This window comes from Macaca thibetana, chromosome 1 (genome assembly GCF_024542745.1).
Source record: "Macaca thibetana thibetana isolate TM-01 chromosome 1, ASM2454274v1, whole genome shotgun sequence".
NCBI classification, from domain to species: Eukaryota; Metazoa; Chordata; class Mammalia; order Primates; family Cercopithecidae; genus Macaca; species Macaca thibetana.
In genome coordinates, this window is record NC_065578.1 from 23,073,312 (window position 1) to 23,144,614 (window position 71,303).

A 71,303-nucleotide genomic window follows, 5' to 3' on the forward strand; every position below is an offset into this window, starting at 1 on the left:
GGTGCTGTTCCATATCCTTTCATGGACCATAGTTGCAGTTGGGTGAGCCGTCAGCTCCAGCCTCACTGCAACAAGGGATACTGGCTGGGGACCCTGCCCTCAGCCCCATGGCACTCCCCTCTCTTGTGCACTCAGCTTGGTGGATTCCAAATGCAAGTACCTGCAACTCTGCCTCAGGGAACGGCCTCCACACTGGACTGATGGGAGGGAGTAGCTAGATTCCCTGGCTCCTGTCCCTGGCAGGAGGACCAAATCTGAAGTGCATCCCACATTGACTTCCAGAGCTTTCCAGGGGCATTGAGGTTCAGCTGCCCACAGCAGGGACCTGTTGATGACACACTTTGCCTGGCCGCCCTCCTCCCCCACCACCCCATCTTGCCTCCACACTCCCCTCCTGGCGTTACCTGGATCACTGCACTGCTTTCTACCTTTCTACCTTTTCTCTGGGTTTGCTTCTGGGGACCCAACTCAAGACCTTGTAGTGTTTTTTGTTTTTTTGTTTTTTATTTTTTGAGATGGAGTCTCGCTCTGTCACCCAGGCTGGAGTGCAGTGGTGTGATCTTGGCTCACTGCAAGCTCCGCCTCCCGGGTTCACGCCATTCTCCTGCCTCAGCCTCCTGAGTAGCTGGGACTACAGGCGCCGACCACCAGGCTCGGCTAATTGTTTGCATTTTTAGTAGAGATGGGGTTTCACCGTGTTAACCAGGACAGTCGTGATCTCCTGACCTTGTGATCCGCCTGCCTCGGCCTCCCAAAGTGCTGGCATTACAGGTATGAGCCACCCTGCTTGGCCGGCCCTTGTACTCTTAACAGCTAGGTTTCCCAGAGGAGAGGTGAGGAGCCTTTGAAAAGTAAGAGAATAGGCCAGGCACAGTCACTCACACCAGTAATCCCAACCAACACTTTGGGAGGCCAAGGAGGGAAGGATTGCTTGAGCCCAGGAGTTTGAGACCAGCCTGGGCAACACAGGGAGATTCCATCTCTACAAAAACAAAAAAATCAATCAGGCCTGGTGGTGCATGCATACGCGACAGAGTGAGATCCTGTCTCACAAAAGGATAAGAGCATACACTTTTCCATTCAATTGTACGTTTTTTCCTTAAAAATAGAGCTCTTTATTTAAACAGTTTAGGGTATACCAACAAGCAGTTGGGTATCATTTAAATATGACATAAACATAGCAAAAATAGAAATAAATACCAATACGTAAGAACAACATATACTGTTAGTACTCTAAAGTGATACATGTTGCTTCACCTAAGGCACGAACACTTTTCACAGGATGTGCTTCCAGTGCAGGCCCAGCCCACACCACACAGTTCCCACCCGCTGTGCATGTGAAAGGGCTTTGTAAACAGTTAAGTGCTGACCACACAAGGCAAATTATCATACTGATTATCATGCACTTTCCTAAGCTTCTCCTGGCTTTTTGTCAATGACTTAATGACGATAAAGGAGATGGAGTTTAGAGTTACTAGAAAACTCCAGCTATGTCAGAAATTAAACTCTGGAAAAATTCTTTAAAAAAAATAGTAAGGTTTGGCTGGGCGCGGTGGCTCATGCCTGTAATCCCAGCACTTTGGGAGGCCAAAGCAGGCGGTTCACCTGAGGTCAGGAGTTTGAGACCAGCCTGGCCAGCATGATGAAACCCCGTCTCTACTAAAAATACAAAAAAATTAGCCAGGTGTGGTGGTGGGCACCTGTAATCCCAGCTACTTGGGAGGCTGAGGCAGGAGAATCACTTGAACCCGGGAGGTGGAGGATGCAGTGAGCCGAGATCGCACCACTGCACTCCAGCCGAGGCAACAAGAACAAAACTCCGACTCAAAAAAACAAAACAAAAATAGTAAGGTTTAAGAATAGAAACGGAGTGGTTATTTCATACAAGCCTAAGATGATGCTGATGATAGCTTTTACTTTTTTGAAATTACCTCCACGAAGCAGCTCGGCTGGTTCCAGAGAGAACATTGGTCCAGGTCTGGGAATTTCCCTGGGAGCTGGCCCCGAGCCACAGCCCTCCCCAGCTCTGTGGTTTGTTTGTTCTTCCTCTTCTGAGCTCAATCTTGTGGACAAGCCTCACTGCAGGGAAAATCCCTGGGGAGACACAGGTGTGTGTTGTATGTGTGTGTGTATATGTGTGTGTGTGTGTGCCCCAGCAGTGGTGAAGGCCTCCTGACCCTTAGAAATCCTGGCTGTGACCTTCATCTTTTACTGACATGGACAAGGGGTCAGAGGTTGGCCCGGCTGTGCAGAGATCGAAGCTCTAACCCTTGGGGATGTGCACAATAAGTCTTCAGAGCAGCACTGCTGGGTGACCTGGGGCAAGTGCCTTTACCACCCTGGACATCAGCTCCTTTGCAACAAAAGGAGTGGTTTGCTAACTTTTTCTTGAGTAGTGGAAGCCCTCTAAACAAAACCTTACGTGGAAAGCCACAGTATGTAAATCAGGACACAGTGAGGCTGCTCTGGTGAAAATGGGAGGCTCCCATAGCCCCATGGCACTCCCTGCAATGCGATCCAAGGCCTTTGGGGGACATGGTTTGAGAAGCCCTGGATGAGATGCCCTAAGAAGCTTTTCCAGTTCTGTCATTTAATGCTGTACCCTTGTGGTGGCTTTAAAACAACACAGCTCTCTGGGTTCAATGGCTTTGAAGATCCCTTCTTCACAAATCCAGAAACGTTAGTCCTGGCAGGTTGAATGGCCACAGAGCCAAGGTTGTTCAGATCCTCCACCACAAAACACTTTGGTCCTCCGGGTGAAAACTCAGCTGTGCTCATCTATATTCTGCTGGGTGTAGGTTAGCTGAGGATACATGAGCAGCCCCAGGTAAGGATGGTCACCTGAATCTAGAAGGCACTGGTTTCTTATAACCAGAAGGGAGAATGGGACTTCTCTGGAACACAGTAGTCAACCAAGGGCCTAACGTGCTGTCCAAACAGGGATCACGGGCCCAGAAGTCCGATTCCTGTCACGTTACTGTCCTACTCCAACAAACTGGGTCCCTAGAAGATGGAACACTTGGTTCCTCCCCTGGGAAGCAGGGTTCCCATTGCTGGGTGAAGGCGGAGAGACCAGGGTCCCCTTGGGTGGGACTCTGGTTTCTGAGAGCTCACTCACCTGACTGGGAGGCAGTGAGGGTAGAAGGAAGGAGGTAGACTGGGGATGAGACAAGCTGAATGGTAAGTGCTCTCAGTCACTCTGGGTTTAGGGGCCACAGGTGGGAGATGCCCAGGGGTCTCCTGGAGCCTGGATAGATGGAGAATTCTACCAGCCACCATGTAGAGAGCACCAAGAACACAGCGGGCTCCATGCTACACACGTCTGAGATCCCCTAGAACCCTCACCACACCCAGGCGAAGCTGCAGATGAGGAAGTGAGGCAGAGAAGGAAGGTGTCTTCCCCAAGATCACGAAACCAGTGACCAGCAGAGGTGGGATTTGAACCCCGGTCTGTCTGACACTAAAACTATACAGTGCCATGACTCCAAAGACCAGGATTTGAGGACAGCCACCCTTCCCTTCCCATCCAAAACCCTCAGCCAACTGGAGTTTTATCTGGGCCTCACCTAGAGGACCCATGAATCAGGAGGCTGAGCCCTGGGATGGGGGAGCTCAGTGGCTGCTGGGAAAGGCATGAGGTATAGCAGGTGTGCCTCCAGTGGTCTCAAGTTCCAGAGGGCCCCTTGGTGGTGTCCACCCTTGATGTCCGCAGTGACCTGAGCTCACCTGTTTTATGTTGTCCAGGGATAATGTTTCCCCCTGGCCTGTCACCCCAGGGACAATGGGGGTGATGACACCCCACAAACCTACGACTTCAGCCACCCTGTGTCCACTCCTCTTGTAGCTCAGCCTAAAGCGGGTGGGTCACAGGAGGGAGGGGCATCTTATTGCTCAGCCCAACGGGCAAACAGCCGCTAGGCGGGGTTCCCGGAAGTGCAATGCCCCTTTGCCACCTAGGAAAGGTACGGAGGCTTTCGAGTTTCTTGGGAAGCCCAGTAGTCCTCGCAAAGGCAGCAGCATCAGATTCGGTGGGAAGCCATGGGACAGCTCACCTGGCCATGTAATACCCCCGTGTCTGGCCCCTCTCCTCGGTCCTCTGGGTGCTTTCAGCCCCCCAGCTGCCCGCATCGCTGTCCTCAGTTTCTGATTCCCTCGCCTCCTCTTCCTCCTCTTCCTCCTCAAGGCTGCTTTCCCAGCAGAAGGTCAGTGTCCGAAGAGAAACTGGGGGCCCCCCAGGGACCAGATTTGACTCTGGTGGTAAGGTGCCCCAGGTGGCCCAGGAGGAGAGGTCATCTTTTGGGAGCTCTTCCAGGAAACCCGAGTCCGTGGAGAATTCAGGTGGTGGGAGAGGTTCTTGGTGCCCATCCCCACCCGGCCCTTGGCCTGGCCCCTTCTCAGCCAAATAGCCAGAGGATCCAGCCCTGTCCCAGGAGGAGTCCACAGTGCTGGCCCAGCTTCTGTCTGAAGAATCCCAAGCAGAGGAGCCTTCGCCCGGGAGCAGAGGAGCCCTGGGCCTCCCTGAGTCCACCCCACCAACCTCTGAGTGCCCTGGAACCTGGTGCTCTTGCCCCAGGAAAGAAGGTGGCTCAATGTAGGGCTGGAAGCTGACGCCATCTTCTGTGTCCTCCTCCTCCTCCTCGTCCTCGTCCTCTGCAAGGTCCTTCTTCCATCCTGCCTGTTGAGTGGCTGGGGCCCTGACTCTAGGCGTCGGCCTGACCCCTCTGGTCAGTTCCTTTTGGGGACAGAGGAGTAAGTCGTTCAGGGACTCTGGTCTGCTGGGCTGAAAGGTTGCCACAGGGTATGTGTGTCCAGAAAAGTCCTGATTTGGGTAGGGGAGAGAAGAGCAGAAAATTTAGGCTTTCCTGAAGCACAATTATCTTCATCTGAATTCCCCTAGAAACAGACCTGAGACAAGGCTTCAAGTGTAAGCAGTTTCTTTGGGAGGTGATCCCAGGACACACCAGATGGGACTGGGGGAGCAGCCAGGAAGTGGGGTGTTATCAAGCAACTGACCACTAAGGCTACTGGCACTTAATCCTGCTGGGAACTCAGGGAGCCACTGGGGCACACGCACCTCGGAGCGATCCCAGGAGGGGGATGCTCCTGGGCTCTTTACCCACAGTCATGGTTGAGGAATGGAATTGCTGGTGGCTCTGACACTTGCAGGCTGCCACATGCAGGGGCAGTGTGGGCTCCAGAGGCCAGAGAAAGCCCACTGGGTGCAGGCACTGGGAGTTGCAAGTCCAGCTGGTGTGCTCTTAACAGGAAGGCTGAGGGCACGGGGCAGCGCACAGACATGTCTACCCGAGGTTGTCACTCTGACAGTTAGTGGGATTCTCCTACAGATCCTGGAGCCAGGAAATTTGGAAATGCTCCCTTTGCCACCCTGCCATGATGCAGGGACACTCAGAACCCATCCTCAAAGCCCCCATGCCCATCAGAGCCTTGCCTATGCCCAAGCTGCCCCTGCCAGCCCTCATCTGAACGGGGCCAACCCATATCACCTCCTGGGCTTCCCCTGCCCAAGCTGTCCCCTAGATTCTAAGGGAGAGACCCAGCAGACCAGGGAAGAAACTCCAAGGTCAGCCAGGGCACAGCTCATCCTGGGTTAAAGTGTGAACTAAAAATTGGGACTCTTTTAAGATATCCCCTTTGGTGGCTCCTCTCCTCCTCCCCTTCTGGGTATCTCTCCTGAGGTCCAAGGCCAGGGGCTCTGCTCCCAGCAGCTGACACATCCTTAGCAGAGGTGAAGTTATTTATCTCACAGGAACTTAAGGCACTCCTCCCTCCCCAGCCTATTTGCCATTTTATTCAGGACTAAGTGAATGCATTACTAATGGTGGAAATTCAGACACAAAGATAGATGTTTTGGTCCAGGAGTCTGGACCATCTTGATATTCTATCTGAACAACTCGTAGCTCCAGCCGCACTCCCTTACTCTCAACCCCTCCCCACCTGCCGCACACCCCCAGATTTGCTATACCAGGGCCCGTGGCATCTTGGCCCGCTGAAACCAGGGGTTCCCCATGAGGCTCTTCCAGATCACACCCCCTGCAGCAATTACTAACAGCAGTATCAGAAGTGATGGCAGCACCAGGAAAGCCCAGCTGGCTTCTAAGGAAGGAAAAATAACAATGAGAGAAACAACAATGGCTCTTGTCTACAACTGCACCTGTGCTGAGTGCTTCACATACATTACCCTATTTAATCCTCACAAGAATAAACCTATCCTGCAGACTGTGCAAACCAAGGTTTGGGGCATTATGTAAGCTGCCCAAAGACACACAATGAGTGTGGTTTTAATCCCGGCGAGTCTGTCTCTAGGTCCATGCTCTTAACCACTGTGTCACAAAGCTCCCAAGGCCCAGAGGGAAAGTTCCCCCTTCGGCACCACTTGGTACCCACCTGGAACCTCCAGCAAGAAGCACGTGGGCTTAGAGAACTCGCTGTATTTCGGGACACTGAAGGTGTAGATAGTTCTGGCACTGAGGCAGTGGCGTTCGCTGGCAGCTGGCTGGAGGGTGATCCGGACTGGCTGGCCATGGGGAGTGACTGGAAATAGGGTCTGTTTGGAAAAGAAGCAGAGAGTGGCAGAGCTGCTGTGGGGACTGGTTTCACACAACCAGGACAGAGTGGGGTTGGCAGACATGGTAGGGTGTGTTTTTTTTTTTTTTTTTTTTTTTTTTTTTTCCTGTAGGGGATAGGGTCTGGCTCTGTCACCCGGGCCAAAGTGCAGTGGTGTGATCACAGCTCACTGTGGCCTCAAACTCCTGGGCTCAAGCAATCCTCCTACCTCAGCTCTCCAAGTAGCTAGGGACTGCAGATTCACAACCACCATACCTGGGTAATTTTTTAAAATTATTTTTTGTACAGACAAAGTCTTGCTGTTGCCCAGGCTGGTCTCGAACTCCCAGCCTCAAGTGATCCTCCCTCCTTGCCTGAACCTTCTATTCTTTTCCTGCATTAAAGCGTAAGCATTGAGGAAGCACTTCCCAACACCGCCTGAGTTCTTTTCATCTGAGTCTCTGGGTAGGGATAGCCACGGTTCAAAAGCAGCCTGCCACTTTGGGGCGCCCTGGTGTGCACCCCCATTAAAGTCCCTACTTTGAGAAGCAGATTCTTCAGGCTTTCCATCTTGGGGTCTCCCAGTCTATCAGCAGTGGAGGAAACCTCTGCAGATGTCTGTCTGGTATGGAAGGCACAGGCCACGTGTGACTACTGAGTATGTGAAATGCATCTGGTCCACACTGACAGGTGTTCCAAGTACAAAACACACATCAGATTTTAAAGAAGTAGAGAAAAAGAATGTAAAAGATCTCAATCACTTTTATCAGAATTGCTCACTGAAATGATACCATTCAATTGGATGAAGTAAAATCTGTTATTAAAATTCAATGTACCTGTCTCTTTTTACCTAACATGGAACTCTTAAAACTGCACATGTGGCTTGCATTATATTTCTTTCTATTGGGCAGTGCTGGTCTGGAATATTTGTGAGGTTCTTCAAGGCAGAAACCACACTGGATTCAGATCTATAATCCCTGGAACCCGGAGTATGCAAAAGATCGGGAGTGTAAATGTTGCTTTAGTGGAAGCAAGAGCAATCAAGAACAGGGGTCCAGGGGCCAAGTCTGGCTGGCCACTTGTTTATGTAAAAAGTTTTATTTTTTTGTTTTTTTGAGACAAGGTCTCACTCTGTTGCCCAGACTGAAGTGCAGTGGCGCGATTACGGCTCACTGTAGCCTCGCTTCCTTAGCTCAAGCGATCCTCCTGCCTCAGCATCCCGAGTAGCTGGGACCACAAGCATGCGTCACCATACCCAGCTTTTTTTTTTTTTTTTTTTTGTAGAGACAGTGTTTCACCATGTTCCCCAGGCTGGTCTTGAACTCCTAGGCTAAGGTAATCCTCCCACCTGGGCCTCCCAAAGTACTGAGATTACAGGCCTAAGCCACCACACCTAGCCTGTAAACAGTCTTACTGGAACCCGGCGATGCCCATTCATTTACATACAGGCTGTAGCTCCTTTTGTGCTGCAACTGCAGTGTTGAGGAGTCCTAAGCGAACATAAGGCCCACGAAGCCAAACATATCCACTATCTGGCTTTCTTCAGGAAAGTTTGCCAGCCCTTGCCATAAATAAATGCAGCTGTACACACATGCATACACAGAAAACAAATCTGAAATTGGATATACACCAGAGTGATGTGTGGTCATCTCCGGGTACTTTTGGTTTGCTTCTTAGAGCTTATCTGTATTTTTCAGTTTTTCTGTACTGAATCTGTTGACTTGGCAAGCAGGCCTCTTGTAGGTCATCATACTTTGACCAGATTTTATTAGGGCTGACTGCCAGAAGCCAGGGGTGTTCAGGGAAGGCTTCCTGGAGGAGGTGTGCAGGAGCAGGCTGGGAGGGTGAGAAGAACCTGAGTAAGAAGGGGTGGAGGAGTGGGCCTAGCCTGGGGGCAGGAAAGGAGTTTCCTACCTTGTTTCCGGCCCCCTCCTTCCAGAATGCCACCTCATACTTCAGATCCAGTGGAGGCATGCAGGGGGGCAGCTGGTATGTGGCATTGGCACTTAGGATCTCCTCCGTCTGGGTGAGCACCAGGACAGGTGGGGCCGGCTCCACTGCAGAAACAGAGCAGGACCTGTCAGTAATCCAGAGGGGCCGCACTGCCTCCATCCCACAAGACCAGAGAGCTGTCTTGGAAATGGAAAAGCAACTAGCATGTTTCAAACACTTCTTGCGCACCCAGAACCTTATAATCTGTTATTTCAGCCTTGCAGTGACCCTGGGAGGGAGATACCACTATTCTCATTTCATAGAGGGGAAAACAGGATTAGAGATGAGAGGTGACCCAGGCAAGCTCACTGCTGACCTGCCTTCTCTCATGCCATCCCGTCCGCCTGGGTGCCCTCCACATGTCACTGGCCTGGCAGATCCTGCCCATCTGGATTCATTTCCTATCGCTGCCATAACAAATTACCACACACATATTGGCTTAAAAATGATACAAACTTATTATCTCACAGTTATCTAGGTCAGAAGTCCAGGTGGGCTCAGCTGGTTCCTCTGCTCTGGGTCTCACATCTGGAACCACTGGGGTGAAGACACTTCCAAGGCCCCTTGGGTTGTCAGCAAAACTTAGTTCTTTGTGGCTGTAGGGCTGTGGTCCCTGTTTCCTGGCCGGTTGTTAGTGGGAGCCTCTCGCTCTGGAAGGCACCCACATTTTTCATCACGTTACCACTCCATCGTCAAACCAGAAACGGCACCGTGGAATCCTGTTTATGCTTCAGATCTCTCTGACTTCCCCTTCTGCCGCTTCTCTTCTGCCTCCAGCTGGAGAAAGTTTTAAAGGCTCATGGGATTAGATTGGGCCCATCTGGATTATCCAGGATAACCTCCCTATTTGAAGATCTATGTCTCAGTCCATTCTGTGTTGTTATTTCAGAATATCACAGGCTGGGTAATTTATAATGAACAGAAATGTATTTGGCTCGTGTTTCTGGAGACTTGGAAGTCAAAGAGCATGGCACTGGCATCTGGCAAGGGCCTTTGTGCTGTGTTATCCCATGGTGGAAGGTGGAAAGGCAAGAGAGGGTGAGAGTGAGCCAGCAAGAGAGGGCAGAACTCACTTTTCTTTTTTTTTTCTTTTCTTCTTCTTCTTCTTCTTCTTTTTTTTTTTTTTGAGACAGAGTCTTGCTCTGTCATCCAGACTACTGGAGTACAATGGGGTGATCTCAGCTCACTGCAACCTCTGCCTCCTGGATTCATGCAATCCTCCTGCCTCAGCCTCCTGAGCAGCAGCTGGGATTACAGGCGCCTGCCACCACTCCCGGATACGTTTTTTTTTTTTTTTTTTGAGACGGAGTCTTGCTCTGTTGCCCAGGCTGGAGCGCAGTGGCCGGATCTCAGCTCACTGCAAGCTCCGCCTCCCGGGTTTACGCCATTCTCCTGCCTCAGCCTCCCGAGTAGCTGGGACTACAGGCGCCCGCCACCTCGCCCAGCTAGTTTTTTGTATTTTTTTAGTAGAGACGGGGTTTCACCGTGTTCGCCAGGATGGTCTCGATCTCCTGACCTCGTGATCTGCCCGTCTCGGCCTCCCAAAGTGCTGGGATTACAGGCTTGAGCCACCGCGCCCGGCCCTGGATACGTTTTTGTATTTTTTAGTAGAGACAGAGTTTCACTATGTTGGCCAGGCTGGTCTCAAACAACTGACTTCAAGTGACCCACCAGCCTTGGCCCCCCAAAGTGCTGAGTGGCATAAGCCACTGCCCCTGGCCAGAACTCACTTTTTAACAATCCATTCTTGATAAACACACTCCCGAAAGACTGACATTAATCTATTCATGGGGGCAGAGTTATTAAGGACTAAATCACCTTTTAACAGGGCCACTTCTTAATGCAATCACAATGATGATTAAATGTCAACAGAAGTTTTAGAGGGGACATTCAAACCATAGCAGTCTATAACCTTAATTAAGATTCCTACAGCTGGCCGGGCGTGGTGGCTCACGCCTGTAATCCCAGCACTTTGGGAGGCTGAGGTGGATAGATCACAAGGTCAGGAGATCGAGACCATCCTGGCTAACATGGTGAAAGCCCATCTCTACTAAAAATACAAAACAATTAGCCGGGTGTGGTGGCGGGCACCTGTAGTCCCAGCTACTCGGGAGGCTGAGGCAGGAGAATGGCGTGAACCCGGGAGGCGGAGCTTGCAGTGAGCTGAGATGGCACCGCTGCACTCCAGTCTGGGCGACAGAGCAAGATTCTGTCTCAAAAAAAAAAAAAAAAAAGATTCTTACTGCCGTGCAATACTGACATCTAACATATTCTCAGCTTCTGGGGATTAGGGCAGAGCACCTTTAGAGGATCATTCTACCTGCCATGGTCTTCCCTCTGTCCCCCACCTAAAACCCACATCTCTTTCTTTCTTTTCTTTTCTTTTTTTTTTTTGAGATGGAGTTTCACTCTTGTTGCCCAGACTGAAGTGCAATGGCGTGAACTCAGCTCACCGCAACTTCCACCTCCCGGGTTCAAGCAATTCTCCTGCCTCAGCCTCCCTAGTAGCTGGGATTATAGGCATGTGACACCACGCCCAGCTAATTTTGTATTTTTAGTAGCGATGGGGTTTCTCCATGTTGGTCAGGCTGGTTTTGAACTCCCAACCTCAGCTGATCTGCCCGCCTCAGCCTCCCAAAGTGCTGGGATTACAGGCGTGAGCCACTATACCTGGCCCACATCTCTTTCAAATGCAAAATCCATTCACTCCATCCCAATGTCCCCCAATGTCTCATCTCATTACAGCATCAACTCAAATTCCCAAATCAACAGTATCTAAATCAGAGTCAAATAGACTCTGGGCATAGTCCAGTCAGTACAACTCCCGGGACACAGTTTCTCTTCATCTGTGGGCCAGAAAGACTAAAGTTATCTGTTCCCAACATAAAACGTGGGACAGGCACAGGATAACAGTTGCAGACAATCTGGTTAAGTATGGGGAAATGGAAGGGACAATGGGGTCATGGTCCAACACAGTTTGAAAATCCAGCCAAGAAAACTCCATTAGGTTTCAAGGCTTGGGAAGAATTCTCTTTCGCTCTTAGCACTGCCCTTTGAGGTTCTGGTTTCACCATCTGAGTCATCCTTCCTTTTCACTAAAGGTAGCAGGTGTTTGCAGCTAAGTAGTTTTACCAGTCTGCATCTCACCAGTAGAAACTGGAGAGTCCAACAGCCTTCTTTGATTTCATATGCTCTGTGTTCCATTTAGCCCAAGATAACAGTGTTTCTGTGGATGTAAAGTTCTCAGGAACTTTATGGATCTCCTATGGATGTCATGGGGGAATCCACTGCATTATTAGATAAAAGCCAGGTGCATAAATCTTTTTTTCAGATAAGCCCTTCTCTACTTTTGGCTCCAGCTGAGATGGCTGAGGGACAATGCTCTTCAGCTTCCTAGAAGTCCCCTGGTTTGATTGAAGGGGACTGTGAGTTATAATCTTAATCTCCTCAAAAAGCCTTTTGAGTGACTCAGTACTTTGATCTTTTATCTTCCTGAAGTTTGGTACAATAATGTACTTGTCTGTTTCTCTATGTCACACTTTTCAGAGCAATCTCTTTCTTTTTTCTTTTTTCTTTTTTTCTTTTTTTTGAGATGGAGTCTTGCTCTGTCACCCAGGCTGGAGTACAGTGGCCTGATCTTGGCTCACTGCAACCTCCACCTCTTGGGTTCAAGTGATCCTCCCACCTCAGCCTCCTGAGTAGCTGGGATTACAGGTGCCCACCACCACACCCAGCTAATTTTTGTATTTTTAGTAGAGATGGGGTTTCCCCACATTGGCTAGGCTGGTCTCAAACTCCTGACCTCAGGTGATCTGCTCACCTCGGACTGATTATAGGCATGAGCCACTGCGCCCAGCCACAATCTCTTAATTTTATTGTTTTTTGCATAGGTTGAGAACTTCCCAAATCATCAAGTCCTGGTTCCTTTCTGTTTAAGTTCTTCCTTCATTTTCTCTCTTTCCTCTTGCATGTTACTATAAGTGGCAGGAAGAAACCAGGACGTGCCTTCCACATTTTATTTGGAAACCTCCTCCGATAAGCATTCAAATTCATCATTTACAAGATCTGCTTCCCACAAGACTGCAGGACACAATTCTGCTAAGCTTTCTGCCAGTATGGAACAAGGCTCTTCCCTCTCGAGTTTTCAATAACGCATTCCTTACCTTGTGAAGCAGTGCCTTGAGTGTCAGTGTGTCTACTAACAGGCTGTTCATGATGATTGAGGTATTCTTGGAGGGGATTTAGCTTTTCTCTAAAATGCAGCTTGTTTCTTTCTGCACTCTGATTCTTTAACTTCCACATTCCTACTGACAGTCTGTTGAGGGCCCTCTAGCCTTGCCCAATGGCTTGAAGATGGAGAGGGCAATGTGACAAGGAATATGTCAGCCAGAGAAAACTAAATACACCACCTTTCAAGTTCTAACTAAAATGCCATTTCTTCCATGTAGCCTTCCCTGATAACCAGCCAGCAGGGATCTCTGACCACACTAGTCACCTTTGCCCTGTGTTTGTGGTCAAGGTAAACACGTGGCTTCTTCATGATGCCATTACTTACATGTTTAGGAAACATCCATTGGATACTGACTAGGTATCAAGCTTTGGGAAGGGAGCTGAGGGGAATGGGGAGACGAGGCCTCCTTGTATCCTGACCTCCAGGAGCTGAAAGCTTGGGGTAAATGAATTATGCAAACTACCAAAAGAAAGTGATCAGGGCCACAGATAAGAGCAGGAAAACTGTGGAGGCAGTGTAAAGGCAGGAAGGGTCACCCTGGCTTGGGATGTGGGGCTGTAGAATCAGGAGAAATTCAGGGAGGACATGAAAACTAATGAAAACATTTTAAATGTCTTTGCGTCTTTCCCTTTATTCTTCTAATGTCTTATTCCTACCCTTCCAGTGATTACTGTGGTTTGTCTATCATTCTTCTAGCCAGACAGCCTTCCCATCTGCCTTGTTATCCTTCCTTTCCTTCTCATCCATCCATCCATCCATCCATCCATCCATCCATCCATCCATCCATCCATCCATCCATCCTTCCCAACCACCCTTCCTTTCTTCTCAATCATCCTTTCTAACCAATATTTTTTCCTTCCTATGCCTCTTTTCTTATTATTCATTTATACTTCCCACCTTTTATCTCACCAGTCAGCCTTCTAACCTACTCATCCATTCTCATCCATCCATTCATCTTTTCTTTTCTACCTTTCTACACATCCTTCCTTCTTGTCTCTCCTTCCTTCCTTCCTCACTTCTCCTTCGCCCCAGCCCTTCCTTCCCTGCTTGGATGTCCCGCTTTTCTTCTATACTATCTACCCACCCATCTCATCCACCCGTCTGCCTTTTCTTCTGCCTTCTGTGATGGTTAAATTTTTTCTTTCTTTAAGACAGGGTGTTGCTCTGTCACCCAGACTGAAGTGCAATGGAACAATCATGGCTCACTGCAGCCCTGACCTCCTGGGCTCAAGTCATCCTCCCACCTTGGCCTCCCAAATATCTGGGACCACAGGTGCACACACCACCATACCCAGCGAATTTAAATATTTATTTATTTATTTTGTAGAGATGAGGTCTCCCTATGTTACCTAGGCTGGTCTTGAGCTCCTGGGCTCAAGGGATCTGCCTACCTCATCCTCAAGGGATCTTCCCACCTTGGCCTCCCAAAGTGATGGGATTACAGGTGTGAGCCACAGTGCTTGGCCTGTGATGGTTAATTTTATGTGTCAATTTAACTGCACTAAGGGATATCCAGGTAGATAGTAAAACATTATTTCTGGGCCCATCTGTGAGGATTTTTCCAGAAGAGATTAGCATTTTAATCAGTAGATTTGGTGAAGATCTCTCCTCACCAGTGTGGGCGGGCATCATCCAATCCCCTGATGGCCCAAAGAGAACAAAAAACAGAGGAGGAATGGCACATTCACGCGCTCTCTTCCTGAGCTATCACATCAGCTTCTCCTGTCCTTGGACATCGGAGCTTCCTGTCCTCAGGCATTTGGACTCTGGGACTTATACCAGTGGCCCCTCTGATTGTCGGGCCTGTGGCCTTGGACTAGGGGTTACACCAGTGCTCCCCTGGTCTTGGGTCTTCAGACTCAGATGGAATCACACCACAAGCTTTCTTGGTTGTCCAGCACATGACCGCATATTGGGGGATGTTTTTGTGTCTGTAATTGCATGAGCCAATTCCCATAATAAATCTCCTCTTATTATAAATTTTTTTTTTTTTTTTGAGACGGAGTCTCGCTCTGTCACCCAGGCTGGAGTACAGTGGCATGATCTCAGCTCACTGCAACCTCTGCCTCCCAGGTTCAAGTGATTCTCCTGCCTCAGCCTCCTGAGTAGCTGGGACTACAGGTGTGTGCCACCACACCTGGGTAATTTTTGTATTTTTAGTAGAGACGGGGTTTCACCATGTTGGCCAGGCTGGTCTTGAACTCCTGACCTCAAAGGATCCATCCGCCTCAGCCTCCCAAAGTGCTCTGATTACAGGTGTGAGCCACCATGGCTGGCCTCCTCTTATTGCATCTATATATATCCTATTGGTTCGGTTTCTCTGGAGAACCTTGACTAACATACTTCCTATCCTCCATCTCTCCATCCACCCATATTTTCTTCCTAATAGGCATCCATCCTTCCATCCAACCTCCTTCCTTCCCATTTTTCCATCGCTTCCTCCTCCATCCTCTCCATCCTCCCTTTCTTCTTATCCATCTATCCTTCCCTCCTTTTATCCATCCACCGAGTCAGCTTCTTTCCACATGAATCATCTCTTCTTCCTTCTCTACCATATTTTCCTGCTGCCCTGTAGTCAGTCCGTCCCTCTTCTCTCTTGAAGCCTTATTTTGTCCTTGAACATTGTAAGAAGCCTGAGCAGCAAGTTACAGCTCTCAGCTCTCTGAGGACACTGTCAGGGCATTTATCCTCCGCTTGTTACCCGGCCCTGCCCAAGGTCAGAAAGTTCCAGTTCATATCTATGTCCACCGGTTACTAGCGGTGTCAAGTTTCTTAGCGTCTGTGAGTCTTGGGTTGATGGAAATGAACCTCACAAGTTTGCTGTGAAGATTAAAAATAGACTGAAAAAAAAGGGTGCTCTCCTCACCCAATGTCAATTGGTGATTTCTGCCAGTAAGCATGAGACCTTTTTTTTCCATCATCTTTACCGCCCCCCAACCCCCCACTTTCTGCAGTGTATAAAAAATACTTTTGCAAACAGAATTTGTTTTTTTGTTTGTTTATTTTTTTCTTTTGAGATGCTCCGTCGCCCAAGCTGGAGTGCAGTGGCGTGATCTTGACTCACTGCAACTTCCGCCTCCTGGGTTCAAGCAATTCTCCTGCCCCAGCCTCCCGAGTAGCTGGGATTACAGGCACCCACCACCAAGTCCAGCTAATTTTTATATATTTAGTAGAGATGGGGTTTTGCCATGTTGGCCAGGGTGGTCTCAAACTCCTGACCTCAGGTGATCCACCTGCCTCAGCCTCCCAAAGTGCTGGGATTACAGGCATGGACCACCACGCCCGGCCCAGAATTTGTTTTAAACATTGTTTTTAAGGAGAGAGGTTGAACATAAAAAATAGGAATAAGCATATAAAGTGCCTTGTGTAGTCCATGACCGAAATGGTGCTCAACTGAAGATAATGAACATTGTTAGCAGAGGGTGCACGCTGGAGCTCCCCTAACTCCCTGACAGGCTACCAGACATGGCCCCGGGCGGTTGCTGGTCCCATGCCCCATCTCAAAGGGGCTGGCCCCAGGGAGCTGCCCTCTGCTTTGGGGAAGTGGGAGACAGATGGTCAGAACAGTACCACTGAGCACAGCTCCTGGATGGGATGGAGAGTCTCCCACTCAGTCCCTTACCCAGAGACCTACCTTCAAAAAGGTAATCTACATATTCGGACTCCACCCAGGGGGACTTGGAGCTGGGAGAAACCGTCTGCACGCGCCCCTTGAACTTGTTGTACAGGTCCTGTTTCTTTAGGCACATCATAGAACACAGCAGCTCCTTGGTTCCTGCACACTCTTCCACTTTGCGCCACCGTCTGGGGATGGGAGAGCTGGGGGAGGAGACAGGAGAGCTTGGGCCATGGATTCAGCCTCTCAGGGTCAGGGAACTTAGAGAACAGGTGATTACGCGTTCCTCCGTTTGGCTGGACTGACTTTAGGTCCATCCGTCCAGACAGGCAACCACCGGCTGAGACAGGATAAGAACAGCCTGGTCAAGAGCTCAGGTTCTGGAGCCAGATGGATGGGAGTGGGAATCCCAGCCCTGTCTCTCCCTAGCTTTGGGACCATGGGCAGGTCCCTGCTCCTAAGCCTCAGTTTCCTCATCTGTAATGCCTCCTTCACAGGGCTGTTGCGGTGGCTGCTATTCCCAGTACTAGCGGCCATTACTATATGTTTGTTCATTCAGGTGTTTATGGGCCACCTACTGCATGCCAAAGACCATGATGGGTACTCTGTGGATGTCAGAGGGGAACATGCAAGTTCATGACTCCAACCTGGAGGCTTCAGAGAGCTGCCTGGCCCTTCTATCTCTTTTGTCACGTGAGGACACAGCGTTTGCCCTTCCACCATGTGAAGATGCAGTGAGAAGGCACCGTCTTGGAAGCAGAGAGCAGCCCTGACCAGAACGGAGTCAGGTGCCACCTTGATCCTGAACTTCCCAGCCTCTAGAACTGTGAGAAGTAAATTGCTATTATTTATTAATAGTAATTATTAGAATTACTCCATTCTAAGGTATTTTGTTAAAGCAGTACAAATGGACTAAGCCAGACACCCAGGGAGCCTAACATTTTATTTTTATTTTATTTTATCTTTTAGTTTTTGAGATGCAGTCTTGCTTTGCTGCCCAGGCTTGCGTGCAGTGGCATGATCTTGGCTGACTGCAACCTCCGTCTCCTGGGTTCAAGTGATTCTCCTGCCTCAACCTCCCGAGTAGCTGGGATTACAGGCCAGCGTCACCACACCTGGCTAATTTTGTATTTTTAGTAGAGACAGGGTTTCGCCATGTTGACTAGGCTGGTCTCCAACTCCTGACCTCAGGTGACCCACCCGCCTTGGCCTCCCAAAGTGTTAGGATTACAGGCATGAACCACCGTGCCTGGCCTAACATGTTTTTACAAGATCACTCTGGTCAACCAGCAAGGAGGCCACAGCAGGAGTGTGAGACAGGATGACAGTTGAGACAGTGAGAAAGGGCTGGATTCAGGATCTATTTTGGAGGTGATAATAGAACTAATAGAACTTGCTAATGGATTGGATGTAGACTGTGAGGAAAAGGAGAATCAAGGACTGCTCCTGGGTTTGGAGAGTGACCGAGGGTGAATGGAGAAGGCTGAGATGGGGGCTGGCATGAAGAACAGATTTTGAGAAAGAACCAATTCCTCTGTTTTGTTTCTTCATGGAAAATGTTATACTATGCAAATATTCACACCAAAGGAACCAGTGTAGTTGTGTTAACAGCAGAGAGAATACAGACTTCGAAGTCCAAAGCAATGCTAAAGATGAAAAGAATCATTAGATAATGATAAACGATTCCATTCACCAGGAAGACAGAAAAATTCTAGCTTATGTGTGCCTACTAAACAGCTTCACCCTCTATAAAGCACACATAGACAAACGACAGGTAGAAAGTGAACAGCCACACTTACAACAAGAAATTTTAATACCTCTCACCCAGTAATTGATGAATAGACAAAGAAAAATAAATACATAAATAAATAAAGAACAACACAGTTATCGAGTTCATCTAATGAACATATACAGAACAAACAAACAAATTGGTTGAACCACATGTGAACTATTAACAAAATATTAACACAAAGCAATTCTTAAGAAATTTTAAAGGATAGGTATCTCATAAAGCATTTCCTCTGACTGCAAAGAATACAGTTAAAAGTTAATAACAAAAAGAGAACTAAGGGAAGTTTGGAAATTTAAAAATATATATATATTTTGAGACAGGGTCTTCCTCTGTTACACAGGCTGGAGTGCAGTGGCACAAACATAGCTCACTGCAGCCTCTACTCCTGGGCTCAGGTGATCCTCCTGCCTCAGCCTCTGAGTCAATGGGACCACAGGTACATGCCATTACACCCGGCTAATTTTCTTTTCTTTTCTTTTTTGAGACAGAGTCTCACTATGTCACCCAGGCTGGAGTGCAGTGGTGCAATCTCGGCTCACTGCAAACTCCTCCTCCTGGGTTCAAGGAATTCTCCTGCCTCAGTCTCCCAAGTAGCTGGGATTATAGGCAGCTATCACCACACCTGGCTAATTTTTGTGTTTTAGTAGAGATGGGGTTTTACCATGTTGCCTAGGCGGGTCTTGAACTCCTGACCTCAGGTGATCCATCTGCCTCGGCCTCCCAAAGTGCTGGTATTACCGGTGCTGGGATGAGTCACCACGCCTGGCCCAGCTAATATTTAAAAATGTTCTGTAGAGATGGGGTCTCACTTTGTTGTCTCAAACGAAGTGAGGCTAGTCTCAAACTTCTGACCTCAAGCAATCCTCCCACCTCACCCTCCCTAAGTGCTGGGATTACAGATGTGAGTCACCACACTTGGCCTTAAAAATATTTTTTAAAACAACTCATAGAAGAAAGAAAGAATTATAATGGAAATTAATAAATAGCTGAAAGTGAATGATCACCAAATAATAAAAATAAAAACATATAATACAGCTAAGTAATACTTAGAGGAAAACCTATAGTTTTAAATACTTATAATAGAAAATAAGAAAGAATAGAAATTAATAAGCTAAGCAATAAATGATAAGAAGCCAGAAGAAACATGTCACAAAAACATATCCATGAACAGATCAAAACTGGAACCCTGACACTTCAAAATGGGCTAAAAGACAGTAAAAAGTGATACAGGACATGAAAGAACAATGTAAAACCTAATTAGGAAAACTCAGACACAGAAAAGAATTATATATGTTTCACAAAAGCAACACTCATTTCAGAAGTGAAGAATAAATCAGAAAGAATACAAGAACAAATTAACACAATAGATGATGTCTTAAAAGAAACAGAAGGCAAGAAGAAGGAAAGTTAAAAACATATATAAAAGCTAAAATTATAAAACTTCCAGAAGAAAGCACAGAAGAAAAATCTTCTTTACCCTGGGTCAGGTGAATATTCCTTAGGCCACCAAAAGCGTTAACTGTTGAAGGAAAAAAATCTAATATATTAGCCTGCGAGGGCTGCCATGGTAAAACACCAGAGGCAGGGTGCCTTCAGCAACAGAAATCTGGAGGCTGGAAGTCCAAGATCAAGGCATCAGCAGGTTTGGTTTCCACTGAGGCCCCTCTCCTTGGCTTGCAGATGGCTGTCTTCTGGCTCTGTCCTCACATGGCCATCTCCTTGCTCTGTTCTCACATGGCCGTTCTTCTGTGTATGTGCACTCCTGGTGTCTTCCTCTTCTTATAAAGACACCAGTCCTATTAGATTAGGGCCCACCCTTATGATCTCATTTTACTTTAATTACCTCCTTAAAGACTCATCTCCAAATAGTCACTTAGAGGTTAGGGCTTCAACATATGAATTTGTGGGGTAGGGTATAATTCTGTCTATATCACCTGATAAACTGGATTTTATCAAATTGAAATATTTTTCTCTTCCAAAAAGAAAAAAAAAAACCACCAAAAAAGCCTAAAGAAAATGAAAAGGCCAGTCACTGGGGGAAAAAAATCACAATACATATACCGATAAAGGATTTATATTAATAGATAACTCAATAATAAGAAAACAAGTGACCTAATAAAAAGTGGACAAAATATTTGAATAGTCACTTCACAAAACATATATAAATGGCCAATAAGCACATGAAAAGATGTTCAACATCATTCATCATTAGGGAGTTATAAATTAAAGCCATAATAAAGTACTACTACATACTCACTAGAATGGTTAAAATGAAAAAGACTGATAATACTAAGTGTTAACAAGCACATGGAGTAACTAGAACTCTCATGTATTGTTGGTGGCAATGAACGATGGTACAGTCACTTTGGAAACAGCTCGACAGATCCCTGTAATAGTACACATTCATTACCTAATCTCCTAAATCCTACTCCTAGATCCATTTTCCTTCTCCCTCTCTCCCTCTCTTTCTTCTTTCCTCCTCTCTCTCTCTTTCTTTAGAGACAGAGTCTCACTCTGTCACCAGGCTGGGGTGCAGTGGCACAATCATAGCTCACTGCAGCCTAAAACTCCTGGGCTCAAAGGATCCACCCACCTCAGCCTCCTGAGATGCCAGGGCTACACGTGTACACCACCATGCCTGGCTAATTTTGAAAATTTTTTGTAAAGATGAGGTCTCACTTTGTTGCCCAGGTTGATCCTCCTAGATCTTTATCTAAAAGAAATGAAAACATATCCACACACAGACTTGTACATGAATGTTCACAGCAGCTTAATTCATGATAGCCCTATTATGGACGAATTGAATTCCCCCAAAATTCATATGTTGAAGCCCTCATCTCCAATGGTACTGTATTTTGAGATAAGATCTTTAAAGAGGTAATTATGGTTAAATGAAGTAGTAAGGCTGGGTCCCTAATCCAGTAGGACTGGTGTCCTTATAGGAAGAGGAAGAGACACCAGAGTGAACACACACAGAGAAAAAGCCATGTGAGGACACAGCAAAAAGGCAGCCATCTGCTAGCCAAGGAGAGAGGCTTCAGGAGAAACTAAACCTAGCAATGCCTTGACCTTGGACTTCCAAACTCCAGAATTTTGAGAATATAAAAATCTGTTGTTTACCCAGACCGCAGTACTTTGTTATGGCAACCCTAGCAAACCAATGCAGATTTGGGCACCAGAAATGAGGTGTTGATGTAACAAATACCTAAAAATGTGGAAGTGGCTTTGGAATTGCATAATGGGTAGAATCTAGAAGAAGTTTGAAGTGCGTGTTAGAGAAAGCCTATATTGCCTTAAAAAGACTATCGGTAGGAATATAGACATTAAAGGTGATTCTGGTGAGGTCTCAGGTGGAAAAGAGGAATGTGTTATTGGAAACTGGAGGAAAGGTGATCCTTGTTATAAAGTGGAAAAGAACTGCTTGAATTGTCTTCTAGTGTTTTGCAGAAATTAGAAGTTAAAAGATCATTGGCTAGCCATCTCAAAAATTATAATATAAAATAAACAGCAAAAAGAGAATTTAAAAGACATAAACTTGGATGCTTAGCTGAAGAGGTTTCTAAACAAAATGCTGAAGGTACAACCTGGTTTATTCTTACTGCTTATAGTAAAATGTGAGAGAAGAGATATATGAAAGGAATTGGTAAGCAAAAAGGAACTAGAACTTGAAGCTTTGGAAAATTTTCAGCCTATCCACATTCCAAAAAAAAAAAAAAAAAAGAGAGAGAAAGCATGTTCTGGGGAGGACACTAAGGTTGTGGCTAGAACAACCTTTTGACAGAGATCAGAGGTGCAACTCATAGACTTAATCAGCCATTTAAGCAGAAATTAGAAATCCTGATGGGATTATACCAGCAGAGGCACTGCCAGCTTTGACTAAAGGGGACGGAGATGGGACAGAATGAAGGAAGGCTGTCGGACTTCTAGGATTCTACAGGAAGGGACAAGAACTGGAGCTATTTGGCTGTGAACACACAATATCCTTCAAGAATAGGGAAAAATTACCTGGAAGATGATTCAGAGATCAGCAGGGTTGTCACTACCACCAAAGACCTGGAGGCAACACTGTCCCCTCCGTAGTTTCAGCAGGCTAGGCTGCTGCTAGCCAGTGACTCGAGGGTAGGGTTACCACCCAGGGCAAAGGGGATGGGGCTGCCACCCCAGTGGGCTCAGAGGGCAGAGCACTGAGCCAAAGAGGGCTGTTCTTGAAACTTAAAATCTAATGGAATTTGCCCTGCGAGGTTTTAGACTTGCTTGGGACCTGTCACTCTTTCCTTCTTTCCTATTTTTCTCTTTTGGAATGGGGAAGTCTACCCCATGCCTGTCCCATCACTTTACTTTCAAAGCACATAATTTGTCTGGTTTCACAGGTCCATAGGTGGAGAGGAATTTGGCCTCAGGATGAGTAACACCTCCAGTCACACCCATATCTGATTTAGATGAGACTGTGGACTTCGAGTAGATGCTGAAATGGGTCAAGAGTCTTGGGGCTAGCCAGTTGCGGTGGCTCACGCCTGTAATACCAGCACTTTGGGAGGCCAAGGCAGGTGGATCACCTGAGGTCAGGAGTTCGAGACCAGCCTGGCTAACACGGTGAAACCCCATTTCTACTAAAAATATAAAAAATTAGCCGGGTGTGGTGGTGCACGCCTGTAATCCCAGCTACTCAGGAAGCTAAGGGAGGAGAATCTCTTGAACCAGGGAGGCGGAGGTTGCAGTGAGCCGAGATCACACCATTGCACTCCAGCTTGGGCAACAAGAGCAAAACTCTGTCTCAAAAAAAAACAAAAAAAACAAAAAACAAAAATAAAAAACAGTTTTGGGGCTGTTGGAATGGGGTGAATGTATTTTGCATATGAGAAGGACACATATTTTGGGATTCTAGAGGGCAAGCATATAGCAGCCCTAGCAAATGAATACCTGCCCAGAACTGGAAGCAATCCAAATATCCACTGACGGGAAAATGGATTAACAAATGTCATACGTAGTCATACAATAGCATTACTACTCAGCAATAAAAAGGAATTAACTACGAATACATGTAGCAATATGGGTGAATTTCAGAAACATGCTGAGGGAAAGGAGCCAGACACAAAAGGGTACATACTATACGCATCCATTTATATGAAATTCTGGAACATGCAAAGTTTAATCCACAGTGGCAGAAAGCAGAAAGCAGGTTACCTAGATCTAGAGGAGGCCTGAATGCAAAGTGGATGAGGGAACTTTCTGGGGTGATAGAGATGTCTTACATCTTGATTGTGGTGGTTGGGTATGTGGGTGCATACTTTTGTCAAAATTCATCAAATTGTATACTCTAAAATGGGAACATTTTATTCTATATACATTTTAACTCAATAATGTTGGTTTTAAAAGAAAATTGGAATTAATTCAGCAAGGCAGGCTATAATAAGAAATGTGTATTCTTAGTTACAAACATGTCAGCTAAAGGCAGACTAGAGTTTCAGGAAAAAATAAACGTAACCAAGAGGAAGGTTACAAATGAGATGTTGAATAATCTCACACATGAAAGCACACACTTTTTTAAAAAATCAAGAGTGAAACCTATTTCATTTAGAGAGCAGAATAGTAGATAGATAGACAGATAAAAGGCATGTGAAAGAAAAAGACAAATATTCTCTCCTTTTTCTTTAATTTGAGACGGGGTCTCACTATGTTGCCCAGGCTGGTCTCCAACTCCTGGGCTCAAGCGATCCTCCTACCTATGCCTCACGAAGTCTTGGAGTTACAGGTGTGAGTCACTGTGCCCAAAAGACAAATACTGAACACAGAAAAACAAGATTTAACATACAAATGATATGAGTCCCTAAAGACGAAAATAAAAGAAGAGAATAGAACAAATACTAAAACTATAATTTAAGAAAATTTTCCTAAAATAAAAATGACTTGGAAATATGTATTAAGCGAGAATATTGAGTACCTAAAAATATCAACTCGGAATGAATAAGCAATACCAACACACAGTCAAATAAAATTACTAGATTTTAAAGAAGAAGCAACAACCCTTTATTAGTCAGGGTTCTCCAGAGGAACAGAACTAATAGGTTATATGTGTATATGAAAGGGAGTTTATTAAGGAGAATTGGCTCACCCGATCACAAGGCGAAGTCCCACGATAGGCCATCAGCAAGGTGGGAAAGAAAGAAGCCATAGTGACTCAGTCCGAATCTGAAACCCTCAAAACCAGGAAAGCCGACAGTGCAGCCTTCAGTCTGTGACCAAACGCCCAAGAACCCCCAGCAAACCACTAACTTACGTCTAAGAGTCTAAAGGCCAAAGAACCTGGAGTGTGATGGTCAAGGGCAGGAGGAGCAGAAGGAAGCACCCCACATGGGAGAAGGAAGGAAATTGAAAGACCCAGCAAGCGAAGCTATCCCACCACCTTCCACCTGCTTTCCAGCCAGCCTGGCAGCCAGTTGGGTTGTGCCCACACTGAGCGAGGGTGGGTCTTCCATTCCCAGTCCACTGACTCAAATGTCAGTCTCCTCCGGCAACACCCTCACAGACACACCCAGAAACAAAACTTTAACAGCCATCTAGGCATCCTTCAATCCAATTGAGTTGACACCTAATATTAACCATCACAAACCCTTTGGGCAAAAAGAGCAAGAAACTATTAAGAGGCAAGTATATGTGTTTTGGGATAAAGAAAATGAGTAATTATAGGTCATTCTAGTCCTATCATCTCCCCTGTCCTTGAGAAACAGGATTCTCAATGTGAAAGAAAGAAAATACAGATGTAACATAGAAGTCAGGAAAAAATCCTAAGGAACTAAATTCAGATGGGAAACACCATTATAAACTCATTAGGCATTTTATCTTAAAAATTATGTACATGTAGGCCGGGTGCGATGGCTCATGCCTGTAATCCCAGCATTTTGGGAGGCCGAGGAGGGCAGATCACTTGAGGCCAGGAGTTTGAGATGAGCCTGGCCAACATGGTTAAACCCCGTCTCTACTAAAAATACAAAAATTAGCCGAGCGTGGTGCTGGGCGCCTGTAATCCCAACTACTTAGTAGGCTGAGGCAGGATAATCTCTTAAACCCAGGAGGCGGAGGTTGCAGTGAGCCGAGATCATGCCATTGCACTCTAGCCTAGGCGACAGTGAAGCTCTATCTCAAAAAAAAAAAAAAAAGTATGTCTATGTGTGTGTCTATGTGGTATGCACACATCACCCTGTTCGCTGAAAAGACCAACGGCAATAGCTAAGTGGTGATCAGCATAGCTAGCATGCAGATTACAGTCTTCATAACCATTTCTTACTAAATGGAGAAATGGCCGACTGCAGGTTTTAGGTCAGGAGTTGTACCAGAGGGACCTGGAACATCTTGTCATAACAGACACCTGGGAAGATATTTGTTAAATCTGGAAAGATTTAACTTGACCGCTAGGGTCAAGTTAAAAGAACTCAGGAGCAAGCTTGATGAGACTCCCACTGGGCAAAGATGGGGCACTTCAAGCTTCAGTGACCACAGTACGTCGCAATAGACTGAAACCACCAAATATATTTAAATGCTTGAGTTCATAACAATAATAATAAACTAGCGATCACCTTTGGGAGATGATAAGGAACCAATTCATTATCTTGAAAATTGATAAAGGAAAAAAACCAAGCATTTATCTTCTCTTGCCTATTTGAATAGTATGATTGATATCAAATACCAGATGAAAGGATACATCTCTTTATAAAATAATTCCAACTAACAAATGAAAAAAATTATATAATTAGAATATCACTATTTTACAACCCTCACAGTTGTTTAAAAAGTATGAAAGAGATGAAAAATATCATAGAAGTCCAGAGGATAGATTTTCTTTCTTTTTAGGATCGTGCTCTGTTGCCCAGGTTGGAGTGCAGTGGTGTGATCTCAGCTCACTGCAACCTCCATCTCCTGGGCTCAAGTGATCCTTCCCACCTCAGTCTCCCAAGTAGCTGGGAACACAGGCACACACACCACTACACCTCACTAATTTTTTACATTTTTTCTGTAGAGACAGGGTTTCGCCATATTACCCAGGCTGGTCTCGAACTCTTAGACTCAAGCAATCTGCCCACCCACCTTGGCCTCCCAAAGTGCTGGGATTACAAGCGTAAGCCACCATGCTTGGTCCTAGAGGATAGACTTTCAACTCCTTAATAAATTTATTCCAGCCATACTACACCCAGTTGTGTGACTTTGAGCAAAATACACCCTTGGCGCTTCAGTCTCCTCCTCTGTAAAGCGACGTACTGAACTTGTCCTCACAGAGCTGTTGTGAGATTAACTTCATTACATGTGTGACACAGTGCCAGCCACACAGTAAATATCAGCTGTTTTCTGCCACCTGATAGTGCTCTAGCTTTTGAAAGCTCTCTTGCAGTCTGTCCCCGCCCAAGCCAGGCCCCCATCACTCACATGTGGATTCCACACATGGAGGGACAACGTGATGAAACAGGAAGGGCACAAGTGTTGGAGTCAGACCTGAGTTCCCCTTCTGGCTCCATGACGTCCTTCCTCAGACAAGACACAGCACCCTCTGAGCTCAATCCTCTCACCTCTAGAATGAGGAAAACACAGAGCCTGCCTGGTCACATTGGGAGAAGGAAGTGAAATATTCACCTAGGGCCCTTAGCCCTTGGCCTGGCACAGGATGGGTCCTGAGGACACGGTGTTCTCCTCCCCTTCCTGCTTTCCCCTCCTCACCAACTCCAGGAGAGTCCTCCCGAGCTTCTGCTTCTATCATCTCACTGTCCTGCTAAAGAACTTCGAACGATTCCCATCTATGTTCGAAGATGGTGGATCTGCTTCCATTGTCAGATTTCTCTGGATTCGCCGTGGCCACCTGGGCTTCCAAATTGAGAATGATCCCATCGGGAAAAGTGTGACCATTCAGCCAGGCGCGGTGGCTCACACCTGTAATCCCAGCACTTCGGGAGGCTGAGGCAGGTGGATCGCCTGAGCTCAGGAGTTCGAGACGAGCCTGGCCAACATGGTGAAACCTCGTCTCTACTAAAATTACAAAAATTAGCCAGGTGTGGTGGCGCATGTCTGTAATCCCAGCTACTCTGGAGGCTGAGGCAGGAGAATCACTTGAACCCAGGAGGCGGAGGTTGCAGTGAGCCGAGATCAAGCCACTGCACTACAGCCTGGGTGACAGAGCAAGACTCTGTCTCAAAAAAAAAAAAAAAAAAAGAGAGAAAAAAAGTGTGATCATTCAGGGATGCCTAATTGCCCAGGTAACAGCTCCTCTGCCGTGTATCTAGTTGCCTCACTGATCAGCTGGGACAGCTCCAAGCACCTCATCCAGCCACTTGAGAATTTCATCCTCTGGCCCCCACAGCTCCATCCATGCCCTACACCAACTTTCCTCCAAGACTTACCCCCGCCCCGGCAGACTGGTCACGTGTATGCTGCTCTTCATTCAACATCTTCCCCACCACCAGACCTTTATCAAAAGCCTCTCTCCAAATGCCGGCCACATGCCATCTCCCGTGGGGCCCAGAGAGCTAGCCAATGCTGCCTACACTGGGTGCAGCTGCCCCAGGGAAGCCCCTCCAGCCCCCACCCGCCCCCTCAGTCTTCCCATCCACCAGCCGAGAGAGTCCTCTCTACCTCTGATAGGCCACAAAATAGGTCACATCCTGGGGGTTGCCAAGCCCTGGGAGCCACGTCAGGTACACGCTGAAGTTCCGGGAGAGCAGCGTCACATTCTGAGGAGGGGCCAGACGGGGCCTCCCTGGGGGAAAGAAAGGGGTCATGAAGCCTGTAGCTCCTGGCTGGTCTTGACTCAGGCCATCCCAAGCTGAGGGGCAGCACAAAGGGCAGGCAGATGCTCACTGAGTTTGAGGAACCAGGAGCCACTGACTGGCTGTACTGCAGCCCTTGGGCCATGAGAGAAGACCCTGCACCAGGAGGGGAGGCTCCTGTACACTCTGGGACCTGTGGGTTCCAGCAGAATACCACGGAACAGGAACCTAATGGCCTCCAGGAGGGAGCAGCCTTGAGGCTATCAGGGACCAGGGGCTCTGTCCTGTTCTCAGCCACATCTCCAGAGCCTGCCTGCCATGGCCCCAGCACATAGTAGGTGCACAATAAATATCTGCTGAGTAAATAACATGGATTGCACCAAAGGCTTCCTGACTGGTCTCCCTGCTTCCAACCTTGTGTAAGGCAGATGACACAGCAAAGGTTGCTGCCTAGGCATTAGAAGTAGATGCCACGTTCAGATGGCCCAAGCCAGTGGCCAGAGATAAGAACTTAGAGGCATCTCTCCCTCCCGGCAAACTGGGCTCCCCATTTCCCACCCATTCCTTTAAAGGGACCATTCAAATATTTGCCCTCAAACTTAACCTGACCCACACTCTAGTCCCTTATATAATATACTTCCCATTGCCACAAGCTCTCACTTTCTTTCTGCCTGACTCTTCATTATTGCTTCATGTAGCCCAGCATGGAGGATGACCCCCCCTACTCATTGCGCCCTCCCTGCTCAGGATCTGTAAGTAATAAGCCTTTGAACTTGTTTCCCATTGAGGTGGTGTACTGAATTTGCACCTTCTGTCTCAGGAACCCGGGCGCAGCCCAGGCCTGGTTTTCCCTGGGTTGCCGGGAACACAGGCTGGCTCCCAGTGCCAGAGCAATGGTCAGACAGGCATAAACTTGGACATGGATCAGACAAGAGTCACAGGGACGTCTGCCAGTATAAACAAGTGTGAAGGACCCCCAGCCATGGGTTAGACAGCTAGGCCATTAGGCTGTCCGCCAGGTAAGAACTATTTCATGGGCCTGGCGCAGCGGCTCACACCTGTAATCCCAGTACTTTGGGAGGTCGAGGCAGGCAGAACACCTGAGGTCAGGAGTTCAAGACCAGTCTTGGCCAATGTGGTGAAACCTCATCTCTACTAAAAATGCAAAAATTAGCAGAACGTGATGGCACAGGGCTGTAATCTCAGTTGCTTGGGAGGCGGAGGCACAAGAATTGCTTGAACCCAGGAGGCCGAGGTTGCAGTGAGCTGAGATCATGCCATGCCACTGCACTCCAGCCTGGGCAACAGAGCAAGACTCCGTCTCAAAAAAAAAAAAAAAAAAAAAAAGTATTCCATGAAGGGCACACTGTGAGTACCCACGCCCAGCTCGCCAGCATTGTTCATTAGGGCAGGCTTGCCAGCCAGTCTGCTACTGGAACCCTAATTTAGCTGGAGGCTCTCAAAAGCCCTTGTCCCAGGGTAGAAGATCACTAAATCCACATTTGCAGGCATGTTACTATGGAAGTTTAGATGACACCTGTATTATTTATTTCACAATTTCATTTTTGTACTCACATTTCAGATTTGTGAATACAGTTTTTTTTCCCTGAAAATTCATTTTAACTTAAAAGTATGTTTTTAATTCCCCTGATGTAATTAATGGACTATGTGCATATTTATACCTAGATGTGCTTACATGTTAACAATGTATTTGCCTAGTTATGAGAACTTCACATTGGACTCCATAGTAGTAAAAAAAAATAAATACAGGCCGGGCGTGGTGGCTCACGCCTGTAATCCCAGCACTTTGGGAGGCTGAGGTGGGCAGACCCCGAGGTCAGGAGTTCGAGACCAGCCTGACCAACATGGTGAAACCCTGTCTTTACTAAAAATACAAAAATTAGCCAGGCGTGTTGGTGCATGCCTGTAATCCCAGCTACTCAGGAGGCTGAGGCAGGAGAATCGCTTGAACCTGGCAGGTGGAGGTTGCAGTGAGCAGGGATCGCACCACTACACTCCAGCCTGATGACAGAGCGAGACTCTGGCTTAAATAAATAAATAAATACAACATCTGTCATATACATTTTTTTCTGTTGGTTTAAGAAAATATCTGACAGCTTTACCTACTTCTGCAGGTTCATCCAAGCCCAGATATTACTAGAAGAACATATTGACGTAGGGTATGTGTTATTTTGTTTTCAGCTCTGCTCTAGATCATAACTGTGTAAGAAACACTGTCATAATCAGTTATACTAAAATTCATGAGCCCAAATGTAAGATGAAAAGTCTGCACCATAGTCTAAGATCACTGCCCTATCTATAATTACGTTCTCATTTTGATTTACAAAAGAGCTTTATGGTAGAAACACCAGAAAACATCTCATACTATTAAAAGGCTTTTTCCCCTTTTTTAAAAAACAAACAGGTCGGGCATGGTGGCTGATACCTGTAATCCCAGCACTTTGGGAGATAGAGGCAGGAGAATCATTTGAGACCAGGAATTTAAGACTTGCCTGGCCAACATAGTGAGACCCCATCTCTACAAAATAAATTTTTTAAAAAAATTAGCAGGGTACAATGGTGAGAGTCAGGAGGCTGAGGTGGGAGTTTTGCCTGAGCCCAGGAGTTCAAGGCTGCCGTGATTGCGCCACTGCGCTTCAGTCTGGCCAACAGAGCAAAACTCTGCCTCTAAAAAACAGACAAATATATAAAACATCTTGCCTTCAGTCCATTCTCTACATAGCAGGAAGGATTAAAAATGAACATCAGATCATGTTCCTCTTCTGCTTCAGCCCTCTAAAGGCTTCCATCTCACTCCAGGTAAACTCCAAAGTCTTTATTATTTTTGTTTTATTTCAAGACAGAGTCTCACTCTGCCACCCAGGCTGGAGTGCAGTGGCACAATCTCAGCTCACTGCAACCTCCACCTCCCGGGTTCAAGTGATTCTCCTGCCTCAGCCTCCAGAGTAGCTGGGATTACAGGCATGTGCCACCACACCTGGCTAATTTTTGTATTTTTAGTAGAGACTGGATTTCACCACGTTGGCCAGGCTCATCTCGAACTCCTGACCTCAGGTGATCCGCCCACCTTGGCCTCCCAAAGTGCTAGGATTACAGACCTGAGCCACTGCGCCTGGTCTAAACTCCAAAGTCTTTACAATCACCACCAAGGCCCTACCCAATCTGACCCACCACCCCTCCCTTGCTCCCATATCTCCATCCACACAGGACTTTTTGCCTTTCCTGGAGCACCCCAGCCATACTCCCAACTCCAGGCCTTTGCACATGCTGTTCCCTCATGCTGTTCTCTCTGCCTTAACAGTTCTACCCCTGGATATCCACCTGGCTCACTCCTTTGCTGTTTTCACACTCCTTTGATGTCACTGTCTCGAGGACACTTTCCCTGACCACCTTTAACTGACTTCTATTCCCCTCCATGGCACATTTTCCTTCTCTGTTAATCCTCATCTTCTGAAATACGCATCTGATTACACCACTCCCCAGTTTCATGCCCTTTCCTTGGCCTCAGAATAAAGTCCACACTCCTTATTGAGGTGTGTGAGGCCCTGCCTGACGTGGCTTGGCCTGGCCAGGCCATCTTGCTGCTCTCTCCCCAACAGCTACCCTACAGGCTCACCAGGTAATCTTCCTTCTCTATGTTGCCAAACCACTGCATTCTTCTGGATGTTTTTAAACCCAGTTGTCTTTGCCTGGTATTCACCATCTAGTCTTTGAAATATTTGATTCAAATGTCCCTTCCTCCAGGGAATCTTCCTTGACATATCTACAAGGAGATGATGATGATGATGATAATGATGATGATAATAATAGCAGCTAAGGCTGGGCATGGTGACTCACGCCTGTAATCCCAGCACTTTGGGAGGCAGAAGTAGGCAGACCACCTGAGGTCAGGAGTTTGAGACCAGCCCGGCCAACATGGTGAAACCACGTCTCTTCTAAAAATACAAAAATTAGTTGAGCATGGTGGTGCATGCCTATCATCTCAGCTACTTGGGAGGCTGAGACATGAGAACTGCTTGAACCCGAGAGGTAGAGGTTGCTGGGAGCCGAGATTGCGCCACTGCACTCCAGCCTGGGTGACAAAGTGAGACTCTATCTCAAAATATATAAATAAATAAAAGAATAATAATAATAGCAGCTAATGTGTGCTGTGTTCTATGAGCCAGGTTCTGTGCTAAACAGTTTACCTGCACTTTCTCTTTTAATCCTCACCACATCCCCAGGAGGCAGGTATTCATTATAATAATTATAATCATTACAGGTGGGAAAACCAAGGCCCTCTCAGCTATTAAGTTGTAGAATCAGATTCAGGCCTAGTCAACTCCAAAGTCCGAGCTCTTGACCGTACTTTGTCCTCCAGGTTCTCATGGGGTCTATTCAGCTTTATGATTCCAACTATTCCATCTGTTGACTACTAGTCAAACAAGATCTGTTGACCACGGTATGCCAGGGATTTCAAAGAACACAGCTTCATTCCTGCCCTATAGGAGTTCATGGTCCCATGGAGAATTCAGGGCCCTGAAATGTCCCATGGGCCATGATGGAAATCCATACAGGTTGTAGAACGGCATCAGGGAGGGAGGACCCAGTTCTACGGATGGCTCTCCCCAGCCTGGGATGCCTACCCATGACCTTTTAGACCCAAAAGTGGGTGCCTGCTTCTACCTTATCCTGTGTCCTCTAGCTGGGACTGTATCACTACGAGGCTAGTGCTATTACTACTCCCAGCTTCTGGACTTCCTAACAGGTGACCAACAGGAGACCAGGCTGTTTTCAAGGTATCCTATCGGCAGGACAGTCCCCATATTCGAGCTAGGTCACAGGAGAAAAACAGCAGCTAGAGTAACTTTCCTCTGTGAAGCCTTCAAAGGATGCCAGGCACTAGTTTGGCTCTTTACACGCAAAACCTCAGTGATCCTTGGGACAGACCACCCTATGGGGTGGTGTCATTCATTCTGCTTCCATGGAAAGGGCACTAGACTTAGAGACAGATGCTAACTAACTTGCCTGAGGCTACACAGGAGCCAGTATTTGAACGTAGATCTGGCTGTACTTACTCCTAAATCATCGCACCACAGTCAGTGTTGTGTATATTAAATATTTATCAGATGAAAGTACAAGAAGGTCTGGGCTTGACAGTGAAAGGGGAACAGAAGACCCCACCCTCCCTCCACACACAGGTACACTGCTCCTCATCAGCCACAGAGAACGCTGCTGTGGGCACTGTGGCCTGGGGCATCCCTGGCTGGCCTGGTGACCAAGTGGATGGACAGCCTATCCCAGGTGCCTACCCCAGAGGCCAGACCTAGCCAGGCTTGCTTCAGCCCATCTTCTGTCTTCTGTGTGCCTCACCTCTGCCGTCCTTCTTAAGCAATTCCCTGAATTGCTCAGAGCCTCAGTTTCCCCATCGGAAAAGTGACAATAATATCTACCTCCTAGGATGGCTGGACTGTGAGGCTTCTAGAATAATGTGGCGCCTGGCACAAAGAAGTTGCTCAATAAATATTGACTTTTATGATGATTGGATTACGCCCAGGGACCTTACCAGCTCTTCAAACTGTGAGTACAAGACTAGGAAAATATCTGGGGGCAATTTCTGGACCTTCTCCTCCCTGCTTTGGTTGGAGTGGTGGGCGGTGAGGTTTGGTGGTTGGGTCCTACGGCGAGGAATTTTGTACCGACACCTTACTTAACAGTAGAGGTGGGGGAAAAAAGGTGTCTTGTTAGGAAGCAGGGCACAGGCGAAACCAGAGCTCTGTCCCACCGGAGGCCTGGCAGGAATGGGAAGGGACATCAATCGGTCCCACCTTCCCTACTGCCTACACTTTAGGGTCGAGTGTGGTTTTCACACAGGGATCAGTGCTTTCTTTAGGAAACATTAAAAAGCACTTTATTAAAAAAGAAGATGCAGTATAAAACTGTCGCTGTCTTTTTTCCTGTTCTCCTGAAGCTGGAAGCATTAGGAAACTGGATTAGTTTCCTGCGGGAGAGGAATTTCAAAGACCCGGTTCTGTTCCGTCCTGGGAAGAAGCTAACTGGGGGCGCGTAGGCAGGGCAGATTCTCACCTGGCTCGGGTGGCTGCGGACCCCTTGCCTGTCCCGGGAGCTCCGGGTCCGAGGGTGGGCGCGGCCCGGCCCGGGGAGCCCTCTTCCCCCGCCCTCCCGCGGCCCCGCGCCCTTACCTGGAGCGGCCTGCAGTAGGCACAGGAGCAGGGGGCCCCAGCGCTCGGGCCCCGCCATGGCCTCCCCGCCGCGGCGTCCCCGCCCGGGCCCAGGTCCCCGCCTCCGGCCTCCCTCCTTCTACCCCACCGCGGGCAGGTGACGCAGTCGGCAGCCAATGGCCCGCAGAGCCGCGGGCCCGTCCCTGCCGCCCGGGATTCACTGGGCGGGTCCCCGGGGACAGCCCCGCCGTGGGGAGGGAGCGCGCCGGCCCCCGCGCTCGAAACCCGCCCGTACCTCCGCTTCATCTGCGCTTAGTTTTGTTTTACTCAATTTCCGGGGAAAAAATATCAGTAAATCCGTGCACGTGGGAAGGGCAGGGGAGGGGAGGAAACCGGCTGATGATCAATAACCCACGGTCAATCCAGTGCTCCAGGATGTGCCATTTGGGCAGGACTAGGGAGAGTTCAAGGCCGGTTTGGCTACGCGGCCTCAGATGCCATTGGTGGGATCCGAGCACGTTTCCGAGCGCGTTTAGGGTTACACACGCGATTACCTTGAATGCCCCCTGGGATCCCTGGGGGTGCGTGCTGCCGTCCTCCACGTACTTCTCTCCCGGAGAGCGGCAGGCCCCAGAGCTTCAGGTGCTTGTTCTGGGGAAAGCTGTCTTCTGACCCCGAAGCCTGTGGTGTTCAACTGGACAGTAGCTAGTAGCTTCCCCGTAAGGCACACGCCACGACGCGCAATATTCTGCGGCCCTTTAGGAGGACGTTGCCGAATGGTGTGTATCGACACCGAGGTGTTTGCAATACACTGAGAAAAAGAAAAGCGAGTGCTAAACTATATGCCCATTACAAAAGTGTGTGTGTAGCCGGGCGCGGTGACTCACGCCTGTAATCCCAGCACTTTGGGAGGTTGAAGCGGGTGGATCGCCTGAGATCAGGAGTTTGAGACCAGCCTGGCCAACATGGTGAAACCCCATCTCTACTAAAAATACAAAAAATCAGCCGGGCGTGGTGGCGCATGCCTGTAATCCCAGCTATCAGGGAGGCTGAGGCAGGAGAATTGCTTGAACCCAGGAGGCTGAGGTTGCAGTGAGCCTAGATCGCCCCACTGCACTCCAGCCTGGGCCACAGAGTGAAACTCAGTCTCAAAAAAACAAAACAAAACAAAACAACTATGTGTGTGCGTGTGTCTGTCTATCTGTATGCGTAGAAACGGATTTGGAATAGTAACCACCAAAATATTAATGGTTGTTGTCTTTGGGTGATGAGGATTTTTTCAACTTTCTTCTTTTCTGATCATATTTCGTTTCCAATTTTTTGATAATTATTTGAAACTGGGATCAGCTTTGATCCCATCATTTTTGGAAGAGAAAATGATTTTCACAGAGCTTGGTGGATCCAAAAGTTTCTCTGAGTTTGACCACGGGGAAAATTTCTTTTGGAAATTTCAGGATGCTTCTGGGACTAGAATCTAAGGCTTCTGCTTAATCAGGACCACTTTTTTTTTTTTTTTTTTTTTTGAGATGGAAGCTCTGTCACCCAGGCTGGAATGCAATGGTGTGATCTCCGCTCACTGCAACCCTGCCTCCCAGGTTCAAGCTATTTTCCCACTTCAGCCTCCCAAGTAGCTGGGATTACAGGCACCTGCCATCATGCCCAGCTAATTTTTGTATTTTTGTAGAGACGGGGCTTCACCATGTTGGGCAGGCTGGTTTTGAACTCCTGACTTCAGGTGATTTGCCGGCCTCGGCCTACCAAAGTGCTGGGATTACAGGCATGAGCCACTGGGCCTGGCCTTAATTAGGACCTCTTAACAAAGCCCTGCTTACAGAAGACGCGATCCCACCTCAAAGGTGCAGGGTGGAGGAGGATGGAAGAGCAGCAGGCACGGTCAGTGTCGGTATCTTGGGGTCTCTGAAATGTTGACTGTTGACTTTCTTTTCTCCTTCATTCTTCCGTCCCTCCTTCCCTCCCTCCCTCCCTTCCTTCTTTCCTTCCTTTCCTTCTTTCTTCTCTCTTTCTCTCTCTCTCTTGCTTTTTTTTTTTACTTTCTTACTTTCTTGCTTTTTTTTTTTTCTTTTTGACAGAGACTCTGTCACCCAGGCTGGAGCGCAGTAGCGCGATCATGGCTCACTGCAACCTCTACCTATTGGTTCAAGTGATTCTCATGCGTGTGAGCCACCACGCCCAGCCAATTTTTGTATTTTTAGTAGAGACGGGATTTCGCCATGTTGGCCAGGCTAATCTCGAACTCCTGGCCTCAAGTGATCTGCCCACCTCGGCCTTCCAAAGTGCTGGGATTATAGGCATGAACCACCGCACCCGGCCCTGAAATGTTGACTTTCATCTCCACCCAGCAACTGCAACTCTTTCAGACCCAAAATCCCACTGCACTTGGAGCGGTTCAGCAGCGGAGGCAGAAATATCTTCATTTGCCAGCTGCTCCACCCATGGGCTCCTGTGCCATGCGTCTGAAACCGGCACCTGCTCTTTTTTGACAATTTGTTTGTCACATGTTTGTTCTCTCGTTCCTCTTCCCCCACCTCCCCCACCGCCCATAGTTTCGAGTTAGGAAATTGTGTGTTCAGATGCCTTGATCCTTCAAGAGACATTTTGTGACTACGCGCTTGGCCAAGTTGGATCTTTCAAAACCTTAAAAAAATATGTCATCTATAGATGCTGATCAGAAAATCTCAGCCAGTTGCCATGACCTTGCCTCTACTTAGGTCCTCAATATATTGCTTCAATTTCTTTCGGGTATCTCAAATACTGACAATTCATCCATTCTGGAATAAAATGAATATACCTCTATTGATATCTCTTTATCCCAAACATCCGGTTGCATGAATCTTTATTGAGTCTTTGTTATATAGTGGCACTGCAGTTTACATATAGTATTTAATCTTCACAACAACCCTATGTGGATATTATTATTAATATCCCCTTTTAACAGATGAAACTGGGAGAGGTTATATTCCTTGCTTAGGTCACACAGCTAATTATAGTGACAGGGCTGCGATCTGGAACTCAGTCTGTCTGTCCTCAAAGCTTGTGGTTTTAAAACTTCTGCTACCCAGGCTCTTGCTTTCTTAAGGGCAAACAAGAGCAAACCTCCCCAGTCTTAATCACTTCCTGATTTGCAAAGGTCATGGCGCTAACCTCTCAACGCTCCTGAGCGAAACAGCGGGCGCGCTGGAGAGCCAGCTTCCTCTTTGAGTTGGAATATTAGGTACGAAGCAGTGGTGCTGATAAATGTTTCACAACTGGTTGGGGGTTTAGGGGATGGGGTAAAAGTCCTGCTTTCTTGTGTTTGCCAACCTTCGTGGTGTGAATATCCCCACTGTGGCTGACTTGCAGCTAGCAAATGTGAGGTCACTGAACACAGAGATAAGAAGAAATGTGGCCAGGCGCGGTGGCTCATGCCTGTAATCCCAGCACTTTAGGAGGCTGAGGCGGGCAGATCACGAGGTCGGGAGATCGAGACCAACCTAGCTAACATGGTGAAACCCCGTTTCTACTAAAAATACAAAAAAATTAGCCGGGCGTGGTGGCGGGCGCCCGTAGTCCCAGCTACTCGGGAGGCTGAGGCAGGAGAATGGTGTGAGCCCAGGAGGTAGAGCTTGTAGTGAGTCGAGATCGTGCCACTGTGCTCCAGTCTGGGCGACAGAGAGAGACTCTATCTCAAAACAAACACAAACACAAAAACAAAAACAAAAAACACAAAGGAAGAAATGTGCACAACTGGCTCCTGAGCCTGTACGAGCCAACTCCAGCACACCACTGGGTGGAAGAAGCCGATTTCCTTCACTGTTGGAGGACCCAACATCTGTCGCACCACAACTGAGCTTTTCTATGTTTAGAACAAACCATATCACAACCCCTAAGGGCCTGTGGGGCTCATGTTAAAAGTCTCTGGTCCTCGGCTTGAGGCTCAAAATCTCTTACGCAGCTGTTAAATGTTTTCACAATGCAGCCTCCATCCACCTTTTGAAGTTCCCCACCAGTTCTCTGTGTTCCGCCACAGAGACTTCCAGTTCCCTTCTTTCTCTTGCCCCCTGGCCTTTTCAAACACTGGTCCCCGTGGCAGGAATTTCCTTCCCAGGCTTATCTGCCGCTAGTCTTCCAGCAGGCCCCTATTCTCGCTTCCAGTCTCAGCTCACGTGCCACTTCCTCAGGGAGCCTTTCTTAACCACTGTCTTTGATTTGTACCCAATCTCCATGTATGTCTCTGACTTATTCCATTTTGTGCTGCTGTAACAAAATACTGCAGAGTGAGTTATTTACAAAGAACAGAAATTTATTTCTCACAGCTCTGGAGGCTGGAAAGTTCAAGCTCAGGATGCCTTCAGGTTACGACCCAGTCTCTCTGCTTCCATGACAGCACCCTGAATGTTTCATCGCCTGAAGGGGAGGAACACCATGTCCTCACATGGCAGAAGAGGAGAAAGAGAGAGAGAGAGAACCCATTCTCACAAGCCCTTTTTGTGGACGCATTAATCCATTCACGATGGCAGAGCCCTCATGACCTAAACACTTCCCACCAGGCCCTACTTCCCAACACTGTTGCACTGGGGATTGAGTTTCCAGCACATGAATTTTGAAGGCCACATTCAAACCATAGCAGTCTCTTTGATACAAATTAATCACAATATCATCATTTTTGTGCACTGAATATCTTACTTCTTGGATACATCTCTAATGACTCGCTCAGGGCCTGGCACATAGTAAATGCTCAATGAAATGTGAGTAAGCAAACCTTTGCTGAATGGGGCTCAGTCAAACACAATTTCATATGCCCTACACAACTGAGTCCCACTCCTGGTTCTTATCTGCCACACCTTAGCCACTCACTAAGTGTTTACTGACTTGAACTTGGCATATGACTCATAGTTAGAAGACCTCAGTGTCTCTTTTGAAAGTATGACTCTGCTGTCATATTCCCCTCCATAGCTGGGATTTTACAGTCTTCTGTTGTCTCCAAGAATAATGTTTAAAAAATAATGTGGCTGGGCGTAGTGGCTCACGCCTGTCATTCCAACACTTTGGGAGGCTGAGGTGGGTGGATCTCCTAAGGTCAAAAGTTTGAGACCAGACTGGCCAATGTGGTGAAACTCTATCTTTACTAAAAACACAAAAATTAGCCGGGCGTGGTGGCACGTGCCTGTAATCCCAGCTACTTGGGAGGCTGAGGCAGGAGAATCGCTTGAACCTGGGAAGTGGAGGTTGCAGTGAGCCGAGATTGTGCCACTGGCCTCCAGCCTGGGCAATGACAGCAAAACTCTGTCTCAAAAATAATAAAATAAAATAAAATAATAATAATAATATGCAACAGGGTAAACAAAACCACATTACCGTGTGTGTGTGTGGGTGTGAGAGAGAGAGAGAGAGAGTTCACAGCTTCTCCCTCTCCTACTAAGATAATTATGCGCGGGCTGGCAAAGTATCCCATAGGATTGGGTTAATGGACATGGGAAAAGGCAGGAGAGGAGGCAAAATGTAAGAGCCAACTGGGGCTGGGTTTTATTTTTTTTTATTTTTTTATTATTTATTTATTTATTTATTTATTTTGAGACGGATTCTCGCTGTGTCTCCCAGGCTGGAGTGCAGTGGCTGATCTCGGCTCACTGCAAGCTCCACCTCCCGGGTTCACGCCATTCTCCCGCCTCAGCCTCCCAAGTAGCTGAGGCTACAGGTGCCCGCCACCACGCCCGGCTAGTTTTCTGTATTTTTAGTAGAGACGGGGTTTCACCATGTTAGCCAGGATAGTCTCCATCTCCTGACCTCGTGATCCACCCGCCTCGGCCTCCCAAAGTGCTGGGATTACAGGCTTGAGCCACCGCGCCCGGCCTGGGGCTGGGTTTTAACAGACAGTTTTGGGGGACACGTGGAGAGAAAAGGAGCAAGTGCAGGGACCAGCTGCTCTAAGAGCTGAATGTGAGCGTGAATATGAGATGTATAAAAAGAGAGGTGGAGAAAATGGATTTCCAAATTTTTGACTGTCAGGACTGAAATCTCTTTTGGCATTTTCCCCAAGATTTCAATCCAAAGATTTTGAAGAAATCTTTGATTTCTAAAGATTTTAAACCATTGTTGTTTTGACTATTATTCTTCTTGCTGTTGTTTTGATTTAATGCTGGAAGGAGGCAGAGTCCAGTACAAGAACAAGGAGACCCATTTGTACATGGGAGGGGAATTTAAGACTTTACCAACTGCAAGAACACAAACTCCAAACTGACATAAGGGCAAAAGGAATTCTGCAAGGTCCCCAGATTGAGAAGTTCAAGGACGGATGTGGCTCTGGGATGGCACTAGCGGAAACAGATTCCGATTGGCCTGGCTTGGGTCACATGACATTCCCTGAGCCAACTGGTGTGGTCAGAAGAATGGGCTACTGTCATTGGCCTCTCTGGGTAGAATGCCCACCCTGGGGGAGAGGGGAAAGGGAGTACTCTGATTGACAGCTCCTCCAACTACAGGGAATGGAGGAAGATTGGTTCTCCAAAGGAATGGATGCTGCAGAGACAAAGAGCATACACCCACTGCCGGGTTGCAGAGGAGGAGTCCTTAGAGATCATCCACACCAACTTCCTACCCTGAAAGTCTACACTCTTCAGCATCCTGGAGAGACCAGCTGGATGCTGCTTCTTGGACTCATCGGGCGGGGGACGAGATTCCCCTATCTTTTGGGGCTGACAATTTTTGAACAGTTCTAGTTAGGAACATCGTCCTTACTTTGACCTGCCTCCTTGTAATTTACCCCAGTCATCTAATTCTTCCTTTTGGGGTCTCACAGAAGAAAACAAATCCCTTCTCCCCATGCCAGCCTTTCAGATGTTAAGTCTCAAGATCCTTCTTGTAGATGGTGCACAGATGACAGCCAGTTTCCTGGTGTCAGAGCACCAGCCTGGGAACCAGGAGACCTCAGTTCCAGCCCTCACACTGGCTTTAATGCGGCGAAGTGGCCTTGCTTGGAGGGAGGTATACACTGTTCCCATTTCACAGGTAAGGATACTAAAGTAAAGGGAGGTTAAGGGTCATGCCCGAGGTCACACAGGTGGAAATGGGGAAGCTGGAACTCACATCCAGGACCACACAATTCCAAAGCTTCCTTTCTTTATCACTTTGTGGTCTTGAGAAAGTTACATCCTTTCTCTGGGCCTCAGTTTTCTCATCTGTAATTTGGGAACTTTTATGTGCATTAGAATCCTCTGGCTGGAGTGCAGTGGCGTGATCATGGCTCATGGCAGCCTCAATCTCCGGGGCTCAAACGATCCTCCTGCCTCAGCCTCCTGAAGAGCTGGGACTACAGGCACATACAACCACACCCAGCTAATTTTGTTTATTTTTTGTAGAGACTCGGTTTTGCTGTGTTGCCCAGGCTGGTCTTGAACTCCTGGGTTCAAGTGATCCACATGTTTGGGCCTCCCAAAGTGGTGCGATTGCAGGCGTGAGCCACAGCTGGAGGACTTGTTAAGACACAGGTTGCTGGGGTTCATCTCCAGAGTCCTTGGTTCCATTTTTTTTCTGAGGTACAGCTTAAGGATTTGCATTTTAACCGGTTTCCAGGTGATGAGGGTGATGATGGTGCAGCTAGTCAGAAACACTGTAGTATTTGATTCTAGCTCTAACATACCATGATGTGGGGTGGTGGATATATTTTACCTTTCTATTTAGTTTGGGCTTAGACCCCTATTTTTATTATTTATTTATTTATTTATTGAGACAGAGTCTTGCTCTGTTGCCCAGCCTGGAGTGCAGTGGCGCAATCTCAGCTGATTGCAACATCCACCTCCTGGGTTCAAGCAATTCTCATGTCTCAGCCTCCCAAGTAGCTGGGATTATAGCTGTGCGCCACCATGCCTGGCTAATTTTTTTGTATTTTTAGTAGAGACGGGGTTTCACCCTTTTGGCCAGGCTGGTCTTGAACTCCTGACCTCAGGTGATCCACCCACCTCAGCCTCCCTAAGTGCTGAGATTACAGGCGTGAGCCACTGCGCCCGGTCAATTTGGGCTTAGACCCATTTTAAATGGGGGGGGTGTGTGTGTGTGAAAGAGAGAGAGAGAGATACAGAGAGAGAGAGAGAGACAGAGAGCAGGCAGCCAACATTTTGCTCTGCAGTAAACTTAATTCCAACAATTGTCGAAGGAAATTCAAATAGGTAAAGAAGTGAAGAGAACAGTTTGAAAATTTGAGTGTAAGCTTTGACTCCCTCAAAACTTAACTACTAATAGCCTACTGTTGATCGGAAGCCTTATTGATTACATGAACGACATATATTTTGTATGTCATATATATATACTGTACTACTATATATATTATATACTGTACTCTAGTAAACTAGAGAAATGAAAATGTTATTAAGGAAACCATAAGAAAGAGAAAATACATTTACTATTCATTGAGTGGAAGTGGCTCATCATCAAAGTCTTCATCCTCATTTTCTTAATGAGTAGGTGGCGGAGGAGGAGGGTTTAGTCTTGCTGTCTCAGGGGTGGAGGAAGCAGAAGAAAATTCATATATAAATGGACCCTCACAGTTCAGAGCCATGTTCAATGGTCAGTTGTATATCAGTGGCTGCCTGGGGCTGGGGAAGGGGAGAAAATGGGGAATGGCTGCTAGTGGGTAGGGTTTATTTTCCAGGTGATGAAAACATTCTCAGATGAGAGAGTAGAAATGGTTGCATGGCGTTTTGAATATATTAAAAACTGTGCATTTTTAAAGGTGGATTTTATAGTATGTGAATTATATCTCAGTTGGGGGGTGGTTTCTAGGGGCGCACAGTTTGAGGGTGGCAGAACTGGGATTTGAACCCAAGGCCATGTGGCAGCCTGGGAAAGAGCCTGTGATTTCAGATCTTGACTCAGCCCCGATCTTGGACCAGCCTTTTCTGTCTCAGCGGGCAGTGAGGCATGGTGGGGGTTGGACATTCCCTCCAGGCCCTGGCATGGAGGACTCCAAGTGTGGCCCTGCTCAAAGGATCCGAGGGAGCAAAGGTGCAGGAGTGGGAGAGGAGGGGAGGGCCATTCTTTTTTTTTTTTTTTTTTTTTTTTTTTTTTTTTTTTTTTTTTTGAGACGGAGTCTCGCTCTGTCGCCCAGGCTGGAGTGCAGTGGCCGGATCTCAGCTCACTGCAAGCTCCGGGGAGGGCCATTCTTATTCAAGAACCCCCTCTCCCTTTCCTGTAAGAACAGCCAGGCTCTTTCCAGCCCCACCTTTATCTGCCGCTTCCAGGCCTGGGAAGGCCGCTGGCGCTTGACAGCTGTTCCCAGGCTGCAGGACTTGCAGCGGCAGACACGGTGCGCGCCCAGACTTTTCTGGGAACGCGTGCGCGAACCTGCTGCCCGGCAGCTCGATGGCTCAGAGCCCAGCCCTAGCTCACAAATGGGGCTCTTCTACACCGCGGTGGGGCCTCTGGTCCTACCCGCTGGACGTTGTGGGCCTACTACTTGCGCTACATCCTCCTGTGGTTCTCCTCCCTTTGGAAAATTATTTCTGGCTCATGCCTGTAATCCTAGTACTTTGGGAAGCCGAGGCAGAAGGATTGCTTAAGCCCGTGAATTTGAAGCCAGCCTGGGCAACAAGGTGAGACCCCTGTCTCTACAAAAAAATTAAAAATTAGCCAGGCGTGGTGGCATGCAGCTGTTGTCCCAGCTACTTGAGAGGCTGAGGTGGGAGGATCTGTTGAGCCAGGGAGGTCGAGGCTGCAGTGAGCTAGGATTGCACCACTGCTCTCTAGCCTGGGCTAGAGTGTGAGACCCAGTCTCAAAAAAAAAAAAAAAAAGTTTATTTTTCTTCTTATCTCTCTTTCTAATAATACATTTTGAATTACACAGGCAATAGATGAATACATTTTCCTTTCAACACATTAAAATAACACTGACTCATCATTCCCCTATCCTTTCTCCCCTCCCTCTCAAAAGTAACCATTATTATTATCAATTTGGGAGCAATATTTTCAAATATTTTTCTATGGGCCCATAGAAAATACATGATACTGTGCATCCCTGTGTGTGTGTGTGTTTTTGTTTTGTTTGTTTGTTTGTTTGATACTGAGTCTCACCCTGTCACCCAGGCTGGAGTGCAGCGGCATGATCTCAGCTCACTGCAACCTCCGCCTCCCAGGTTCAAGCGATTCTCCTGCCTCGGCCTCTTGAGTAGCTGGGATTACAGGTGCCCACCATCACACCCAGCTAATTTTTGCATTTTTAGTAGAGACAGGGTTTCACCATCTTGGCCAGGCTTGTCTCAAACTCCTCACCTCGTGATCCACCTGCCTTGGCCTCCCAAAGTGCTGGGATTACAGGTGTGAGCCACCTCGCCCCGGCCCTGTGGGTGGTTTTTATATGAATTGTGTCATACTCGGTTATTCTGCTGCCTGCTTCCAGTATTTTATTCAACAGAACTTCCTGGAGAGCTTCCCACAAGAGTACGTGGATACCGCTTGCTTCACTGCTCAAGGTACCTTCCACGGTTCATATGTGCCTTATTTTATAAACTGTTTCTCAATGGATGTGTGGATGTTTAGACTATTTCCAGCTTTTCGCCATAAAACACCCCAATGATTACCTTTGTAATTGGCCCCATGTGCACTTGAGCGTTTGTTTTTCCGAGATGGATAATAAGGAAATGTGAGTCTGCTGGGCCATAGGGTGTGTGCATTTTGTTTTATTAATTTATTTTATTTATTTATTTATTTGAGACAGAGTCTTGCTCTATCACCCAGGATGGAGTACAGTGGTGCAATTTCGGCTCACTGCAACCTCCGCTTCCTAGGTTCAAGTGATTCTCCTGCCTCAGCCTCCCGAGTAGCTAGAACTACAGGCATGTGCGCCACCACACCCAGCTAATTTTTATATTTTTAGTAGAGATGGGGTTTCACCATGTTGGCCAGGCTGGTCTCAAACTCTTGACCTCAGGTGATCCACCCACCTCGGCCTCCCAAAGTGCTGGGATTACAGGCCTGAGCCACTGCTCCTGGCTTGGTGTGTGCATTTTAAAATTTAACAGATACTGCAAGTTGCTCTCCATGGTGGCTGAACCAACTTCCCACCAGTAGGATATATGAGAATATCCTTTTCCTAACATTCTTGTCAATCTTAGATCTCAGCCAACTTATAATGTTTTGCCAAGAGAGGTTCCTCACTGTTGTGTTCATTTGTGTATTCATGGGCTTTTTCTAGAAGTTCCAGGTTACTGGTGTAGGGGAAGAACTCAGGAATTGGGGTCAGGCAACCTGACTATCCGCTGTGTGATCAACTGTAGACCCAAACTTGTCTCCATCTGCTGTGTGACCAACACTAGACCCAACCCTGTCTCCATCTGCCTATGAATCTTGGTCATGAGCTTCCTTTTGGTCCTCTGTTTCTTTATTTTTGAGGTCAAAGTTTCTTCCTCCTGCAGACCCAGCCTTGTCTCCATCTGCTGTGTGACCAACGCTAGACCCAGCCCTGTCTCCATCTGCCTAAGAATCTTGGTCATGAGCTTCCTTGGGGTCCTCTTTTTCTTTATTTTTGAGGTCAAAGTTTCTTCTTCCTCTAAGAGTCTGTTCTTCTTCCTCCTCCCCCTGCTGGAACTCTGAAATCCCTGAGTAAAGCAAGGCGTTCAGAAGCTCCCCCACTGCAATGCACACGTGTTCCCACTGGTGGGCAAATCTTTAACTCTCCTGTTGCTCACTTAACGAATAGCGCTCCCGAGATGTTCTGAGCAGCATGCAGCAGATGACAGGGACAGGAAACCAGATGGAAAGGGATTTATTATTCATTTTTCCTTCACAAAACTATACTTTAGAAAAGTGAAATGCGCTCAATGCCGAAAATTGGGAAAGTATAGAAAATTATAATGAATAAAAATAAAATATAATCTCACTCCACAGAAAAACTCATTGCTACCATTTGTGAGTTCAGTACATAGATGGTATTTTATGTATATGTTTAGTAGTTCACATTATATCACGAGTATGTCATTTAAAATAGTTTTAAAAGTTTTAACTAAAAAAATTTGTTTTAGAGATAGGGTCTTGCTCTGTCACCCAGGCTGAGTGCAGCAGCACCATCACGGCTGCCTGAAGCCTTGAATTGAGCTCAGGTGATCCTTTTGCCTCAGCCTCCCAAGTAGCTGGGACTGCAGGCGTGCACCTCCACGCCCGGCTAAGTATTTTAATTTTTCAAGAGATGGGGTCTTGCAATGTTGTCCAGACTAGTCTTAAACTCCAGGTGTCAAGCGATCCTCCCACCTTGGCCTCCCAAGTTGATTTTTTAAAAAAGATATGATCTCACTCTGTCATCTGGGCTGCAGTACAGTGACGCAGTCTTAGCTTACTGCAGTCTCGACCTCCCAGGCTCAAGAAGCCCTCCCACGTCAGCCTCCTGAGTAGCTGGGACCACAGGTGTGCACTGCCACTGGCCAATTTTTTGTATTTTTTGTAGAGGTAGGGTTTCACCATGTTTCCCAGGCTGATCTCGAACTCCTGAGCTCAAGCGATCCACCCACCTCAGCCTTCCAAAATGCTGGGATTGCAGGCATAAGCCACCATGCCCAGCTATTTTATTTTATTATTATTATTATTTTAAATGATTGTTTTCAAAAAGGCTGTACCAATTTGGGTTCCCACGAGAAGACGTAGATAGGTGAATTTTTAAACGAGCACTGTGGCCCTCATCAACCTGGACGCACACTCTGGTCTCTAAGGGATGAAAGAGCTGTGCTGGGAGGGAGCTCCTCTGAGAGGGTGGTCAGAAGAGCCCCCAGGCACCACCTCCACCACGAAAGGCACCCCTCTCCCCTACAGCTTAGATAACCAGCTGCATTTCCTAAGAGTGAGCACCAGGGGGCACCACATACCAAAGGAAAGTGGTCCAGACCGTGAGACCGCGCATTAGACCTCTTAAGAGAGAACGGTTTTTTTTTCTTAGCCTGGGGTCCTCCAAGGCAGAGAGAAGCCCAACTCTCCTGGCTTCCTTGACATTCTCCTTACCTGACGTCCTGCAGCCTCTTGGGAGACTCTCGGAGGTACCCATAGGAGGCTGTGGGAGACAGAGGGTCATGTCCAGAAGGGAAATGGCAGTGTATGGCGTCACAGTAAGAGCTGGGGCAGCTTCCCCGTTGTGTCTTTGATGTCTTTCCATCACCATTCCAAGCCTCAGTTTTTCTCATGTGTCAAATGGGAGTGACAATTTCCTGCCTCGCTTTACTCTGTGTGTGTGTGTGTGTGTGTGTGTGTGCGTGCACGTGCGCTTGTGTGTGTAACTTATGCTTTGAAAGTGCTTTGAAAAAGCAAAGTGTCTTGAGAAGTCCTAAGGATGTCTGCTGAGTTGAGACTAGGGTGTAGGGGGTGATGTGTTTGGCTGTGTGGCCACCCAAATCTCATCTTGAATTGAAGCTGCCATAATTTCCACGTGTTGTAGGAGGGACCTGGTGGGAGATAGTTGAATCATGGGAGCAGTTTCCCCCATACTGTTCTCATGGTGGTGAATAAGTCTTATAAGATCTGATGCCTTTTGCCTTCTGCCATGATTGTGAGGCCTCCCCAGCCACGCAGAACTGTGAGTCCACTAAACTTCTTTTTCTTTGTAAATTACCTAGTCTCTGGTCTTTATTAGCAGCATGAAAACGGACTAATACGGGGGTAAGGGCACATGGAACAAGACTGGTTACTATGTTAGTCCAGGGAAGACAATGGTGATGGCAGCTGTGAAGGTGGTGAGTCGTGGCTGGATTCTGGATATATTTCAAGGGGAGAACCAGTGAGATGTATTGAAAGATTTGATGTCGGGGGTGAGAGAAAAAGGGGATCAAGGGTGATACTAAAGCTTTTTGTCTTGAGCCAACAAAGACTAGAGATGCCTTTTACCTAGTGGGGAAGATGGTGGAGGGATGGTTTGGAGGTGCGTATCAAGAATTCCATATTTGGACATGATACATTTGAGATGCCTTTTAAGTCACCAAGTGATTGAGCAAAGACAGAGGTCAGAAAACTGAGCCTTAGGCTGGGCTCAGTGGCTCACGTCTGTAATCCTAACACTTTAGGAGACCGAAGTGGGAGGATCACCCAGGAGTTTGAGACCAGCCTGGGCAACATAGGGAGACCCCATCTCTACAAACAATTTAAAAAAATGTTAGTGAGGTGTGGTGGCACACATCTGTGTTCCCAGCTACTTGGGAAGCTGAGGTAGGAGAATCACTTGGGCCTGGGAGGTTGAGGCTGCAGTGAGCTGTGATCATACCACTGCACTCCACCCTGGGCAACAGGGCAAGACCCTGTCTCAAAAAAAAGATTTAGCCTTGATTCCTTTTCTCAGGGTCCTATAAGGATCACAGTATACAATAGATTGGACTAGATCGGAGATGAAAACGTAACACACACATGCAGCCACATCCTTCCAGTGCCGCCGGCAGACGCCACAAATTCATCACAGCACTCAGGAATCCTCTCAACCCAGAGCTCTAGGCAGCCTCTACCAACCAGGTGGAGATGATACAAAAATGAAAACTCTCCATCATCCTGCACTGGGCGAGAGACCCAGGAATGCGGTTAAAACCATGCGCTTTTGTGCTAGAGACACCCGGGCTGGATAGCTAATCTAGCTACCAGCTAACTTGAAACCTCAGAAAAAAACTGTTTCTCAGTTTCTTCATCTGAAAAATTGGATTAATAGTAGTTCCTATCTCATAGGGCTATTGTGAACATTGAATGAGATCATCCAATAAAATTATTTAGCATAGTGCCTGGGACACAGTCACCTCTTCATCAGTAAAAGCGGCAGCAGCAGCAGTAATAGTTCTTGTTGCATGGTGTTACTCCAGCTTGAACATTCCAGATACATCCGTCTTACGTTCTGTTTCTGACATTGGACAAATAGTGTAATGTTGGGACTGTCCAGCAGGAGGCACTGCTGACATGTACTTCTCTATTGCCCACAGAGGTCCAGGAAGTGGGAGGCAGTTTTCCCTGGAGCAGTGTCCTCTGATGATTGCCCTGGCAGAGGCCTCGGCTTTTCCTCCTGGTACAGTAAACCAAGCTCTTGGCTCCTCCCAGACAGCAGTGTCTCAGCTTTCTTCCTGGGTCTGGTCCTCTCTTCTCAGATCCTGTTCCTGGCCTTCTCCTGCTTATAGGCTCCAGCCAAGCCGCTGAATCTGGCAACCCAGGCCCTGGCCAACCTTTCCTTCTTGTCCAGTCCCTCAGTGGCCGCCAAGTGCCCCAAAGCCAGCAGGCACGTGGCACATGCAGGACGTGCCTGCTTGGAATCGGTGTCCTGCGTCCTCTCTCTTCCCCTTCAACTCTGTAAAATCCCTTTTTCCGACTCTTCCTCTTCAGAGATGGAGCCGAGCAGGACTAACCCTGCTGTGCAGATGGAACAAAAGGCAGGGACCTGTTCCACGATGCTCCCAAGCTCAGATCACATCGAGCTAAAGGGGAACCTGGGAGGTGGGTCTCCTGAGCCTCAGGCACAGGTGAGTCACTCACCACTCAGATCGCACTCATCTTCAGACTCAGGTGTTTACTGGGTGCTCACTGGGCATCTTCTGTCTCTCGGCCCTGTCAGGGCTTGACCGAGATGAAGGGAGACTGTGCTGAGCTTCTGGAGGCTGAGACTGTGCTGGGCCTTGGGAGGCTGAGATGGGGGCTGGGCCTCGAGAGTGGAAGACGGGGACTGAGCCTCAGGAGGCTGAGATGGGACTCGGCTGGGGGATGGCTGCTGTGGATCGTAGGAGATAGACAGTTCTACCTACCCTGCGATAGGGGATGGGCAGCCAGGGTGCTGTCAGAGGACAGATTTCTGGATGCTTGTGGAGACCCATGAAACCACAGGCTCCCTAAAAGCACGTGTCTTTTTTAAAGGGTCCATCTTGGATCCATCTTTCCCCATGCTCACCGTTGAACATGATTCCCCAGCCCTCTACAGCCTCAATATCCCTTTCTTGGCCAAACAGAATCTCTTTCCTGATTCCCCCACCAGCCCCAGGGCATACATCCCACCTCCCACACACCCCTGCTGCACACACCCCCCTGCAGCTCAGCATCAGGTGAACTCCTGGGAAGGCCCTGGAAAGGACCCATCAGGTGGGGGAGCAGCCTCTGAACCACCTCCCTTTCTTCCCCGTGCCCTCCTGCCTCAGCCACCTTCTCCTTCCATGTACCCCTCCCTTCATTCTTCCTCTTGGCGTGGCACCCACAGCCTACAGAATATCTGTCCCCAACCCTTATCACTGTCCACTCCCAGCCTGAGTTTTATATAAGGAAGATGCCAAGACTTATCGCTTGATAAACTCCAGTGTGCCTCTGCCTCCCTCCCTCCCTCCTGCATACGAAATCTGCAATCTTTGGCATGTGTTTGTTATACAGAATGCCACCAGTGGGTCATCAGCTGTCGCTGTGAACAAACAAGAAAAAGAAAATGCAAAGCAGGCCGCTGCTCGGTGCGCCGGTGCCCCAAACCACAGTGGCACACCTGGTGGTTTTCCATGGAAGGCGGCCTGGGTTCAGCCCACGTGTTGGCCTGGGGACATCACATGAGTCAGCTGAGGTGGATAGTCGATCTTATTTATGGTGATAAAAATGCCTCTCTTTTTCCTTTACATAAAAGCAACACACATTAGCTGTAGAGTAATTAGAACTAGAAACTTTAGCTACAACAAGCAAAAACCAAAGGCATACCTATAACGCCTCCCCTCCCCCCCAACTCACGCTCCTAGAAATGATCACTGTGGGCTGCCTGGGAGGTGCATGCAGACCACACGCCTTTTTTTTTTTTTTTTCCACTTATACAAAATGAGCTCATACTGTACATATTGTTTTATAACCTGCCTTTTTTGTTGAACAATATATTTTGAGTAAAAATTGCTAACATTTCTTTAGACTTACTGTGGGCCAGCCCTGTGCCAAGAGCTTTGCTTGTACATCAAGGATGTCATTTAGTCAACCCTAAGAGGTCAACTGTTTACTGCCCCCATTTTACAGAGAGGACATCAGAGGGTCGAGTATTCTGTCTAGCCCAAGAGGCAGTAAGAGGTGGAAATCCTTGGTCCGGGAGGCAGAAGGCTCCAGCGCCTCAGTGACTGACAAGTCCCTCAATGGTTCAGGGCCTCGGGCTTCTCATTTGTAAAGTAAGGGGGTCTGGGGCTGGGCCAGAGCAGCCTTCTCCACTGGGGAGGGGGCAGCAGACCCCACTCCCACTTACAGAGGCCACCCCCTCTGAGGCCTGCCTTCCTCCTCATTCTGAGTCTGACGCCCACTAAACCTCATGCCAAGCACTGTTCTAAGTACTAATGAGGTACGTATTCTTTCTTTCTTTTTTATTTATTTTTTTAGAGACTGGGTCTTTCTCTGTTGCCCAGGCTAGAGTGCAGTGGTGTAGTAACAGCTCTCTGCAGCCTCAGCTTCCTGGGCTCAAGTAATCCTTCCACCTCGGCCTCCCAAGTAGCTCAAACTACATGCATGCTTCGCCATGCCCAACTGATTTTTTTTTTGAGACGGAGCCTTGCTCTGTCACCCGGGCTGGAGTGTGGTGGCATGATCTCTGCTCACTGCAACCTCCACCTCCCAGTTCAAGGGATTCTCCCTCCTCTGGAGTAGCTAGGATTACAGGCAGGCACCACCACACCTGGCTACTTTTTGTATTTTTAGTAGAGGCGGGGTTTCACCATGTTGGCCAGGCTGGTCTTGAACTCCTGACCTCAAATGATCTGCCTGCCTTGGCCTCCCAAATTGCTGGGATTACAGATGTGAGCCACCATGCCCAGTCCCAGCTAAGTTTTTTTTTTTTTTTTTAGAAACAGGGTCTTGCTATGTTGCCCAGGTTGGTCTTGAACTCCTGGCCTCAAGCGGGTCTCTCACCTTGGCCTCCCAAAACACTGGGATTACAGGCATGAGCCACTGCACCTGGCCGGTAGGTGTTATTTCTGTCCCCTTTGTACACAAGAGGAAACTGAGGCACAGAGAGCTAAAGTAACTTGCCCAGCGTCATTCCATTAATAGGGGCAGAGTGAGGACCCAAACTCAAACTCTTCTGACCGCAGAGATTGTGTTCTTAACCATTACCAGTTGCTTTGCAGCATTGCTCTCCCCGCAGGAAGAAACACATTTTGATATATGTGTTCCTATGACTTAGGAAACATATATATCGATATTTAACTGAAAGAAAAATTTCCCAAAGTAAAAACATATCCTTACTATGCAAGATGCCCTCTAATCAATTAAAAGAAAAAATCTCACAACAGCCACTGCATGTCTTGCAAGACTCATAATGGGTCGTGAACTGTAGTTTGAAAATCAGTGCTAACCCTATCCTTCTCTGCCCTAGGGGAACCCTCTTTATTGGGTCCAAAGGCTTTCGCTTGATCCTAGGAAGCAGCTGGCATAGAGACTGTGACCCCATTTCAGAGGAGAGGGAAGTGAGGACCAGAGAAGGGTAGGGCAGGTCCTGCCGAGGTCACACAGAGAGGACTGGAATTAAGATCTAGAAACAGGCAGACGGCAAACCTGGGCAAAGCCGGCCTTCCGCGCAGGGAGCTTTCTTCAACACAGCCCCTGTCATGTTGGTAATTACCCCTTGTTGAGCACCTACCCTTTGCAGGGTGTCACATACAAGGCTTAGCTCAGTTAATCTTCAAAGCAACCCAGGCAACAGAGAGTTAGGAGCCCCATGGTATAGAGGTGGCAGCTAAAGCTCAGAGAGGTGGAGTGACCAGGCTGAGGCCACACAGGGTGCAGGAAGCTGTGTCTGGTTTTGGCCCCACTGTGTTTCTAGAATCAAGCTCAGGGTCTGAAACATGACAGGGCTCAGGAAACATGTGTGTCTGTCTGACTCCAAAGGCTTCTCTTTCTGCCATTGCTCTGCGGTTCCCACTAGCCCCCTTTCTGGGAGGCATGGCCCTGGGGCGGGGCAGGCGCCAGGGTGCTCGGAGGCTTGCTGGGCGAGGGTCCCTGGAGTGACACTCTTCGCTGAGTTTCGGTTCCAGGTCCCTGCATGCTTGCCTGGCCCTGCCCTGTCAGCTGAGAGGGAGGGCGGGAGGGATCTAGACCGCTCCCCTGGGCTGGGGTGGAGGAACCCGCCTGGCGCCTGGGCTCACACGGCCTCTCCCACCCCCCGCCGCTCCTGGCTCACCTCTCTCTCCCAGACTGGCGCTGGGTCTCCCAGGGGGGCCAGAGAAAGGCCGGTCCTACCTCCAGCCTGAGTTTGATTCCCATCCCTGGGGCTCCCTCTCACTTCCCCAGCCCCAGGCACAGGCAGTTCCTACCCCTTCCCCATAAGAGAAGTGGTTGTGGGTGAGAGGGTTGAGTCTCAGGGTTAACCCCAGGGCTGAGCAAACAGACTTGGTCTTGCACTCTGTTCCTTTTGGGCTGTGCACTGTCGGTGAATCTCCAGTCCCCACCCGAAGGTACAGTCCCTCAGGTAGCCCTACCTTCCCTGAGCAGGAAGGGGTCTGAGCTCCTAGCAGGAAGCCCAGAGCTGACTCAGGAGATGGTTCTAGACCTGGGAGGGGAGGAGGGGAAGGAAGGAGGAGAGCTAGAGGCCAGGGCAGAAAGCCAACAGCTGGCTTGGACAGGGCATTGTGTGGTTTGGAAGGTGCCATGTGTCCCAGGGGAGTGGCATTTTCACCTCCACCCTCCTCTCTGCCCATCTGGACCCCACCCCTCCACTTTAGCTGGCTCCACACTCCCTCCCTGCAGGAAGCCTTCTCAGGTGGACACCACCCCACACTGCTTGGCATCACTTTGCATCCCCTGGGAGGGAGGGAGGTGAGGCTGAGACGAAGCTCAGTGATATCTCACAGGTGTGAGCCTCTGCATCGAAGACGCCCTCTTCCAACCCAGGCGCAAAATGCTGGATCCCTCTTTGGAAATGGCCTCAATTTGCAGGTGAAATACCCACACACACATACACACACGCACGCACACACACATGCACACACGCCCCTATCATTACTATCTTGGTTTTGGCTAGGAACAGATGTTTCCAAATTAAATTCTGGAGGATGTCCATCCATTTTTACCCACCCACCTAACCATCCTACCTCAGATAGATTTGGGATCACACGATTTAAGGATTAAATGATACAAATTCGATTTATTGAATGCAGACTTTCTCAGATCCTTTATAGTTAATGCACATTGTGAATCTCTGAGCATCTGTAGTTTCCCAAATTTGCTTGACCTCAGAATTTTTTTTTTTTTTTTGAGACGGAATTTCGCTCTTGTTGCCCAGGCTGGAGTGCAATGGTACGATCCCGGCTCACCACAACCTCTGCCTCCCGGGTTCAAGTGATTCCCCTGCTTCAGACTCCTGAGTAGCTGGGATTACAGGCATGTGACACCACACCCGGCTAACTTTGTATTTTTAGTAGAGATGAGGTTTCTCCATGTTGGTCAGGCTGATCTCGAACTCCCGACCTCAGGTGATCTGCCCACCTTGGTCTCCCAAAGTGCTGGAATTACAGGCGTGAGCCACTGCGCCTGGCCTTGTTTTTTTTTTTTTTTTTTTTTTAAGTATAGTAGAGCATCTCTTGGGTCTAGAATGCTATTGAGCACCTATTGAGAAATGCTAGGGTACAGAATATTCTAGAAAGTGCAGACCCACCTTAGCAATGAGTTGTAATTATAATAACACAACGTACTTCCATGGACTGGGGGCTTACTCTATGTCAGACTTTTATGTGCTAGATATTAGCCCATTCTCAAAACAGATGGTGAGACAAGCATTATTCTGGAAGGAGGGAAGAATATCTAGGTCATTTGGGTGAGGTAATTTACCATAAGCTGCCAAGCTATGGATCTTGCATTACCTGAGTGATATTTCAAATATTTATTGCCCTAGATAGCACAGGCACTGACGCATGTACTAGAGATGGGAATGTGCCAAGATCCCCCGGTGGGCTGGGCATTAGCCCTTCAGTCGATTGTGGAGAGGTCTGGAAGGCTTGAGGGTAGGGGATAGTACCCCTGGAGAATCAAGAAGGTTGAGAGACCCTTGGGGGACTCAGGACAGCAGCTGCTTACGAACCAGTTTGGAAGCATTTCAATATTTTGCCAACTTTGTGGATGTCCTGGTGCTGACTGTAGGCCTGGACCAGACCACCGTAAGCACCCTTCCTGCCCGCTGGGAGGAAGCAGAATGCTGGGTTCTGTCCAGCAGCACATTTTGGTTTCACTTGCAAACTGAGAAACAACCCAGGGTAAAGATTAGGCAGATATGGGTGTGAATCCCAACTCAGATTCTTTCTAGGCACATGGCTTTGCTTTGGACAACTTCTGGCCCTTTTTGAATCTCAGTTTCTTTACCTGTAAAGTAGGGAAACGTATTGCTCGCCTCATTGGGTTTTTGTGAGGATTAAATGAGGTGTTACCTGTGAAGCCCAGCACCTGGCATATGTTGATTGCCCTGCAAGTGAGAGCTCTCACCAATAAGGACTGTTGATGTTAATTGTCAACAAAATTGTGAGCTGTTTCAGCCGTTTGTTGTTGTTTTGTTTTTTCGAGACAGAGCCTCGCTCTGTCGCCCAGTCTGGAGTGCCATGGCCCAATCTCGGCTCACCGCAACTTCTGTCTCCTGGGTTCAAGCAGTTCTCCTGCCTCAGCCTCCCGGGTTGCTGGGATTACAGGTGCCCGCCACCATGCCCAACTAATTTTTTTGTATTTTTAGTAGAGATGGGGTTTCACCATGTTGGCCAGGCTGGTCTTGAACTCTTGACCTCAAGAGATCCGTCCCCCTCAGCCTCCCAAAGGGCTGGGATTCCAGGCATGAGCCACTGCACCCAGCTCAGCCTTTCTTTCAGGAAGAGAGCATAGGTTTGGGACTTTTCATCTGCCAAATCCTTCTTTCTAGACACTGTCAGACTGTAGATTGAGCAATGAAACTGGAAGGTAACATGAGAAATATGACCATGAGCAGCTTCAAGTTGTTGTTAGATTGGCTTCTGCAACATGCCACTTTGCACAGGTGCCTCATGAACTTGGACAGAAGTACATTTAGCCAATCAGAATGTAGCAATGGAGTGTTCCTGTATAGGTCATCCAATTAAAGTACAGCAATGTCCCTGGCTGTTTATCCAGTTAGAACTTGGCCATGTTCTGATCCTGTGCAGGCTGCACAATAAGGACTTGGATCTGTCGTGTGCTGGTCAATCACACATACAGAGCTGCTGGTTTGATCTCTGCCAGAGCTAAGTTATCATCATGAGTTAAGAGAGCTCTTTAAGGCCAGGCTCCGTGGTTTGCACCTGTAATTCCAGCATTTTGGGAGGGCAAAGCAGGAGGATAGCTTGAGGACAGGAGTTCAAAACCAGCCTGGGCAACACAGTGAGACTCCTGTCTCTACAAAAAAATAAAAATAAAAAAAAATAGCCAACCGGGCATGGTGGCTCACGCCTGTAATCTCAGCACTTCAGGAAGCCGAGGCAGGCAGATCATGAGGTCAGGAGTTTGAGACCAGCCTGACCAATATGGTGAAACCCCGTCTCTCCTAATAATACAAAAAATTAGCCAGGCATGGTGGTGTGTACCTGTAGTCCCAGCTACTCGGGCGGCTGAGGCAGGAGAATTGCTTGAACCTGGGAGGTGGAGGTTGCTGTGAGCTGAGATTGCGCCACTGCACTCCAGCCTGGGTGACAGAGTTAGACTCCATCTCAAAAAAATAAAAAATAAAAATAAAAAATTAGCCGAGGGTGGTGGGACACACCTGTAGTACCAGCTACTCAGAAGGCTGAGGTGGGAGGATCTCTTGAGCCTGGAGTTCGAGGCTGCAGTGAGCTGTGATTGCATCACTGCACTCAGCCTGGGCAACAGAGTGAGACCCTGTCTTAAAAAAAAAAGCAAATTAATATTAATACTTAATAATAAAATTACTTGTGTTGTTTATAACAAATATTATTTGTTTTATTATTTCCTTGACAAAAACACTTTTAAAAATGACCTATGCCCTTTGTGAGAAGGTCTCTGGAAAGGACACGCACTGGTTAGAAAATTGGGAACGGTTTATTTCAAACAACAAAAGCAGCCCACAGTCCTCATGTGGACCTCTGCAGAGGGCCTCACAGCCAGGAACTTCCTCTGACCCCTGGGTGGCCTCGACCAGGCCCTTCTCAGTGGGAGCGGCCGTGGCTATTTGTGAGTGAGCTGCCTGCCCATTGCCCATGGGTCAGTCCATGGGTGGTTTGGGTCCTCTGGCCAGGGTGGCACCTACCTCAAGGCCAGTCACCTGGAGTTAGGGGCCAGGTTGTGCAGACTTGCCACCCGCTTCCTGGAGCAAAGAGTTGGGCGTGATCCCCAGAGGAGATGTACACATAGCATACTCCCATTCCAGCTAACGGCCCCGGCATTCTTATGGCTGTCCAGATGAGGCCTGGTTAATTACTGACCAGTGGACGGCGGTGACTGAATCCCCGGCAGAAGCTGTTGCGTCTAAACAGTCCAGGGGGTCCTTGCAGCCTGGGGGCCAGTTTCTTTGCCCACCCTGCAAAGAGGTAGCATTCACCATTAACCGCAGAAAGAAGGATTTGTGTTCAGTTCAAGGAAGTCTTACAGTTCTCCAGGGGTGTCCGGACTCTGAGATGGGGCCTCGGGAGCCACAGTTTCTTCTGCACAGCAGAGAAGCCTGCCTGCCCAGCTCAGCATGATCCAGCTTCAGAGGCAGAGCACCAATGGATGGGGTGTTTGGTCAGTGAGCAAAAGGCAGCATGTGTGGCTGGCTCCCTGGGCAAGTAACTCTCCCTGCCTGGCCTCGGTGTCCCTATGTGTCAGATGGGGATGCTGGAAGACATGATTTCCAGGGTCCCTCAGTCCTTGCTTTTAGGCCTCATCCCCCTTGTCTGGCCATGTCCAATGCTCCCTCTGCTCCTCAACCAACACCCTCTTTCTTAACCAGACAGGCATCCTCTTGACCCTACTCCCCTCCCCTCCTCCACAAAGCCCTCTCCACTTTCCTTCTCCTGTGCACGCTCTGTCCAAGCTGCAAGATCTGACTAAATCACTTCTCCAGGATGTCTGAAGCCACCTGTGGCTACATCAGTGCTCATGAATCTCCCTCTTTCTGGGTGGTTCCACATGCAAAGCCAGAACCTCTAAACTTCTTCCAGGTTTCTGGAAGAATAACAGTTGATACTAGATAGCACTGCCTGTGTGCCAGGAGCTGGAGCAAACGCCAGGCGCATGTTAACACATGTCATCCTCACAGCTCTGCTCTTATTCCCGATTTACAGATGAAGAAAGTGAGTCCGGAGGGGTTAAACAACTTGCCCACAGACACACAGCCAGTATGTGGTGGCTGTAGTTGGCTTCAGAACCGTGCTGCCCAGGAGGGCAGCCTCCAGCCCTGAGTGGCCACTGAGCACTAGAGATGTGGCTGGTGTGAACTGAGACGTGCCGTGAGTGTGTAATGGACACCAGGTTTTGAATGGTTGGTGTGACAAAAAGAATGTACTATATCACATTAAGATTCTTATATTGATTTCATGGTGACATATTTTCCATATATTGAGTTAAATAAAATACATTGTTAACATTAATTTCACTCCTATCTTTACTTTTTGATATGGCTACAAGAAAATTTAAAATTATATAGTTAAAAACTAGGGTTAGAATTATGTAGTTAAAATTATGTAGACAGTGCTGTTCTAAAATCTGTGTGCATAAGCACTCTACTGTACTGCCTGTCTCTTGGGTAAAGGTGGCGATAGTGGTGATGGGGGTAGTGACGGCGATAGAGGTGGTGATAGAGGTGGTAATGAAGGTGGTGAGGGTGATAGAAGTGGTGATGGAGGTGGTGAGGGTGATGGAGGTGATGGAGGTGGTGATGGTGATGGAGGTGGTGATAGAGGTGGTGTGATAGATGTGGTGATGGAGGTGATGAGGGTGATAGAGGTGGTGACAGAGGTGGTGATGGAGATGGTGAGGGCGATGGAGGTGGCGATAGAGGTGGTGATGGAGGTGGTGAGGGTGATAGAGGTGGTGATGGAGGTGGTGATGGAGGTGGTGATAGAGGTGGCGATGGAGGTGGTGAGGGTGATGGAGGTGGTGATGGAGGTGGTGATGGAGGTGGTGATAGAGTTGGTGATAGAGGTGGTGATGGAGGTGGTGAGGGTGACAGAGGTGGTGAAAGAGTGGTGATGGAGGTGGTGATGGAGGTGATGATAGAGGTGGTGAGGGTGATAGAGGTGATGATAGAGGTGGTGAGGGTGATAGAGGTGATGATGGAGGTGGTGAGGGTGACGGAGGTTGTTATAGAGGTGGTGATGGAGGTAGTGAGGGTGATGGAGGTGGTGATGGAGGTGGTGAGGGTGACGAAGGTAGTTATAGAGGTGGTGATGGAGGTGGTGAGGGTGATGCAGGTAGTGATAGAGGTAGTGATGGAGGTGGTGAGGGTGATGGAGGTGGTGATGGAGGTGGTGTGGGTGACGGAGGTAGTTATAGAGGTGGTGATGGAGGTGATGATGGAGGTGGTGAGGGTGATGCAGGTAGTGATAGAGGTAGTGATGGAGGTGGTGAGGGTGATGGAGGTGGTGATGGAGGTGGTCAGGGTGATGGAGGTAATGATAGAGGTGGTGATGGAGGTGGTGATGGTGGTGGTGATGATGATGGTGATGGATGGAGGTAGTTATGTGATAGAGGTGGTGATGGAGTTGGTGATGGTGATAGAGGTGGTGAGAGGTGGGGATGGTGATGGAGGCAGTGACAGAGGTGGTGATGGTGATAGAGGTGGTGATGGAGGTGGTAAGGGTGATGGAGATGGTGATGGAGGTGGTGAGGGTGATGGAGGTAATGTTAGAGGTGGTGATGGAGGTGGTGATGGTGGTGGTGATGGATAGAGGTGGTTATGTGATAGAGGTGGTGATGGAGTTGGTGATGGTGATAGAGGTGGTGAGAGGTGGTGAGAGGTGGTGATGGTGATGGAGGCAGTGACAGAGGTGGTGATGGTGATAATGAGAGAGGTGGTGATGGAGGTGGTAAGGGTGATGGAGGTGTTCATGGTGATGGAGTTGGTGATGATGATGGAGGTGGTGATGTTGATGGTGATAGAGGTGGTGACGGTGATGGGGGTGATGATGGAGGAGATGGTAGAGGTGGTGATAGTGGTGAGGTTGATGGGATGTTACCGGTAGTGGGGTGAATGATAGATGAAGCCATCTTACTATGCCCTGAATGTTTGTGTGCCCCCAAAATTTATATGTTGAAACCTGAACACCAGTGTGAGGATATTAGGGTATTAGGAGGAGGGCCTTGGGGAGTAATTAGATCATGAAGGCACAGCCCTCATGAATGGGATTAGTGCCCTTATAAAAGAGGCCCCAGAGAACTCCCTTGCCCCTTCCGCCAGGTGGGGATGCTGTGAGGAACCATCATCTGTGAACCAGAAAACAGGTCCTCACCAGATGCTGAACCTGCTGGCACCTTGGTCTTGCACTTCTAGCCTCCAGAACTGTCAAGTACAAATTGCTGTTGTTTGGAAGCCCCCCAGTTTATTAGCATTTTGTAATAGCATCCTGAACAGACTAAAACATCTCATTACAGCAGCTAATATTTTAAAAGAAATGCATGTTCATGCACCTAGTGAACAAAATATGCTGTGCACCTACTGTGTGCATTTTGCTGAAAAATACATGTCCACTGTAAAAAAATACAAACAATACAGAGAAAGTGAAAGTTTCTCTGTATTCTTTTATTCTTTTACTTCAGACATTGCCACTAGTTACAAGGGAGTACAGTCTTTCAGCCTTTTTTTGTTTTGTTTTTTGTTTTTGTTTGAGATGGAGTCTTGCTCTGTGGCCCAGGCTGGAGTGCAGTGATGGGATCTTAGCTCACTGCAACCTCCACCTCCCAGGTTTAAGTGATCCTCCTGCCTCAGCCTCCCAAGTAGCTGAGATCACAGGCGTCCGCCACCACGCCCAGCTAATTTTTGTGTTTTTAGTAGAGACGGAGTTTCACCATGTTAGCCAGGCTCGTCTTGAACTCCTGACCTCAAGTGGTCCACCCGCCTCGGCCTCTCAAAGTTTTGGGATTATAGGCGTGAGCCACTGTGCCCAGCCTTCCGGCCTTTTTATGTATACAGAAACATGAGGAAGATATATACTCAAAAATCAATGGTTTAATAATATTTATGCAGTTCTGTAACCTGTTTGTCACCTGGCAATCTGTCGTGTCTATTTTTCTCATCGGTATACGTGGATTTGTTTTATTCTTTTTACCAGCTGCATAGTATTCCCCTGCATAATTCTGTCAACGTCAATTGATGCTCACTCAAGTTGTTCCTAGTTTTTACTATTATAACCAGTGATACAATGAACATCTTGTATAGAGGTCTTTGAACTTTTGTGCCAGCATTTCTATAGGATCAAGTTGTAGAAGCAGAATTGCTTGACTAAAGTGTCTACACATTTGCTATTTTGCCTCAGATTGCAAATTGGTCCCTCAGAAATTACCCTCTTGAACATGCTATGTGCAAGTTCCTACTTCATCCTATTTTAGCTTCATCCACTTTTGCTAGGACAGGTGCAGTAGCCTGTGAACAGCCTTCCCACATTCCCCTTGCTCCCCTCCATCTTCTGTCCTTACAACAGCCAAAGTTGCTTTTTTGAAGTACAAACCTGACTACATCATTACCTCCCACTTCCCCCAACCCAAACCTTTGGGGGCCACACTGCCTTTATGATAATGCTTTCCCATGCCCTGTGAGGCCCCACGGGACCTGGCCTCTGTTAACCTGGCCAGCTTCTCTGATGCATGCTTCCTCTCTACCTCTGCAGCCACGCCAGTTATGGAGTCTCCTGCACTCTGTTCTTTCCCACCTCAGGGCCTTTGCCTGAGCTGTATCTGCTGCCTGGAACACGCTTTCCAGCCCTCATCCTGCCCTTTGCTATTTGACTCCTGCTTATCCTTTACCTCTTAGTCCAAAGGGCACTTCCTCAGTGAAGCCCTCCCTGATCTGAAGCTTAGACTAGTCCCTCAGGGGATGCCATCCCTCCTTCAACACACCTTTTGCTATTGGTGAGTACATGTTTGTCTATGTGATTATCCTCCTCCTTGAAGGAAAGGGTCACTCCCCACAGTACCCCCAGGCCCCAGAGCAGTGTCTGGTTCCCAGACACTCAGTAAAGATTTCTCCAGAACAATTTTTTAATCATATAATTGTTCATAAAATTATGACCTACAAAATAGGTTTTTATTTGACCCTCTCTGCAAGCTTGCAAAGGAAGCAGGGCTTGCATTTTATAGAGGGGGAAAATGAGGCATTGAGAGGCAAACTTCTTCATCTGAAATCATTCAGCAGGTAAATGGCCAGGGCGCGGGACTCAAACAGAGCTCTCCTGATTCCAGCTCTTCCACCGACATTTTTCACACCTGAGCTCACGTGGGGCTCCGAGTCCCTCCTTTACTATTTTCAGAAAATTCCATCTCTCTCAGTTTTTCTTTTGCTTCTATTGCTACGTCTTCGATCTGGCCTTTTATGATTCTGAACAATAAGAGACTCACAGAGGTGTTAGAGGGAGTCGGCCCCTTGCAGACGGGGCTCAGTTGCCTCATCTTACACATGACAGAACCGGGGTGCAGTGCCCATCACCTGCTCAGGGAGATGCCCACAAAGCATCTTCATGCACCTAGTGAACAAAATATGCTGCACACCTACTATGTGCGAGTCCCTGCTCTCAGCACTGAGGACACAGCAGCGAACAAGAGACACTCAGTCCTTGATCTCAAGGAGCTGACATTCTACAGAGGAAAGACAATACATAAACTCAGTAATTTCAGAATATAATGTGTGTTATGGAGAATTTTTTTTTTAAAGGAGAAAGGGATACAGAGTAACTGACCATAGTGGTCAAAGGGGTCTCTCTGAGGAGCTGACATTTGAGGTGAGACATGAATGATGGGAAGAAGGGAGCCATCGAAAGTTCTGGAGGAAGAGCATTCTAGGGAGAGGAAAATGTTAATGCAGGGGGCACAGCCAGAAGCCCCAGGTGCCTCGTGCAGAGTGAACAAGGCTAACAGTGGGGACTGAAGCAGAAGGAGAGGAGGGCAGGGGCCAGAGCAGACAAGATCTGGAGGCCATGGTGAGAACAGTGGCTTTTCCTCTATTGTGACATGAAGCCAGCGGACAGTTCTGAGCAGGGGAGTCACACAATCTGATTTGCATTCTTAAAATACCACTCTGGCTGCTGTGTGCAGAAGAGCTATAGAGGGGCAAGGGTGGACAAGATGGCATGTTAGAAGTGGTTGGTAGCACGGACCAGGCTGGTGGAGGTGGTAGAAGTGATGAGTTCGATGTGGGACATATTTTTACAGTGGACCCGGCCAGCCTCGGTGGCTCACACCTGTAATCCTGAAACTTTGGGAGGCCAAGGCTAATGGATCACTTAAGGTCAGGAGTTCGACACAAGCCTGACCAACATGTGAAACCCCATCTCTACTAAAAATACAAAATTAGCCAGGTGTGGTGGCACATGCCTGTAATCCCAGCTACTTGGGAGGCTGAGGCAGGAGAATTGCTTGAACCTGGGAGGCAGAGGTTGCAGCGAGCCAAGATTGTGCCATTGCACTCCAGTCTGGGCAACAAGAGCGAAACTCTGTCTCAAAATAAACAGATAAACAGTGGACCCAGGAGAATTGCTGATGGACAGGATGTGGGGCGTGAGGGAAAGGAGATGAATCCAGGGTGCCTGCTGGGGTTTTGGTCTGAGCACTTGGAGGGACGGGACGGCTGAGGCGCGCGTGGTGAGCAGGTATGAGGGGGTGGGGCTCAGATTTTGACTGGGGACTTGTGAAGTTTGAGAGGTTAATGAGACACCCAGGCGGCCCAGGAGAATGGACAGGTGGGTCTGTAAGTCTCGGCTGGGGCAGAGGTCCGGAGAGGTAAGCACTTGAGAGGCATCGATGTAGAAACAGGACAGGAAGGCCACCCGCCTCCTGACTCCCCGCCAGATGCTCTGTCCCTCTCTCTCACTCCTGCAACCCTCCAGGCAGATCTGCCGGGAGCAGGCGGCCAGGTGGGCCCCTGCGGAGATGCAGGGCCCTGCCTTCTGCTTTCCCCTCCTGCCCTGGCTCTGGTCCCTTGGCAAACAGCCCCGAGCCTCCTGGGCTGCTAGATTTCAGAAAGGCGTTCCAGTTTGGCAAAGTAAACACAGTCGAGGAGAAAAGCAACACCTTGCAAAACAGCGCCAGGCCCCCAAAGGAGAATTTTCTTGGTCTTTTCTTTAACTTTCAGCACTGGCCTCAAGCCAAGAATGTGTCCTGTATTTTCTTCCTTGGTCCCTCCCCAGTGCCCACCCCATCGCTGGTGTCTAAGATCTCCAGGGCACTAATCTGCCAGCGTGAGAGCAGAGCGGCTATGCTGGGAAGCCCCGGAATGGCAGGTCCTCCTCTTTCCTCCCACAAAGCCCAGGGCTTCCAGCTCCTCAGGAGGGCAAAGAGGGTGGCTCTCGAGTGGGACTGCCTAGCTCTGAGCCCTGGCTTGGCTGCCTCCTGCACCTACAAGCCATGTGACCTTAGGCAAGTTACTTCCCTCTCCGTGCCTCAGTTTCCCACCCTGTAAAATGAGGATGATAGTGGTTCTACCTGATAGGCTTGCCTGAGGAATGGATGAGCTGCTATATGCAAAGCTTAAAATACCTGACAAGTAGGGAGGACTCCATAAATTATAGCACTTCTTATGGTTGCCCTGGGCTTGGACAAGATAAAGAACACAGGCCCAGAGGGGTGCTGCCTGAGTTCTAGGATCAGCTCCACCCCATACCACTCAATCCCTGAGTGCCTTGGGGAGGTCCTCTCTAGCAGAACCCCCCTCCCAGGATTGTGGGGCCTACAGGGTCTGTGCCTGGAACAGAGGCCTGAGTGCACAGTGGATGTTGACTGATGGAAAAACAGCGGTGCTTGCTTACCTGGGCTCCCTAAACCCAGTTCAGGCCTCCGACCTCAGCCCAGCCTGAGAGGGACTGTCAGGCTTTGCCCACATTCATCATGATGGTGCCTGAAATCCCACCATTATTGCTTCACTTCTTTGGCTTAAGACTTTGCCCTGGTTAAAATACAGAGAGCCCAGGAAAGGGTCACCCATCCAGTCTTCTGCCATTTGTCCCTAGTGTAAAGGAGTTTGTTAGCTGTTTTTCTGAGAGCAGGTATGGGAAGGGCAAGCATGCCCTCCCTCCAGGCCCTCCTCCTCTGCTTAGACCCTCAGGACTTCTGCTGCCTGCTGAGGGGAGTCCAGGCTCCCCAGCCCGGCCTGCAGCCCATATGGGGTCTGGTCCCCACGCGCCCCTTGTGCGCATTCCCAACAGGCACACGTGCCCCCATGGCCAACCTGGATTTCTCCTTCCCGCTCACTTGGGCTTTCTGGCTTTGGTGCCTTTGCTCATTCAAACCTTGCCATCAAAATTCCGTCCCATTCCCCCACCCTACCATGCAGTTCTTTGCCTCTCTTGGAAGCTTTGTGTCAAAGCTTCTCAATCTCAGTGTGCTCCTGACATTTGGGGAGAGATCATTCCTTTTTTTTGTGAGATGGAGTCTTGCTCAGTCACCCAGGCTGGAGTGCAGGGGCGCCATCTCAGCTCACTGCAACCTCTGCCTCCCGGGTTCAAGTGATTCTCCTGCCTCAGCTTCTGGAGTAGTGGGATTACAGGCACCCGCCACCAGGCCCAGCTAATTTTTGTATTTTTAGTAGAGATGGGGTTTCACCATGTTGGCCACGCTAGCCTCGAACTCCTGACCTCAGGTGATCTGCCCACCTGGGCCTCCCAAAGTGCTGGGATTACAGGCACCACCTCGTCAGGGGACTGACTCCCCACCTAGGACCTTCTCCCCCAGCAAGTTGCTCTGTTCCTTTATCCCACTTTATTTTCTTTGCAGCCTTTATCGTGATCAGAAACTATGCTCTCTGTTTACTCACTTCCTTGCCTCTTCATAGTCTTCCCCAACCAGAATGGTCAGCTTCTCATGCAGGGGACTCTGTCCTGTCTACTGCTGCCCCCTCAGAGCCAAAAACTGTGCCTGGCACACAGTAGGCATCTGCGCCCAGCCTAGGGCGGGATCGTACTTGATTGTGGGAACCCTTCTGCTCATTGTAAGAGGTTTAGCACGTCTCTGGCTTCTACCCACTAAAAGCCAGCTGCATCTCTCCGGGTTGACAAACAAACATGTCTCCAGACATTGCCAAATGTCCCCAGAGGATGGCGGTTGCAGGGGCCCCTGGTTGAGAACCACTCACTGATGTATAGTATATTGCAAAGGGACTGGGGCACCCGGGGTCGCACCTGGCCCTGCTCCTGCTGGCTGTGGGGCTTGTGCGGGAGCTGTGTGAGCCTTGGCTTCCTCAGTCGCAAAGTGGGCCTAAAAAAGCCTGTCTCACAGATGACATTGACGAGTGATCATTGCCGCAAAGCACCGTATCTCACTTTTAATAGGTGCTTGAAAAATTGAAGCTAAAATTCAAATGACAGCAATGCAGTCTGACTTGGGCTAAATTCTTCCTCCCCAGTTTTCCTCATTGCAGGAAATGGCACCCACTCCGCAACCCGGCTCAGCTAGGCCCCACACCCTGGAGTCTTCCTTGATTTCTTTCTTTCTTTCTTTCTTTTTTTTTTGAGACAGGGTCTCACTCTGTTGCCCCGGCTGGAGTGCAGTGGCGCGATCGCAACTCACTGCAGCCTCGACTTCCTGGGGTTCAGGTGATCCTCTCACTTCAGCCCCCTGAGTAACTGGGACCACAGGTGTGCGCCACTATGCCTGGCTAATTTTTGTATTTTTTGTAGAGATGGGGTCTTGCCATGTTGCCCAGGCTGGTCTTGAACTCCTGAACTCAAGTGACCTGCCTGCCTTGGCCTCCCAAAGTGTTGGGATTACAGGCATGAGCCACCACGCCCGGTTATCTTCCTTGATTTCTATACCCCACATCTGTCGACAGCAAATGCTTTGGCACTTTCTCCAAAACCATCCAAATCCAGCTGTTCACCCCAAATCTCTCTCTCCCACAGACAGTGTAGCAGCTCCGCGTGAGCCTGATTCCACCCCACCCCTCCAATCCACTCTCCACAGGCAACCAGAGGGTCTTCTTCCGATGTGACTCGAGTCCAGTGTGCAGGCCTTATGGTGGTCTTTACCTGACCCAGCCCTGCCTACCTTTCCTCTGCCGGCCCATGGGCGTCATCCTCACTGGCCTTGCTCCTGAGACAGAATTGCCTGTAATCCCAGCACTTTGGGAGGCTAAGGCGGGAGGATCGCTTGAGCCCAGGAGTTCAAGACCAGCCTAGGCAACATAGTGAGACCCCATCTCTTAAAAAAAAAACAAAAAAGATGAGGCAGGAGGATCACTTGAGCCTGGGAGGTCAAGTCTGCAGGCAGCCATGATTGTGCCACAGCACTCCCACATGGGTGACAGAGTGGGATCCTATGTCAAAAAAAAAAAAAAATTGCAACCACTGCCCCCATGGCCTGGGCATTTGGGGTTGCCTGCCTGGCACACAGGGTCTCAGTGCCACCTGACCAGGGTCTTCACGCCTGTCATGTCCCTGCTCCTGCACCACCTCCTCAGGGACCTCCCCAGACTCCCCACCTACAACCTTCTCCCCCAGCAAGTTGCTCTGTTCCTTTATCTCACTTTATTTTCTTTGCAGCTTTTATCGTGATCGGAAACTATGCTCTCTGTTTACTCACTTGCTTGCCTCTTCATAGTCTTCTCCAATCAGAATGGTCAGCTTCTCATGCAGGGGACCCTGTCCCGTCTGCTGCTGCTTCCTCGGAGCCAAGAACTGCACCTGGCACACAGTAGGCACCTCATAAGTGCTCTGTGGAATGCAAGACTCCAGCTGTAAAGTGTTGACCATCTTGGAAATGCAGCTCAGATGCCATCTGCCCCCACCCTCTCCCCAGATGGAAGCCACCGAAGCCTCTGTCTCTCTCTCCCTAGGCTAAGCCCTGTGGCCCTGTTTTCAGTTCCTTACAGAATGTGGCCCATGTTCTCAGACCCACAGTCAGCTCCTGGAGGGCAGGGCCAGGTCCTGCTGATTCCTGTATCCCCACTGAGCATGGCACTTGTTCACTCCCATAGAGAAGGTTCGGAGTAAATACAGACGGGGGCAGTGGGTACCCAGGAGGAAGTACAAAGAGCCCCAGCATTTGCTGTTTGTTTTGGGGCCAACACACTTCATCTCTCAAGCCGCAGGGATTAAAGATGGCTGCAAATTCTCCGACATGCCTCCCATGGACCTAAGGGGCCTGTAACTGCTTTGACCAACAGGAAACAGCAGAAGTGATGCTGGGCCAGGTCCTGGCTCAGACCCTGAGAGACTGCAGCTTCATTTCCTGTCATTTGGAGCCTCGAGTGGCCAGGTGAGAAGGCTGACCACCTTGCTGCAGATGAAGAGGGGCTCAGGTGAGCCCAGCCTCACAGCAGCCCCCACCGAGCTGTCAGGGGTGTGAGAAAAGCTGGTGGACCCTTCAGATGAGCTCAGTTGAGTATTTCCAAGTAACCTCAGTCAACGCTACATAAAACCGAAGAATTGCTTGAATTCCTAACCCACAAAATCACAAGATACAATAAAATGCTGTCTTAAATCAACAACTTTGTAATAGGTTATTGGGACACATGTCAACTCTGATCTATGGGAAGTGGCTGCCTGGGACGCTCCCTTGAGCAGGCATCTGAAGCTGAGATGGGTTTGTTTTGGTGAAGAAGGGTTCTGTGATCTGTTAGTGATGTCTGCCATGAGCACAGGAGGGGAGATGGGGAGTTAGCTGTGCTGCACATTTCATATTCCTGGCAAATTGTATGTCGACTACAGTAGGGCATAATTTAATTTCATTTAATTTTTTTTTTTTAAAGACAGAGTCTTGCTCTATCATCCAGGCTGAGTGCAGTGGCACAATCTCAGCTCACTGCAACCTCCGCCTCCTGGGTTCAAGTGATTCTTGTGCCTCCGCCTCCCACGTATCTGGGATTATAGGTGCACACTACCACACCCGGCTAATTTTTGTATTTTTAGTAGAGACGGGGTTTCACCATGTTGGCCAGGCTGGTCTCAAACTCCTGACCTCAAGTGATCCACCCACCTTGGCCTCCCAAAGTGCTGGGATTGCAAGCGTGAGCCAATGTACCTGGCCGATTTTATTTAATCTTCATGGGTCGGACTTATCATCTTCATTTTATAAGTGAAGAGACTGAGGAACAGAGAGATTATGTAGCACATCCCAGCTAGAAGGTCCCCCAGCTAAAGGCAGGCAGAGTAGGGTCTGTGGCCCCAAAGTCCACACTTTTCCCACAAAACCAGGTAAGAACACAGGTGTTCCTCAGAGGCAAAACTGTTCTCCATAGCAGGTTCACAGACCCACTCTGTCCTGATTGATCACAGATCCCTCCCCATGTCTTCCGTCTTCACCAGCCCTCAGTCCTTGTGACCAGGTCTGGCTCTACTCAGGAACTGGGACAGCTGGCACTAGGCCAGCGTCACCAGCGCCCCCGAACTGCTGGGTTTCCCCTCTGTCATGGGAGGCTGGCGCTTAGGTATCTCTCAAGGGTGGAACCAGAGAAGTTTATAAAGAGCTTAACGAAATACCCGTTTCACAGCTCTCGGAGCCAGGCAAAGCTAAGTGCTCTGTGCAAGGTTCTTGGAGAGCAATTATGAAAACCTTTCTTGGGGGAGTCGGAAGCCTTGTGGTGGGGGTGGGGGTGGCAGGGAGTGGGAAGAGGAAGGAGCAGGGTTGACAGCTTAGGCCCGGCTCTACCCCTTCTTGGAGGTGTGATCTTGAATAAGCGATTTCTCCGTTCCTACCCTCAGTCTTTTCGTCTAATTCAAGGGGGGCTAATTAGACCTACTTTGCTCGGTAATTTTTAAGATAGAGGATTTAATTAAGTGAAGTTCTTTGAACAGTGCTTAGCACACACTGGTGCTTACTAAACTTTTCTTATGAATGAATGAACGAATGAGTGAATGAATGAATGAACGAGGATAACTGTTGACCGTGCTGAGCTGTATATGCGGGTCTGGATCCCATACTGGTTTGGCTGGCTTTCTGCACTCACTATGCCTGGAACAGAGTAGTCACTTAATATATATTTGCTGAAAAAATTCTTCTAAGTCCAACTTAAGGAAGTTTTCAGGTACACACACACAAAAATCATACACTGCATTCCAAAGTAGATAGAATTTATTCAGGTGATGATAACACCTCAAGTCTTCAGACCCAGTATCAGGAAGCCTCATCTGTGAACCAGGAAACAAGCAGAAAAGACCTCTGAACACACACAAGAGTATAAAGTTCATGCGCCAATACTTATGACTTCTTTCCTAGAAATACCCTCTGACTCTCATTTGTAACTTAGTTACTCTTGGCTTACAAACAACTTTCATTAAGGTTTTCAAGCCCACCTTAGACTAGAAGAAGCAAGTTGGAGAGGAAGACATCCTGGAAGATAGAGAAGTACTTGTACAGAAACAATTCCAGGTTGGGCACAGTGCTCACGCCTGTAATCTCAGCACTTTGAGAGGCTGAGGTGGGAGGACTGCTTGAGCCCTGGAGTTCAAGACCAGCCTGAGCAACATGGCAAAACCCTATCTCCACACAATATACAAAAATTAACCAGGTGTGGTGGCATTGCCTGTAGTCCCAGCTACTTGGGAGGCTGAGGTGAGAGGACAGCTTGAACTCAGGAGGTCAAGTATGCAGTAAGCCATGATTGCACCACTGTACTCCAGTCTGGGTGACAGAGCATGACATTGTCTCAAAACAACAACAACAAAAACAACCAAAAAGACAAAACAAACAAACAAACAAACAAACACAATTCCAGCAGGAAGTTGGGCTTCATATCCATAAAATAGGAATAACAAAAATTCAGGAAAACCCCATGATAATGTAAATCCAGGTCAACTGCCATTGGCAATTGGATCCAGGTCCCCAGAAGTCAAGACCAGCAGGTGGCTATACATAAGCTAATGCAAGATTGCATTTGAAAAGATTGGAGTTTGTGGGCCCCACTGTCAATGTTCCGGTGGGGGTTCTTCTACGGCAATATTTCTCATTTATTGAGGACTTCATATATTCCAGGTGTTTTATGTACATGTCCTCATTTAATTTTACAATCAACCTATGAGATGGATACTGTTATCCTCTTAATAGAGAGCATGGCTTCTCATCCTTGGCACTGTTGACTTGTTTGCGGGGCTGTCCTGTGCGTTGTAGGAAATTCAGCAGCATCCCTGAC

General features: G+C 48.3%; 1 protein-coding gene and 1 long non-coding RNA gene across 2 annotated transcripts; one reads left to right on the forward strand and one right to left on the reverse strand.

Moving 5' to 3' along the window:
* Positions 1-1,096: 1,096 nt before the first annotated feature.
* IFNLR1 (interferon lambda receptor 1) lies at positions 1,097-34,274 on the reverse strand. The gene is made up of 7 exons (XM_050791489.1): positions 34,148-34,274; positions 27,811-27,934; positions 16,422-16,606; positions 8,479-8,621; positions 6,406-6,565; positions 5,984-6,114; positions 1,097-4,819 (listed from the first exon to the last, which is right to left on the reverse strand). Exons 1-7 carry the CDS (start codon positions 34,203-34,205, stop codon positions 4,049-4,051), a joined length of 1,572 nt encoding a protein of 523 aa, XP_050647446.1. The 5' UTR covers positions 34,206-34,274; the 3' UTR covers positions 1,097-4,048.
* A 13,075-nt stretch (positions 34,275-47,349) lies between these two features.
* LOC126956938 (uncharacterized) lies at positions 47,350-58,622 on the forward strand. Its single transcript, XR_007726552.1, has 3 exons — positions 47,350-47,669; positions 49,442-49,578; positions 57,055-58,622. It is a non-coding gene; the product is annotated as an uncharacterized LOC126956938 (long non-coding RNA).
* Positions 58,623-71,303: the final 12,681 nt, after the last annotated feature.

Coding starts and splice junctions, on each gene's coding strand:
- IFNLR1 (XM_050791489.1), bottom strand. CDS start 34,205: ATGGCGGGGCCCGAGCGCTGGGGCCCCCTGCTCCTGTGCCTACTGCAG. Junction 8,622..16,421: donor TGTAGATTACCTTTTTGAAG/GTAGGTCTCTGG, acceptor CTGTTTCTGCAG/TGGAGCCGGCCCCACCTGTC. Junction 4,820..5,983: donor CCAAGATGCCACGGGCCCTG/GTATAGCAAATC, acceptor TACCCAAATCAG/GACTTTTCTGGACACACATA.